The 72,089-nt window shown below is 43.6% G+C and overlaps 1 protein-coding gene and 1 long non-coding RNA gene across 5 annotated transcripts; one reads left to right on the top strand and one right to left on the bottom strand.

Annotated features, from left to right (window-relative positions):
- Positions 1-21,369: 21,369 nt before the first annotated feature.
- Positions 21,370-44,755, bottom strand: OGFRL1 (opioid growth factor receptor like 1). 4 transcript variants are annotated; one of them, XM_043439149.1, is made up of 7 exons: positions 44,380-44,755; positions 40,122-40,208; positions 39,888-39,966; positions 36,959-37,037; positions 36,797-36,863; positions 36,545-36,690; positions 21,370-28,346 (listed from the first exon to the last, which is right to left on the bottom strand). In XM_043439149.1, the coding sequence occupies exons 1-7, from the start codon at positions 44,626-44,628 to the stop codon at positions 27,680-27,682; spliced, it is 1,374 nt and encodes a 457-aa protein (XP_043295084.1). In that variant the 5' UTR covers positions 44,629-44,755; the 3' UTR covers positions 21,370-27,679. The 4 variants fall into 4 exon arrangements, with proteins under 4 accessions (XP_043295084.1, XP_043295083.1, XP_043295085.1 ...); XM_043439148.1 differs by having other exon boundaries at positions 39,888-39,969; positions 44,380-44,750; XM_043439150.1 differs by lacking the exon at positions 44,380-44,755 and adding an exon at positions 41,638-41,945 and having other exon boundaries at positions 39,888-39,969.
- A 504-nt stretch (positions 44,756-45,259) lies between these two features.
- On the top strand, positions 45,260-50,161 carry LOC122422649. The gene is made up of 3 exons (XR_006263930.1): positions 45,260-45,775; positions 45,893-45,960; positions 48,942-50,161. It is a non-coding gene; the product is annotated as an uncharacterized LOC122422649 (long non-coding RNA).
- Positions 50,162-72,089: the final 21,928 nt, after the last annotated feature.

Here is a 72,089-nt window from a genome sequence, read left to right on the forward strand (position 1 = left end):
CGCAGAACAAAGGGACCGAGAAAGTCCAGAGAAGAGCTCGCAGGCTGCGGACCGGCCCAGCCCCGCCGGAGGCAGGAGGCAGAGGGGAGGGGAAGGGGGCAGGCTCGGCCCCAAGGACCGCATCCCCTGCCGCACTGCAAACAGGCCTCCAGTTTCTAATCAAAGACCTCCTGAGATTCTGGATAGTCAACATCTGCCGGGAGGGTCGCGGCGAGACACAGGGCGCAGGAACCCGACCGGCGCGGGCAGGGACTGGGGCTGGGGACGCGGAGGGCAGAAGGCGCCCGCGCCCCATCCGACTGGCACCGGCGGAAAATGAGACTGGGACCGCGGAAGGGAGTGGGCGCGCCGCACCAGGGAGAGTGCGCCGGTCAAGCCCCTGACTGCCTGGACCGCTCTGACGGGGAAGGCACAAAGAGCAGGCGCAGCTCTTTGTTCCGCGCTTTTGTGGAACACCCGAGGGCTGGAACCTCGCGCAGCGCGGGGCGCGCTCCATATAGAGCAGCCGGGAGCCTGAGCAGCGCAGACGGAGAAAGCAGCGCCAGCCCATCCCCGCAGCGTCAGCCCCTCCCAGCAGCGCAACGGAACTAGCTACCTGAATAAGAGTCCACCTCCGCCCGCCTGTGTCAGGGTGGAAATGAGGCTCTGAAGAGACCGGCAAACAGAAGCCAAATAAACAAAGGGAATTGCTTCAGAAGGGACCAGTGCAACAGATTAAAATCCCTGTAGAAAACACCGACTACACCGGAAGGGCCCTGTAGATATCAAGAAGTGTAAGCTGGAACGAAGAGCTATCTGAAACTGAGCCGAACCCACACTGACCGCAACAGCTCCAGAGAAATCCCTAGATATATTTTTACTTTTTTTTTTTTAAATAAAAAAAAAATTTTTTTTTTATTTTTTCTCTTTTATTTTCCTTTAAAATTCCCTATTACTCCCCCATTACTCCTTAACTTTCATTTTCATAGATTTTTATGATTTTTTTAATTAGGGAAAATTTTTTTTCTTTCTTTTTTTTTCCTTTTTCTCTTCTATTTTCTATTTTTCTTTTTCTCTTATTTCTTTTAAAGTCCTCTAGTACTCCTCTACTACTCCTTAATTTTCATTTTCAATACACTATAACCTTACAAAAAAAAAAAAAGAAGAAAAGCCCTATTTTTAAACCAAACTTCATATATATTTCTAAAATTTTTTGTGTGTGTTTTGGTTTTTGTTTTTAATATAGTATTTTAAAGAGTCTAACCTCTACTCTAGATTTTTAATTTTTGTTTTTCAGTATATGATATAAATTATGAACATTTAAGAATCCAATATTCAGTTCCCATTTTTATTCAGGAGTGTGTTGATTATTCTCTCCCAATCTTGACTCTCTGTTTTCTACCTCAGAACACCTCTATTTCCTCCCTCCCCCTTCTCTTCCCAATCCAATTCTGTGAATCTTTGTGGGTGTCTGGGCTATGGAGAACACTTTGGGAACAGACAACTGCGTAGATCTGTCTCTCTCCTCTTGAGTCCCCCTTTTTCTCCTCCTGCTCATCTCTATCTCCCTCCTCCCTCTCCTCTTCTTCATGTAACTCTGTGAACCTCTCTGGGTGTCCCTAACAGGGGAGAATCTTTTTGCCATTAACCTAGAAGTTTTATTATCAGTGCTGTATAGTTGGAGAAGTCCTGAGACTACAGGAAGAATAAAACTGAAATCCAGAGGCAGGAGACTTAAGCCCAAAACCTGAGAACACCAGAAAACTCCTGACTACATGGAACTTTAAGTAAAGTGACCGTCCAAAGCCTCCATACCTACACTGAAACCAACCACCACCAAGAGCCATAAGTTTTAGAGCAAGACATACCAAGCAAATTCTCCAGCAACGCAGGAACATAGCCCTGAACGTCAACATACAGGCTGCCCAAGGTCACACCTAACACATAGACCCATCTCAAAACTCATTACTGGGCACTCCATTGCTCTCCAAAGAGAAGAAATCAAGTTCCATGCACCAGAACACCGACGCAAGCTTCCCTAACCAGGAAACCTTGACAAGCCAATCGTCTAACCCCACCCACTGGGTAAAATCTCCACAATAAAAAGGAACCACAGACCTCCAGAATACAGAAAGCCCACTCCAGACACAGCAATCTAAACAAGATGAAAAGGCAAAGAAATACCGAACAGGTAAAGGAACATGAAAAATGCCCACCAAGTCAAACAAAAGAGGAGGAGATAGGGAATCGACCTGAAAAAGAATTTAGAATAATGATAATAAAAATGATCCAAAATCTTGAAAACAAAATTCTGTTTTGTGAAAGCATTCCTCAAACACAAAAGAGTTGGAGACCCATTTAAAAAATACTGATCATATGCAAAATATTCTGTAAGGTTCCAGATGAGCTCCATTTAGAAAGGAAAAATAATTGTATATAAAAAGATCTAGCGAAGAGTCACAGGACCCATAGTGGACTTTATGGTCCATTTGCTCTACCACCTTATGAGGTTAGAAGTAGAAAACGCATCTAAGCTCATCTTTTGCCAGGATGGCGCCCCTAGCAAGTTCCACTACCTTCTTGGACTCAATTCTGAGTGTCTGGGGCCGTGTGGTCTCCTTGTCCTTCTCTTGGAGGCAGTAAAATGTCCTGTGGGAGAATTGCCCAGCACCCAGGTAGAAAAGGTAATGCAGCAAGGAATGGGGAAGAGAAGACTGGTCCTCACTCTGCTATTTCTCAACCATCAGAACCCACATGATTCCAGAGATTCATTCAATTGGTGTATTCTTCCTATAGATGCAAAGCCAGTGCTGTGGGAGAGACAGATGCTGGAGACAGAGCCTGAGCCTCTAGGAGTTTATGGGCAAACAGAGGAGCCACTGCAGGAGGAAGGAACATGCTCTGGGAGGTGAAGTCACAACCCACATGTGCAATGGTGGAGGAGGGACATCCAAGCTGGCGTGGAAGGCCAGGTCAGAGGGGAAGTGTCCCAAGTGTGAAGGGCAGAGGCAGAGAAGGAGATGAAAAGAAATGACTCAGGGTCAGATTCAGCTAGAATATGCCATCACAGGGGGGGCAGTCCATGGTCAGTTAGGCAAGATAGACAGGACCCAGATTGGAAAACGAAATGAGGCTGGTGTTACTCAGTGAGCAAAGTGAAGGCTTCTGAGAAGTGAGGCAGTGGTGATCTGATCAAGGAAAGACTTCAGAAGGATTATTCACATGGTAGTTTCTAGATTGGAGTTGGGATAGGTTTCAATTCAGTTCAGGGCTTCCCTGATAGCTCAGTTGGTAAAGAATCCACCTGCAATGCAGGAGACCCCGGTTGGATTCCTGGGTCGGGAAGATCTGCTGGAGAAGGGAAAGGCTGCCCACTCCAGTATTCTTGGGCTTACCTCGTGGCTCAGCTGGTAAAGAATCCGTCTGCAATGTGGGAGACCTGGGTTCGACCTCTGGATTGGGAAGATCCCCTGGAAAAGGGAAAGGCTACCCACTCCAGTATTCTGGCCTGGAGAATTCCATGGGCTGTAGAGTCTATGGGGTTGCAAAGAGTCAGACACAACTGAGTGACTTTCACTTCAGTTCAGTTCAGTCGCTCAGTCATGTCCGACTCTTTGTGACCCTGTGGACTGCAGCATGATAGGCTTCCCTGTCCATCATCAATTCCCAAAGTTTATACAAATTCATGTCCATCACGTTGGCGATGCCAACCAACCATCTCATCCTCTGTTGTCCCCTTCTCCTCCCATCTTCAATCTTTCCCAGCATCAGGGTCTTCTCTAATGAGTCAGTTCTTCGCATCAGGTGGCCAAAGTACTAGAGCTTCAGCTTCAGCACCAGTCCGTCCAATGACTATTCAGGACTGATTTCCTTTAGGATTGACTGCTTTGATCTTGCAGTTCAAGAGGCTCTCAAGAGTCTTCTCCAACACCACAGTTCAAAAGCATCAATTCTTCAGCACTCAGCTTTCTTTATGGTCCAACTCTCACATCCATACATAAATACTGAAAAAAACCATAGCTTTGAATAGATAGACCTTTATCAGCAAAGTAATGTCTCTGCTTTTTAATATACTGTCTAGGTTGGTCATAGCTTTCCTTCCAAGGAGCAAGCGTCTTTTAATTTCATGGCTGCAGTCACCATCTGCAGTGATTTTGGGGCCCAAGAAAATAAAGTCTGTCACTGTTTCCATTGTTTCCCCATCTGTTTGCCATGAAGTGATGGGACAGGATGCCATGATTTTAGCTTTGAATGCTGAGTTTTAAGCCAGTTTTTTTCAACTCTCTTGTTTCACTTTCATCAAGAGGTTCTTTTGTGCCTCTTCACTTTCTGCCATTAGGATTGTGTCATCTGCATATCTGAGCAATCTTGTGCTTCATCCAGTCCAGGATTTCCCATGATGTACTCTGCATATAAGTTAAATAAACAGGGTTACAATATATAGCCTTGACATACTCCTTTCCCAATTTGGAACCCGTCTTTTGTTGCTTGGCTGGTTCTAATTGTTGCTTCTTGATCTGCATACAGATTTCTCAGGAGGCAGTTAAGGTGGTCTGTTATTCCTATCTCTTGAAGAATTTTCCAAAGTTTGTTGTAATCCACACAGTCAAAGGCTTTAGCATAGTCAATGAAGTAGAAGTTTTTCTGGAATTCTCTTGCATTTTCTATGATCCAACGGCTGTTGGCAATGTGATCTCTAGTTCCTCTACCTTTTCTAAATCTAGCTTGAATATCTGGAGGTTCTCGGTTCACATACTGTTGAAGCCTGGCTTGGAGAATTTTGAGCATTACTTAGCTAGCCTGTGAGATGTGTGCTATTTTTCAGTAGTTTGAACATTATTTGGCATTGCCTTTCTTTGAGACTGAAGTGAAAACTGACTTTTCCAGTCCTGTGGCCACTGCTGAGTTTTCTAAATTTGCTGGCATATTGAGTGCAGCACTTTCACAGCATCTTTTAGGATTTGAAATAGCTCAACTGGAATTCCATCACTTCCACTAGCTTTGTTCATAGTGATGCTTCCTAAGACCCACTTGACTTTGCACGCCAAGATGTCTGGCTCTAGGTGATTGATCACATGATCATGGTTATCTGGGTCATTAAGTTTTTTTGTATAGTTCTCCTGTGTATTCTTGCCACCTCTTATTAATATCTTTTGCTTCTGTTAGGTCCATACCATTTCTGTCCTTTAGTGTGCCTATATTTGCAAGAAATATTCCCTTGGTATCTTTAATTTTCTTGAAGAGATCTCTAGTCTTTCCCATTCTATTGTTTTCCTCCGTTTCTTTGCATTGATCACTGAGGAAGATGTTCTTATCTCTCCTTGCTATTCTTTGGAACTCTGCATTCAGATGGGAATATCTGTCCTTTTCTCCTTTGCCTTTCACGTCTCTTCTTTTCTCAGCTATTTGTAAGCCCTCCTCAAACAACCATTTTGCCTTTTTGCATTTCTTTTTCTTGGGGATGGTTTTAATCACTGCCTACTGTACAATATTTTGAACCTCCATTCACAGTTCATCAGGCACTCTGTCTATCAGATCTAATCCCTTGAATCTATTTCTCAATTCCACTATATAATCATAAGGGATTTGATTCAGGTCATACCTGAATGGTCTAGTGGTTTTCTCTACTTTCTTCAATTGAAGTCTGAATTTTTCAATAAGGAGTTCATGATCTGAGCCACAGCCAGCTCTGGGTCTTGTTTTTGCTGACTGTATAGAGCGTCTCCATCTTTGGCTGCAAATAACATAATCAATCTGATTTCAGTGTTGACCATCTGGTGATGTCCATGTAGAGTATTCTCTTGTCTTGTTGGAAGAGGGTGTTTGCTATGACTAGTGCATTCTCTTGGCAAAACTCTGTTAGACTTTGCCCTGCTTCATTCTGTATTCCAAAGCCAAACTTGCCTGTTACTCCAGGTATCTCTTGACTTCCTTCCTACTTTTGCATTCCAGTCTCCTATGATGGAAAGGGAATCTTTTTTTCGTGTTAGTTCTAGAAGGTGTTGTAGGTCTTCATAGAACCATTCAACTTCAGCTTCTTCAGCATTACTGGTTGGGGCATAGACTTGGATTACTGTGATATTGAATGGTTTGCCTTGGAAATGAACGGAGGTCATTCTGTCATTTTTGAGATTGCACCCAAGTACTGCATTTCAGACTCTTCTGTTGACTGCAAATGGGTTACTCAATTTCTTTTAAGGGATTCTTGCCCACAGTAGTAGATATAATGGTCATCTGAATTAAGTTCACCCATTCCAGTTCATTTTATTTCACTGATTCCTAAAATGTTGATGTTCACTCTTGCCATCTCCTGTTTGACCACTTCCAACTTGCCTTGATTCATGAAGCTAACATTCCAGGTTCCTATGCAATATTGCTCTTTACAGCATTGGCCTTTACTTCCATCACCAGTCACATGCACAACTGGGTATTGTTTTCCCTTTTGCTCCATCTCTTCTTTCTGGAGTTATTTCTCCACTGATCTCCATTAGCATATTGGGCACCTACTGATTTGAACAGTTCATCTTTCAGTGTCATATCTTTTTGCCTTTTCATACTGTTCATGGGGGTCTCAAGGCAAGAATAATGAAGTGGTTTGCCATTCCCTTCTCCAGTGGACCACGTTTTGCCAGAACTCTCCACCATGACCTGTCCATCTTGGGTGGCCCTACACAGCACTGCTCATAGTTTCATTGAGTTAGACAAGGCTGTGATCCATGTGATCAGTTTGATTGGTTTTCTGTGATTGTGGTTTTCATTCTGTTAGCCCTTTGATTGCTAAAGATAAGAGGCTTATGGTAGCTTCCTGATGTGAGACTGGCTGTCTTGTTCTGATGGGCGGGGCCATGCTCAGTTCAGTTCAGTCTCTCAGTCGTGTCCAACTCTTTGCGACCCCATGAATCGCAGCACGCCAGGCCTCCCTGTCCATCACCAACCCCCAGAGCTTACTCAAACTCGTGTCCATCGAGTCAGTGATGCCATCCAGCCATCTCATCCTCTGTTGTCCCCTTCTCCTCCTGCCCCCAATCCCTCCCAGCATCAGGGTCTTTTCCAATGAGTCAGATCTTCACATGAGGTGGCCAAAGTATTGGAGTTTCAGCTTCAGCATCAGTCCTTCCAGTGAACACCCAGGACTGTTCTCCTTTAGGATGGACTGGTTGGATTTCCTTGCTGTCCAGGGGACTCTCAAGAGTCTTCTCCAACACTATAGTTCAAAAGCATCAATTCTTTGGTGCTCAGCTTTCTTCACAGTCCAACTCTCACATCCATACATGACCACTGGAAAAACCATAGCCTTGACTAGATGGACCTTTGTTGGCAAAGTAATGTCTCTGCTTTTTAACATGCTATCTAGGTTGGTCATAACTTTCCTTCCAAGGAGTAAGCATCTTTTCATTCCATGGCTGCAGTCACCATCTGCAGTGATTTTGGAGCCCCCAAAAATAAAGTCTAACACTGTTTCCCACTGTTTCTCCATCTATTTGCCATGAAGTGATGGGACCAGATGCCATGATCTTAGTTTTCTGAATGTTGAGTTTTAAGCCAACTTTTCCACTCTCCTCTTTCACTTTCATCAAGAGGCTTTTTAGTTCCTCTTCACTTTCTGCCATAAGGGTGGTGTCTTCTGCATATCTGAGGTTATTGATACTTCTACTGGCAATGCTCAGGAAGTCTTTAATCCAATTTTCTGTTGATGGGTGGGGCTGTGTTTCCTCCCTGTTATTTGACCTGAGACCAAACTATGGTGGAGATAATGAAGATAATGGGGACCTCCTTCAAAAGGTCCTCTGAAGGCTCTGCAGCACTCAGTGCCCCTGCCTGCACCAGGCCCCTGCAGACCCACGCCTTCACCAGAGACTCCTGGACACTCATGGGCAAGCCTGGCTCAGTCTCTTGTGGGGTCACTGCTCCTTTCTCCTGAGTCCTGGTGTGCACAAAGGTTTGTTTGTGCCCCTCAAGAGTCTGTTTCCCCAGTCCTGTGTAAGTTAGTTCTGTAATTAAATCCCACTGGCCTCCAAAGTCAAATTCCCTGGAGGTTCTCAGTCCCTTTGCCAGATCCCCAGGTTGGGAAATCTGTTGTGGGTCCTGGAACTTTCTTAACAGTGTGAGAATTTCTTTGGTATAATTGTTCTGCAGTTTGTGGGTCGTCTGCTCGGCAGCTCTATGGTGGGCTTAATAGCAACCTCCTCCAAGAGGGCTTATGCCACAGGCTGTGTGACCCAGGTAATTGCACCCAGAGCCCCTGTCCCTGCAGCAGGCCACTGCTGACCCATACCTCGACAGGAGACTCAGCTATGTCTGGCTCAGTCTAGAGGGGTCTCTGGATCCTGGTGCACACAAGTTTTTGTTTGAGCCCTCCAAGCTTCTCTGTCCGGTATGGTGTTTAATTATAAATGTGATTTTGCCCCTCCTACCACCTTGTTGGGGATTCTACTTTGCCCTTGGACATGGGGTATCTTTTTTTGGTGGGCTCCAACATTCTCCTGTTGATAGTTGTTCAGTAGCAAGTTGTAATTTTGGAGTTCTCGCAGGAGACGATTAAATCCCACTGTCCTTCAAAGTCAAATTCCCTGGTGGCTCAGTCCCTTTGCCAGATTCCCAGGTTGGGAAATCTGTTGTGGGCCCTAGAACTTTTGAAAAAGTGCAAGAACTTCTTTGGTATAATTGTTCTCCAGTTTGTGGGGTTAGGAATACTATTTAGAAACTAGTTGGGAAGCTAGGACAAGACAGACATGAAAGAAATGATCAAAGAGCAAATTCAAGAAATTCTTTGCCTTATGTTGAACATGATCCAATCATTTATATTTGAAATGCCATTAATTAAAAAATGATGAAGCCAAAAATATAACACTTCCAAAGACAGAACAAAAAACATTTGAAATTGAAAATAACAAGAAATACATTTGAATTTTAGCCATTTGATTTGATGTTTGTAAAGATGTTTAACTATTTTGTAAGCTACGGCAGGCAGTAAATCTGAAACCCTGGGAAGGGTAGAGGAGTGTCCCGCATATGAAGAGTATACTGGCGGAGAGAAAATTACTATCCCCTCACTTCCCTGATGGATCAGATGGTAAAGAATCTGTCTGCAATGCAGGAGCCATAGGAGACTCGATTCGATCCTTTAGTTGGAAGATCCCCTGGAGGAAGCTATGGCAACTCACTTCAGTATTCTTGCCTGGAGAATAATGTGAAAGAGGAGTCTGGAGGACTGTCCATGGGACAACAAAGAGTTGGACTTGACTGAAGTGACTTAGCACGCACTCACCCACTCCAGTATTCTTTTTTTTTTTAATTGAAGGATAATTGCTTTACAATATTGTGTTGGTTTCTGCCATACATCAGCAAGAACCAGCCATAGATGTACATATGACCCCTCTCTCTCAAACCTCCTTCCCACCTCCCACCCTTTCCCACCCCTCTAGATTGTCACAGAGAACCAGGTTTGACTCCCTGCATCAGATAGCAAATTTCCACTGGCTATCTGTTTTACATATGGTAGTGTATATATTCCCATGCTACTCTATCCATTCATCCTACCCTCTCCTTCCCCCACGGTGTTCACAAGTCTGTTCTCTATGTCAATGTCTCCACTGCTACCCTGCAGATAGGTTCATCAGTACCATCTTTCTAGATTCTATATTTGTACATTAATATATGATATTTGTTTTTCTCTTTCTGACTTACTTCAACCTCTATAATAGGCTCCAGGTTCATCCATCCCACTAGAACTGACTCAAATGGATTCCTTCTTATGGCTGAGTAATATTCCATTGTATATATGTGCCACAGCTTCTTTATGGATTCACCTGTCAGTGGACATCTAGGTTGCATCCGTGTCTTGCGTGTGTGCATGCTAAGTGGTTCCTGTCATGTCTGACTCTTTGCAGCCCTATGAACTGTAGCCCACCATGCTTTTCTGTCCATGAAATTCTCCAGGAAATAATACTGGAGTGAGTTGCCATGTCCTCCTCCAGGGGATCTTCCTGACCCAAGGATCGAACTTGTGTCTCTTGTGACTCTTGCATTGCAGGCAGATTCTTAAACACTGAGACACCAGGGGAGCACCTTCCATGTCCTGGCTATTGTAAACAGTGTTGCAATGAACATTGGGGTACATATGTCTCTTTCAGTTATGGTTTTCTCAGGCACAGTATGTGATTATTGGGTCATATGGTGGTCTTATTCCTAGTTTTTTAAGGAATCTCCATTCCATCTTCCATAGTGGCTGTATCAGTTTACATTCCCACCAACAGTGCAAGAGAATTCCCTTTTCTCCACACCCTCCCCATCATGTATTATTTGTAGATATTTTGATGATGGCCCTTCTGACCACTGTGAGGTGATACCTCCTTGTAGATTTGATTTTCATTTCTCTAATAATGAGGGATGTTGAGCATCTTTTCATGTGTTAGCCATCTGTATGTCTTCTTTGGAGAAATTTCTATTTGGGTCTTCAGCCAACTTTTTGATGGGTTGTTTGTTTTTCTGGTATTGAGTGCATGAGCTGCTTGTATATTTTGGAGACTAACCCTAGGATTCTTGCCTGGAGAATTCCAAAGGAGCCTGACAGGCTAAAGTTCCATGGGGTCACAAAGAATTGGACACTACTGAGTGACTAACACTTCCACTTTTGACTTTTTTTTTCATTCCTTCAAACTTGAAATAGGTTAGAGGGGCTTCTAGGCTCACTTTTCCTGATTTTAACTGGGAAGGTAGTCTATTTCATTTATTTATTTTACCTTATCAAACTACATTCTGCATATAATAAGATGCACCAATTTTAAGTTTGGTAAATTTGTCAAATTATACATCTGTACAGTCATCACCAAAATTAAGATAGACTATTCCTGTCACCATCCTGCCCCCAAAGTCCCTCCTAATCCTGCAGTCAACTCCAATCCCTTCTCAAGCAGCTGCTGACTGGACCCCTGACACTATGGATTTAGTTTCATCTGTTGTAAAACTTCATGGAAATGCAATCATACACATATATCCTTTTCTGCCTCACTTGTTTTGCTCAGAATGTTTTTGAGATTCATCAACGTTGTTGCATATATAGTTTCTTCTTTTTAAATTACTGAATATGATCTCTGAATATTCCACACATTGTTTATCCATTCATCTTTATGTAAGTGGATGCTTGGTTTTTTCCATCTTGGTGCTATTACAAATAAAGTTGTTATGAACATAGTTTACAGACTCTTTGTGGGCATAAATTTTCACTTCTCTTGAGTAAACACCTAAGCCTGACTTATATGGAAATTTATGTTTCAGTTTACAGGAAACTGAAAAACTGTTTTCCAAAGTTGTTATAGTGTTTAACGTTCCAACAGCAGTGTGGGAGAGTTCTAGTTGCTCCGCACCCTTTCCAACACTTGATATTGTCAATCTTTTCCAATCTTAACATTCTGGTAGACCTGGATTCACTTCCTGGGTCAGGAAGATCCCCTGGAGAAAGGAACGGCAACCCACTCCAATATTCTTGCCTGGAGAATTCCACGGACAGAGAAGCCTAGCACCCTCCAATCTATAGGGTCTCAAAGAGTCGGACATGACTGACTAACACACACACAGGTGTGTAGTAGTATTTCATTGCAGCTTTAATTTCCATTTTACTGATAATTAATGATGTGTTCATGTCTTTATCTTCCTGTCCTCACTATATGTGTGTGTGTGTGTGTGTGTGTGTGTGTGTATACATATATAGTGTATATTCAAAAAATTATATATAGTGTACATTCAAAAAACTGAGATCATGGCATCTGGTCCCATCACTCCATGGCAAATAGATGGGGAAAAAATGGCCACGGTCATAGACTTTATTTTCTTGGGCTCCAGAATCACTGTGGACAGTGACTGCAGCCATGACATTAAAAGACACTTGCTCCTTGGAAGAAAAATTATGACAAACCTAGGTAGCATATTAAAAAGCAGAGACATTACTTTGCCATCAAAGATACATATAATCAAAGTCAAAAACCAAAAGACTATGGTTTTCCCAGTAGTCATGTATGGATCTGAGAGTTGGACCATAAAGAAGGCTGAGCACTGAAGAACTGGTGCTTTCAAACCATGATTCTGGAGACTCTTGAGAGTCCCTTGTACTGCAAGGAGATGAAACCAGTCAATCCTAAAGGAAATCAACCCTGAATATTCATTGGAAGGAATGATGCTGAAGCTGAAGCTCCAATACTTTGGCCACCTGATCTGAAGAGTCAGCTCATTGGAAAAGACCCTCATGCTAGGAAAGACTGAGGGTCGGAGGAGAAGGGGACAACAGAGGATGAGATGCTTGGATGGCATCATTGACTCAATGGACATGAGTTTGAACAAACTCCAGAGGATGGTGAAGGACAGGGAAGCCTGGAGTGCTGCGGTCCATAGGCTCGCAAAGATTTGGACACAACTGAGTGACTGAACAACAAGAACATCGTGTGTGTGTGTGAAGTGTATATTCAAATCTTGCCCACTTTTTGTTGCCATTTGTTTTATTTTTAAGTTGTGAGAGTCCTTCAGCTCTCTGCGAATTCTGGATACGTCCTTTTTTGGGTATATGTGTTGGAGATATTTTCTCCTGATCTGTGTCTTGTGTTTTCATTTTCTTAGTGGTTCCTTTGTAAGTTCAGAAAGTTTTGATTTTAACAAATTCCAACTTATAAGTTTTTATGGATGGTGTTATGGTCCCTCTACAAAATTTTGGCCTGCCCTCAAATCTCAAAAAATCCCTACATTTTCTTCTAGAAGTTTTATAAGTTTAGATTTTACTCTAGGCCTCTGACCCACTTTGAGTTTCTTTTTGTGTACAGTCTGAGTAGTGTCCAAGGTTCTTTTTTTTTCTCTCTCTCTATTTCAATATCCAGGTGTCCCAGCACTACCTAATGACAGTTCTGTTATTCCCTCATCAAATTACCTTGACACTTTTGTCAAAGATCAATGGATTCTGTAAATCTTGGCCTATTTCCTAACTCCCTTTTTCATTCCACCAACCTATTTGTTTATCCTTATACCAAGGTCACAATCTTGATTATTTAGCTCTGATGTAAGGCTTTAAAATCAGGAAATGGAAGTCCTCCAAATTTATTTTTCTTTTTAAGCATTATTTTGTCAATTCTAGGTCAAATGTATTTCCATATATCCATTAGAATCAGTTTCTACAAAGAACTTCTGGGGCTCCCATTGTATCTAGAGATCAGTTTGGGGAGAAATGACATCTTAACAATATGAGTTTTCCAGTCCCAGAATATCCTTTATTTTTATTGTCTTTTTTTTAATTCTCTAAATCTTTTACAGTTTTCAATGTATGTATTTTACACATATTTTGTTAAATTTATCCCTCAGTATTTCAAATAGCCTGCCTTAGAAGTTGTCTACTGGAAAAGGCAATCTTCCATTACTTATTAATTTTATTAGCGTAATTCCCAGAATAACAATTTCTTCAAATTGATGGTAGTGGAGGAGGGGTGGTACTGGGAGAAAGGTCATTCCCAGTGGGAAGCATTTTTCTGTTACAAGATAATTCCCTGCCATATGAGAAAAAGAGATCTCTGGATGAAAGCTCATTCCACCCTGCTTATCAGAAGGTCAATACACACACATCAAGGGAGACTGCAGATGTGAGCAAGTGTCAATGCCAATAACGAAGCTACTTACTAAGGTAATTAGGCCTTTAAAGCTGAAAGCAGCTCTTCTATGGATTACCCAGTCTACAGATCTAATGGGAGTTACCACTAAAACATTATCTGATTTGGACACTTTGAACTTTTTTTCCTAGGGCTAGATATTTCTTTTTGCAGAATTTCCATATTTCAGTTTGAATTGGTGATAGCATTTGTGCAGTTAAAGAGCACTTGTAGAAGACCAAAGATTAAGAAAAATGTTTATCAGCAGAACTTTACCTAAATGCACAAGATTCTCTTGAAAACACTTTCAGGAAATGTAACCACCTCACTCATCTTTTTGCTTTCCACAGAAAAATATTGATGATAAAGAGGAAACTATTATAAAGAGGAACCATCAGATATTATATTATTCCTCTCACCAAATTCCCTGATGGGCAATTTATAGATTTTCCTTCATTTAAAAAGTAGATTATTTGAGATTCTTGAAAGAATTATATTACAAATATAATAATACCACATTAACTTCCACAGTGCTTATTCTGTAATATCAATGTTTTCCTCTTAACCATCAAATTAGATAAAGAAGGATTAGGTGTTAGTATCAAATCATGAAACCAACCCTAGAGACAATGCAGAGAGCAATGTTATATGGAGACCTGGTTATGTGTTTGTTTTTTTCCTTCCCTTTCTTCTTTCCTTCCCTCTTTCTCTCTTTTAAATTTTGGGCTTTCAAAGAAAAACCCAGAAGCCACAAATATTTAAGAAGTACCAACAACAATTATATTAACTGCTCTGTTTCAGGAATAAACATTGCAATTCTATAACCTCAGACTCCTTCAAGGTCAATATTACTGTCCCCATCTTACAAAGAAACTGGAGCTCATGGAGTCTAATGGCATGCCCAAGGTCACATGGCCAACTGTGGAAACGGGACTCAAATCACAGAACCAGCTCTCTCACACATAGCTGCCTCTAAAAGCAAAATATTTAACTAATTCAACCAAGTGAAAAAGTTGGTTGAAAACTCAACATTCAAAAAACGAAGATCATGGCATCCAGTCCCATCACTTCATGGCAAATAGATGGGGAAACAGTGGAAACAGTGGCTGGCTTTATTTTTCTGGGCTCCAAAATCACTGCAGATGGTGACTGCAGCCAAGAAATTAAAAGACACTTGCTCCTTGGAAGGAACGTTATGACCAACTTAGATAGCATATTAAAAAGCAGAGACACTACTTTGCTGACAAAGGTTTGTCCAGTCAAACCTATGGCTTTTCCAGCAGTCATGTATGGATGCGAGAGTTGGACTATAAAGAAAGCTGAGCATTGAAAAATTGATGCTTTTGAACTGTGGTGTTGGAGAAGACTCTTGAGAGTCCCTTGGGCTGCAAAAGGCTTAAACTAGTCCATCCTGAAGGAAATCAGTCCTGAATATTCATTGGAAGGACTGATGCTGAAGCTGAAACTCCAATACTTTGGCCACCTGATGGGAGCAACTGACTCATTGGAAAAGACCCTGATGCTGGGAAAGATTGAAGGCAGGAGGAGAAGGGGATGACAGAGGATGAGATGGTTGGATGGCATCACCAGCTCGATGGACATGAGTTTGAGCAAGCTCTCAGAGTTGGTGATGGACAGGGAGGTCTGGCATGCTGCAGTTCGTGGGGTAGCAAAGAGTCGGACACAACTGAGCGACTGAACTGAATTCAATCATAGGTTGAATAAAAAGGGAGACTCTAGCATGTAGTTTCACAAGTCTTCCAACCTGCATCTATTTAGGAAGCCACACATACAGAAAAGACTGCCCAGCTTCACAAATGTGCACAGAGCTGGGGCAGGGAGTTACCAGATCAGATTGTTACAAAATGAAAGGAAAATCTTTAAACCTGTTCCTTTCTTTCTTTCTTTCTTTTTTTTTTTTTCAAATAAACCTGCTTCTTTATAAGTAAATGCAGATGTTGGGCTTCATGCTTCTAAAATCTATTCCAACTCTAGATTTTACCCCCCAAAAAATGTGCCTATTATTACAGGGGTAATATTCTTTCTTCTTTTGAGTCTTACATGAGTAATCTTTTCAACTCAGATCAGAGTCTTTGGAAACATCAGAGACGTATAAAGAAGCTGGAGTCCAGGCAGGTTCCCCTCTTTCCTGGGTGACCTTTGTGGGCTGAGCCTCCAGGAGACACTCCCAGCAGCTGCTTCCACCGAGGCTGAAATGACCACAGAAGGTGGGCAGGAAAGCGGCCCCCTATCAGTAATTCTGGTTTCCTGTTGACCAGGAGAGCCCAGGGGAGACAACATGGCCACAGCCCGAGGAGGTTTGGAACCTAAATGGTGTGGCTGCTGCTCCACACTGAAGTCTGTTACCTCCATCAGCAGCACCCCTGGCCTATGTTCAAATCCCCAGCTGAGACCATGAGCGTCAGTGGTTACCAACTCAGTGGCAGCCTAGCCTCGCCACTCCACAGGGGCACCCAGAGGATACCCCAGGCATTTTTCCACCTGTTCTCTGCTGTCAAAAATGTCCAGTGAGACCACCTCAACACCACCCAAAGCCTTCTTGAGCAAGAAAAGAGAGTGGGGTATAAAAAATGAATGACCAGTGCTTTACCAAAATAAATAAGGTCATTCCAAAGAGGCTATCACTCCATCCATGATCCAGATTTTGAAGAGTTGGAATATTTAAACCAAAAGTACAACCCATAGGGTTGCAAAGTGAAGTGACTTGGCAGCACACACAGAATGTGAACAAGAGTGGCAAAGACAGCTCCAGTTGGCAAGCCTACAACATCCCCATCAATCAGTGAGGTGGGACTCATGAAGAAGTTCAGATAAGCTAGGAAGAAATAGATGCTCCATCTTCTCTACACATCTGATTGTACTGCAAATGCTTTTGTGACTTCATAACAATTTCAGAATTCGAGTTTCATTATAAAAAGCTAAAAAAGGACAAACGAAACAAGGAACCACCCTCTTCGCAAAGTCAGGTTCAGCTCAGATGCTTTTCTGAATATATAACATACTCAAGCCATCTTAGGCTTGTAAACACATGTTCTGAAGGTTAAAGGAATTTGGGTGACAACTTATTCCACCCCTGAAGAGTTCCCATAGCATTTCCATTTAATGAAATCTTTAGATAAGTGAGTTCTTAGTTTCAATTTGGCTGTTAACATGGAGGAAAAAGAAAAACTCACATCACAGAAGCAATACAATCAGAAAATTAAACATTAAGGGGAAAAGCCATTTCTTAAAGCGTAGCCTTTAATGTTAATCAGAATTTTGGTCTGAGATGTAAAACAGAGAGAAAAAGTGAGCTCTGCTGTGAACTGCCAAGGAATTGCCTTTATTCTGCCAAACGCTCCAGATGCTTTTCTTACAGGACTACTTCATGTCTCACTTGCACTTATTTCCTCGCATCCAGCCCAGCCAGGCACGGAAACAGGTAGTCTGCTAATCCACCAAATGTGATTTTTTAATGGCTCCATCTTATCTCAAAGTTCAGACCAAGCAGGACAAGTAGGACCACGTACTTCCCTTTCTTTTTTTAAACCTCAGATTCGAAACTTCTGTTAAATCAGTTTAAAACCAGGTAATCACGTTTGTTACTAAGTGACCCAAGAAACCAGGAAGAAAAAATTATGATCTAGGCTTGTCAAGCAAAGCATTAAATACTTAGGAAATGTTTCAATATTAATCTTTGTACTGTCATACAAGTGATTTATTTTGAAAGCTGTTTGTCTTGTGGAAGATATTTTATTTCAGAAATGGATCCAGTAATAGCTATACCATAGTTTATGCATCTTGTTCCAAGATGTCACTGCTAAATGTCTTTTTATTCAGTGGCCATTCATTGAGTGTTTATACACTGTGGCATCTTGTGAAGGCTGCATTCTCTCAGGATAAAAGCCTATAGAAGCAACAAGGGTGCAAACGAAGGGGTGGGTGGGAGAGGAATTCCAGAGGAGAATCAACAGAATTTTCTGTCAAGCCAGTGTGTGTGTGCTGGCACTCAGCTGCTTCCGACTATTTGCAGCCCATATAGACTGTAGCCCACCAAGCTCCTCTGTCTATGGGATCTCCCAGCAAGAATACTGGAGAGAGTTGCCATTTCCTCCTCCAGGGGATCTCTCTGACCCAGGGATCGAACCCACATCTCCTATGTCTCCTGTACTGCAGACAGATTCTGCACCGCTGAGCTGCCACGGAAGCCCACTGTTGCACCAGATAACATGATGAGAGAATATTCTGACACAGCTCCTGGTTTCATCTGTTGAGGGGATCAGGTGATGCCATTCAATGGGATTAGGAAGATCAGGGTGCATAAAGGCTACCCAGCTCCGCGTCACCCCAGCCTGAGTTGGAGGAGCAGCTTGTGTAGAAAGGCACATGTGGGAGGCAACCACAGAACCACAGTGGTTCTTCCCAAACGGAAACCTCTGACCCAGCTCAGGGCCCCTCAGTGGGAACACTGGCTGGCAGCAAGTGCCCGGGTGGTGAGAAAGCCTCCTTCTGGACAGGACCCTAGCCTTGGATCACAGCACTGCACACTGGCCGTGCTGTCCAGGCTGATGCTTTTGCGGCCCTCTGACTCTCAAAGGGCACTCACAGGTTCAAGGGCAAACACGCTGCACTGGGAGTCTGGGGCTGGGATGTCCCCTGAGCTCCTGAACCTGCAGCGTCTGAAGGAAGACACTTGTCCCTTCTGCGTTGTCTACGACATTAGCAGCCACCCTCACTGTCGATTACAAGAGTCTGAAATACCCCTTCTCATTTCTGGACCTGGAAACATAACATGAGGGGGAATCGGTTGAAATGAATGCTAGAGGATAAAAGGAAATGTCCAACTTCTACTGATGTCAGTGAGAACTCATTTCCTATCTTATTTATAGTGTGTGTCTGTGGGGTGCATTCTGAAAGGATTAATGGTTGAACAAGGCTGCAGCCCTGTAACTCCAGTGACCCCATTTTAACATTACAGTGTAAAGGTACCTACAGGTTAGATTTTGAAAGATGAGTATTTATTTAGCAGAAGATTCATCCTCCTGCTTCTGGTTGTCAGAAAACAATGGCAAGAAGGCCACCAAGTTCATAGAATTGATTACAGACACATTTTTAAATAGTGTTAACTGTTAAATGGCCTTCTACTGAGATATGAAGCAAATGTCTATTTGGAGGATTTTAAATTAAAATTTCCTGCCTTCAGTAACAATCAATGCTGATAATGTCCTAAAATAAGTTCAGATCATCTCCTAATCCTGACCAAAAGGCTTCAGCTCTGCCCCAAATGCCAGCTCTTTCTTGGCAAAGAAGGGAAACCAGTTGAAAGTTATTCAGTAAGTAATAAAGGGCTATTTTCTACATTTGTTATATTCACAATAAGGGAATTTTTCTACCAGTTGTCAATATCAGTGTGTCTAATATAAAATCATCCATTCCATACTTGGTAGCTCTTATAGTAAGAATTACATTAAAATAATGAGCAAAGCTTACGATGTTTATTTTGATCTATGAACTTGGGAAACGTAGATTAGGTCAGACGCTCTCCATTGAGATAAATGCTGCACAATGTCTGCGGTGACCACGCATTTAGATTTTTTCTAGAATGCTAGCAGTTGCTATACAGAGGTGTCTTGAATACGTCCCTGGCATTTCAGCTACACGCTAATCCTCCCAAGAAACTCACAAAGTAGACATTGTCACCAACGCAGGCCAGAGACCCCGAGGATTCATGTGACCCATGCAAAGCCACATGGCCAGCTTTGACAATGTCGCCATAGGGCAACCATAGTCGCCAGAGGACCCAAGTCCCTCTGGTCTCCAAGCCAGCTCTCCCCAGTGAGCAAAATGCCTCTTGCCTTTGCATTTTCCTCCTTTGGGGCTTTTCCTTGAACCTCCCTTCCCGACAAGAGTGAAATCATCCACTCAGGGATCTCAGACACCCTCAGGGTCCTAAGGTGAGCTGTCAGGCCTTATTTGGCTCACGTTATCCACCACTTCACTGTTTATTCCTTCTCCCTCTAACCTCTTCCTTTTCTCAAACTGAGAGCAGAACATGCAAGCTATTTGAATCCCAATAAAATATGTTTTACACCATTTGAGAAGAACATATTTGTATATTCCTTGGTCGTGATGAATATACACTGTTGCTGCTGCTAAGACGTTTCAGTCGTGTCCGACTCTGTGCGACCCCATAGACGGCAGCCCACCAGGCTCCCCCGTCCCTGGGATTCTCCAGGCAAGAACACTGGAGTGGGTTGCCGTTTCCTTCTCCAATGCATGAAAGTGAAAAGTGAAAGTGAAGTCGCTCAGTCATGTCCGACTCTTCGCGACCCCATGGACTACAGCCTAATAAAAATACTGGGACGCTAACTATTACAGCAAAATTAATAAACGCAGCCTTCCTCTGTGAAGTCAGGTCCACACTGGCTCTCTAATCTCTCCCGTGGGTAACCTATTTTAAAAATGCTCTTCCGATTAATCCCACATATTCATGGGGATAATCCCAAGGAGAGGATCATCCTTCTGTGCTCCGTGTAATCAGCCTGACTCTTCAGTGAATCATAATTCGGGGGCCTAAACTCAACCGTGAGAGGCCACCCTGCCTCTCATCACTTTTCCCCTGGCTGAGATTTCCTTCTGTCCCTGGGCACCAAGTTCGCCTGCGCTGTGTGCATGTGAGGCTTAGAATAAGGAATGTGTTTTATTATAAATCTCTTCTGCGAACTCTCTCCCACACTAGATCTTACATCTTGAAGAAATGCAGACTCCATCCATCCTGATGCTTTCACTCTACAGAGAATCTCTGTCCTCGGAAGCCTGCTTTCTGACTTTGACCTCTGGGGAAAAGCAAACCTCTCTCTTTTCTGTCACCAGAACACGTCCTTCCTCCCTTAGGATGGTAATTGCTTGTGTGCCTTGCTGTCTCCCTAAACAATTCATCCCAAGGTCAGGCAGTTACAACCCTGCTTGTTCACCACCACGGCTGTGATTGGTTCCTTTTCTCTCACTGAGCTTCTCATTTATGCACAATGTAATTTCATCTCAATTTCATTCTTGAAAGTGAAAGTGTTAGTCGCTCAGTCGTGTCTGACTCTGAGACCCCATGGACTGTAGCCCACCAGTCTCCTCTGTCCACGGAGTCCTCCAGGCAAGAATACTGGAGTGGGCTGCCATGCCCTTCTCCAGGGGATCTTCCTGACCCAGGGATTGAACCTGGGTCTCCTGCATTGCAGGCAGATTCTTTACCATCTAAGCCACCCCGGAAGCCCTAATTTCATTCTTAACCACAGTTTATTCTTTGTTCTGTCACCCACTCTTCGCCTGCCTCTGCAGATCCACACAGCCACACTCCAAGGTAACGCTTTCCCTCACCTTCAACCCCACTGTCCTGTGGTGTCTTGAGCAGCCTCCTCACTTGTACCTCACAGCTGCATTTTTCTTAATAAAAAAAAAAAAAAATTGTTGTTAAAAGATTGCCCTGCTAAAGTGAAAAACATATGTTCCATCCATTATTCATGTTGCACTCATATATATTAATACTTTTAAACCTTTACATTAGAGAAAAGTGAAAGAGAGCCATAAACAGCCAGCTCACATATAACACATGTGATCTGCCCTCCAATCATCCCTGCAAAAATAACTGCCTGTGTAAATAAGATTTCACCCTGCAAAACACAACATTTATTTTAGAGGATAAAAAGGGAATAATGTTGATCTCATACAATAACCATAAGAAAGTCTAATCATAGAAAAACAGCAAAGTCATTTGTTCCAGCTCTTTAAAAATAGTTTAATCATGCAAAGTCAACATAATGTACTCTAACATAAGGCTAGAATGTTAACCAAGACGAAGTGGCTTTTAGTCATTTTACAGGATGTATATTCGGCACTAGTTATTAAAAATAATTGAAGGGACTCTAAACATACAGTTTCAGAAACGATCTTTTTAAACACAGCAGTAAACAAGAGAAACTATTGCTCTTTATACATTTTTGGCATAACACTGCCATACAGTTACAGGATTATAAAATAAGTGTTTCATAGTACCAGACATATCCAGAAACTGGTTACAGCTCCTACCACATACATATGGTATTGATGCGCACAGACATGCGCCAGCATTCTCTAATTCATCCTGCAGAGGACGGCGCTGGGCGGAAGGCCCCCAGCAGCGGAAGAGACCGCGCTCACAGAGGCAGGAAGCACCCATCTTTCTGAGAATCACACCCATCCTCCTGAAATACTCGAAATACAAAGGGCACTGAAGTTTCCCGATTGAAATGGTGACTGGACCCGGTTGGCCATCTGTCTGATCAGTTTGCACAAAAGACGAGTGGACAGCTCACTGAGGAACAAGCAAACCAACTTTTTACCAGGAGGAAAACAAAAGGCTTGTAAATGGACCTAACGCTTGGTCCAGTTTGTTGCTCTTCATTGTGATGCTTCGGGAGACACGGTTACTTTGCCATAAGCCACCCATCGCTGCCTCTCCTCCTTGGGTCTACAGTCAGCCCCTCCACTTAACTCAGTAAAAGCACCGGCAGAAGAATTAAACCTGGTTCCGGATCCTGTGATTATTTCTCTCAGGCTGTACAAGGTCTCAGTCTGCTGTGGAGTAAGCGGAATTCAGGCTTCAAAGGGGAGCGGGAACGGGACTGTTTCCAGACAGGTACAGATCCCCTGGGCACCTGTAACCCAGGGCACGTCCCCGCTGGAAAGCTCTGCAGACCCTCATCCAGTCCTCACTGCACTCACTCCGCCACTACACAAAACTACAATCGCTTACATCTTCGCTTCAGTAGGGAGTCTCTAGCTTCTAGTTTTGTGTTTCGATCGTGATTTCCTCTCCTCCACATGATACTGAACCCAGCAGCAGTGACAAAAGTGTTCATCTGACCAGTGAGTGCAGAACTTGGATGTTTCTTAGGACCAGAGCTTATTACACAACTAATCTCTCTAGTTAATGTAACTGTTCCACAAACTCCATTATAATTTAAAAATGAAAATAGGATAAACTGTATAACTTCCATATATTTTACATATTAAAATATATAAGGTTTCTGATTTTTTTTAATATATATAAAAAGGTCTTTCAGCATAACAACACAGCACTGGTGCCTTTTTCCTTTCATCTTTACATTGAACCATTTTATGAAGACTTTTATACAGAGGCCTCTGAAAGAACAACCCAAGCAATTTTTGATTGGAGATCAGGAGTTTTGAACTAGGGGGGGAGGGGTAGGCAGAACTGGTATGTCAGTTTCCTGAGATACATTTAGCTGTAATCTACACAGCAGGTGTCCAATTGCTCACAATTTGCTAAACAACTACAAAATGGTGGCGAATGAACCTACAACAGGTATTTTTATGAAAACTGATACCCACTGAACCAGTGTATGGAGTCCAAGGTGGTCCCCAGTCCTCAGAAGTCAGCAATCACAGACCAAGATCCTGGTCACTCAGAGGATGCTCCAGGGACCCTTCCTCCACTGGCGGGGCTGCATCCAGGGTCAGCTCCCCTTCACCCAGATGCCTTCTCTGGTTCTCAGCCACCTCCCCTCCTCTGAACTTAACCCCCAGGCAGAATTTGGACCATAAAACAGAGCAGTTAATTGTATCCTCCACACAAGCATGTTAATTCAAGGAAACAAACATATTAAGAAGCCATTTCCCACAAATAATTAAAACAATAAACTTCTCAACAAAAGAAGAAAAAAAGCAGATGACAAAAAATATTTTCTCCAACCGAAGGTAAAAAGCAAGAACAGTACTGTTTGTTTCTAATAAAACTACAGTATCAAAGTCCAAATGAATTTCAGATTCCTCCAAACATCTATTGGAATTAAACTTTTAAATCATTTCTCTAATCCTATTTTCTACATCCATCTGCATCTAAAAACAAAAGACAAATAAATATTACTTGTAGAAACTGACAGATGTTTACAGTGACAATTACAGCATGTAGAAAAATTAGGGAGAAGCATAAATAAATGTAACAATGTAGCTAATCTTTCTTACTGTAAAGGCCTTTTGTCAAATATAACACGTTTGAACACTGTGGCTAATATACTCACTTTTGAACTGATGTTACTGATACAAATGAAAATGTCTCCAAAATGAAAAAGCACCAACCAAAGTAAATTTCACTAAAATAACTGATCTTCATGGCTTGGAATGTCCCTTATGGCAAGATTTTATAATGGAGTAAAAATTTAAACTTCTGAATGAAAGCCTGATCACATTAGTTAAGGCACATCTGGACACCCCCAGGCATTCATTTATTTATAACTATATTATTAACAACTTCAGTAATTAGGAATTTCTAAAATACAGTCTGTCCCCCAGCATAGTCTGCTGGGTGGGCTGGAACATGGGAGGAGGCAGGGTGTACTCACTGTTACCCTAGAGATACCCACACAGATCTGCTCGTGGAACAAACAGAATCAGATGTAAAAGACATCAACACCTGTACACCCCTAACTTTCTATGTTCTACTAACCCATGCCATCTGTCTATACAACTACACCTACATTTGAAATGATTTCCAGTGTCTAACTCCAGCTTACCTTACATTTAACAGAAATACCCCCAAAAGAAAACAAAATGGGTATTTTTAAAGTGGGAAACAAAATAGAAATCTTTAAAACTATCCTATAACAAAGAATCCCTGCTCACCCCAAATAAACTTGGGAGCCCACAGATGCAATTAGAACCAAGCAAGATCAAGACTGTCCTTTCCTCAGGTTAGAAAATAAAGCTTTTATAAGAGCCTCAATTATAGAAAGACAAAATAAAAGGGTTGATTTAGTTGCTCAGTAGATTATAAATCAAACATAACTCTACTATAAACTAGGGAAATTTAACTTTAAACAATTAACCAAATAGTCTCTATCGGGTCAATCAATTTTTGACCACTTTGATATGGATGTTCACTTACTAAAATGATTTTTTAAAGAGTGACTCAGATGTAACACTGTATTGTTTTCCTTTTTCACCAGATAATTCCTTCTGTCAGATTAAAGTATAAAAACTAGAAACAAAGTAGATAATTATGTAAACATAACATTTATATTTTTAAGACTTGGCAAAAAAAAAATCTTGTAACTTCTGCTAACTCCTGAGTTATAAATTCTGTTTTCTCCTTGATGCTGAAAAAAAGCTTTTCATCACAACTAAAATTCAAAATAAAGCTATGTCATATAATTTTGAACTTAGAACTGGACCTGACTTAGAGAAAGCAGACATATTTTCAGTTGTCATTATTCTTTTCCGTTTCTTATAAGATTGAGCATGAGAATGTATAATGGTATCATATTCTTAATGTTATAAACTTTTTCTCTACTGTACAGAAATATATCTTATCATTATATATCACTTTATAGTATTTCAAAATATTTTCACATATATTATCTCCTTTGGGATATGAATGCACAAAATATTAGAAATATACTAGACTAACCAAGCAGTATAACACCTATTTGCCATGAAATGCAAATTAGTATTTTATCAATAGCCAATACTGAATATCCTCACAGTCCATGGTACAATGATAAAGTCTATAGAATTGCAAAAATTCAATAGTTTCTAGCTATTTGGCCATGCTCCACCGCATTTTTATAATAGCTTCTCAGTAAGTTTCTGCAAGCACATAGTAGTTTTTTAAAATACAACACGTCAGAGTCAAACCCAGAGGGCTGTTTCATGTCTAACACACACATAAAGACACACCTATAATCTTATTTTAAAACTACTGAATGTACAAAATATTCTTAATAGAAAAAAAATTTAGGTGTTTGTAATTTTTATATGCAAAAGGAATGGCACTCTCTCACTTCTTTCCACTGAAGAATTCTCTCATAAGTTATTTACAGATTAAATGTAGAACTGATACTGTTACAAGTGAATATAACTTTCAAAACCAGCATGGTAGAAAAAGGCCACTGTTTTAAACAGAAGCCAGGCAGTTTTCCCCTTGAGACTAAATAGTCTCAAATTAAATGGTACAACTAATCAAATCCCTAATTAGGAATATTCTAGAAATTAAATTATTGAATGAAACATTTTTACTTCTAAGGGCTCTGATATACTACTAGCTTCCAAGTAATTCAGATTATACCCATTTTAGTATCAGTCTGCTGCTTATTAATATTTTAATATCTGGTCACAAAATTTTAACATTATGTACTTAGAAAGTGGTGTGAACACTTTATCATGTATGCAAAATTGGTAAGATACTTCCAATGTATTATATTTCTACAATTCAGCCCAATGTGACAAACTACTCTCTTGCCCTAACCCTGCAAAATTGCTTATTGAGCTCGATGAGGCCATTAAAGAAAGAATGGGGCCATGAAAGAAATCCTTTTTTACATTAAAGTAAAAAAAGGAACTGAAATCCAAAAGCAGAATTGTTTCCCAAATCCTAATGCTCACTTCAAAAAAACAGAAGAAACATAAAACTGGTGAAATATGAGAAATTAGTAATGAGAAAATATTCTATATTTATTGGAATACATATATAATATGTGTTACTAACATTCATAAAAAATTAGTCAGATTTAAGAACAGTGATATTTCATGTAAATTTCAAGGCAATAAAATCCTTCTAAAAGCATACTATTGGTGTGTTTATTTTCTAGAAATCCTCTGCTAAAAATCCTCTGATCAATAAAGGTAACAGAAGATGATATGATGTGATTAAAAAACAGGACAGAGTAAACATAGTAAAAATTCTTTGGGGGTTAAAGTGAATAGATTTTCCCTTAAAGGCCTAAGAAACACACAAAGGCAATTTCTTTCTAAATGAAATGAAGTTTAAAAAAAAGGTCTATTAATTACTTTCACTGTATTTGTAGGTATGCTGAAGTTTTCACCAGTGTTTGTTTTCTAATGTGTTATAATAATTAGTAACAATATTATAGGAAATAAAGCTATTTGCTCTTACCCAATTTTGACACATTCTGTGCTTACTAAAACTGAATACATGGGATGTCAGATCTACTCTCAATTTCAAGGCCTGACAACTGAGATGCAGCAAATTGTATTTTTTTTTACAGATACCCTGTGGGCTAAGCGATATGAACTTCATAGTCCACATAACACTGAGATATTCATGGTTTCAGGGACCACTGCCTTGTTGCCAGTACAAAATGCATGCATTTTAAAAATGAATAATTTCCTCTCTTATTTTTTAATTCTTTAGTCATTTGCATTCAGACACAAGCACCAAATTTATGTGGAACAGCCATAAAAGGCATGATTTTCTTCTTGGACTTTTGCATCAAAATTTGTTTTTAAGTACGTTAATACAGAAACACATGTTTATTATTTGAAACAAAGCAAATTCTTGAAATTGTACAGTTGACAGTCCCTTCCGGCCCTGCAAATGTCACTGTAGGAGACCATCTGAATGTCTAGATGTCAACAGTAGAAACGCACGTGCTGGCCGACACGGGTGGCTGATGAGAATGGGGCCAAGGGTGGAGACAGAGGACAGGAAAGACGGCGGCACTGACACGCAGGGGAAGGTGATTCCAAGTCCCCAAGGACATCCACCTCTTTACCAGAACCAGAAGCAAACACGCTGCGGTGCTGGAAAAAAAAAAAAAAAATCCAAATTCCTTCCTGATTATCTCAAAGAAGACCAAATTCTTTCTTGCAGCTTAAACACAGGAACTTTTAAATGCGGCAAAGGTGTGGCCACATAATGAAATTATCCTCTTAATTTCCTCCAGGTATAGTACGGTCCACTCCAAGAACTGATTCCTATCTCAGTTATATCAAAGACTCCATGATTACTTCCAGATACACTGAAAATAATTTAAAAGGAATTGTGTACGGGATGCGAAAACTCACATCCCCAAAGTGTTACAGGACACACTCATTCATTGGGTCTCGTCTTCAGACTTCCTTTTAAATATTAAATTCACAGCCATCCAGACTAAAATCCAGCTGACAGCTACACGCTGACCACAGAAATCAGCGACAGCCGGCTGCGCCGGGAAAGGCGGCCTTGCTTCTCGGGACCGGCCACAGCCTCGCCTCCCGCGGGCGCACAGGCGCGGGGGCCTTCGGACAATTCACGGCAACGGGGCGGCGTCATGGGCACCCGCATCGCCCGGACTCCCACCGTCCTGGCTCCGGCTGTCAGCCGCCTCATCCTTCTCAGGGGGAGACGCGTTCTCCTTTTGCTCCTCGGGGTGAGTAACCGTCTGTTCTGCCCGAGGACTGGAATCGTCCGCAGCCCCGTCCTGCTCTGACTCTCCGGGCTGGGCGGCCTCGCTGCCTGGCTCCGCCCTGGGCTTGTCCGTCTCTTCGGCTGCCTCCTTAGAGGCCACTTTTTTGTCTTCGGCTGCTTTGCTGACTCCCTGCGCGGCTGAGGAGGCGTTTTTGGACTCTTTGGGTTTTTTGTGCATAGACGTCTGGCCTTGCTGCCCAGCGGTGGGCGGGCTGGGGGGCTTCTGGGCTTTGCTGCCCTCGGGCTGTGCCTTCCTCGGGGGTCCCCAGATAAAATTCTCCGAGGGCGTGTAATGTTTCTGGGCAAACCGTAGGAGCTTTCTCCTCTCCCTTCTGTCTCTAATTGTGTACACGAAATACTCCAGTGCGCTCTGTTTAATATTGGGAATAGTATTTTCCACCAGAGCCTCATGAAGGATAAATTTCACAAGAGGAGATTTAAAACTTTCATATCCCAGCTCGCCAAGGCTTTTCAGAATACGAGTGATCCTCAAATAGTTGTGCTGAGACCTGGAAGCAGGTTGAATAAAATGAAGGAAGAAAATTAGGTGGGGAAAGAAGCCTGGGAATGAAAACCACTGGGAAAATACTTTTGATGCAACTGTAAATCATGAAAACATGCCTTGTAATGACTTTGCTAAAAGGAGCATTAGACTCCACGAAGAAGCGTAAAACAGAAGGTATTAAACCTCTGTACCTCAGTGTAATGCCAATCGATATAAAACTCAAATATATAAAACAAATTCTCCCTGGTTGGTTAGTTCTTCACATTTGAAAAACACTTAGATTTAAAATGTATCCCCACAGATGTTGAATTATTATTTATAAAACACAGTGCGGTTGAATATCGACTACACAAAGGTATCATTCCTGTCACAGGTAACCAGTGCTGGGCATTAGCTACCAGCCGAATGTATGACTTCCAGGGTCAGCTGGTCAGCAGAATCCACCATAAGAACCAACTCTCAAGGAAAGCAGCAAAAGCCATTCTACCTGGCTAGAACAATTCTGACAAAGGATGCAAAACGGACTTATTTAGCACAGCAGAGAGTGTGGGTTTTGGAGTCAGAACTGAACTCACATCCTGCCTCTGCACCAGCAGCTGTGTAAAATGATGGCATCTCGAAGGCTCAGCATCCCAGTTTATAGATGGGGAAAGGGGCCACACCTCCCTGAGCTTGTAAGAATCAAACGAGTTGACCCATAAGCTAAAAATGTGAAACTTAAATAATAGACACTATTTAACCATATAAATATTGGTGCTGGTATACTAAGGACCACCACACTTATACTTATCATAACATAATCACCCCAACTCTTTTCCATCTGTGACCTCTCTCACCTCATTTTTCCCTATCACAGAATTGACAATTTTGCTTTTAATGCCACTGATTCCAAAGATGCTTCTTTCCCCAGATTGCACTAATATCTCCTTTGTCTGAAAACTAAGGCCATTATCAGATGAAAGCCTTCCAAGCCTATTCTGTCACAATTCATAATCTCACCTCCCCGACCTCACTCAGCCCAAGAGTTGCTTTATTACAAATACCTGGCTGTGTCCAAAAGGAATCCTCAGGTTCAGGTGTTAATCACATGTGTCATCAACAGCCCAGGTGAGTTATTCACCCAAAACTGCCCCACAACCACGACTTATTCCTAACTTCCCTAAACCTCTTTACACCTCAGACACTGAACTTTCTACAAGCATCACATATACCTGCCTTGGCTTCCACAAATGCTTGGTATTCACTTAGGAATCACTAGCAACTTATCTGGGTAAAGTGAAGAAGGATGCTGAATTATTTGAGGAGTGGAAGGGCATGGTTCCATGACCTTATAGTTTGAGAGTTAGTTTGGACAAAACTAAACAAACCCTGAACGATTCGGGCTCACCAAATGTTGGAAAAGACAAGTACAACAGTTTTCAATGTTTCCATCTTTCTGGGTATTTATCAAAGTAGTGTTCTCCCAATAGTCAACTCTTTGAAGGCCAAAGGATAAAACTTAGCACAGATAATGCTTCAGTTTTATGAATCAAGTACCAGTCTTTTGAGACAATACCAATTTGAGTGAAGTTAAGACAAGGTGCCATTATCAGTAGGACAACCTAGTAGTTAGGTTAGGGTAGCATCTACATAGTCGGGCATCCCCAGTGGCTCAGACGGTGAAGAATCTGCCTGCAATGAGGGAGACCCAGGTTCAATCCCTGGGTCTGGAAGATCCCTTGTAGACAGGCGTGGCTACACACTCCAGTATTCTTGCCTGGAGAATTCGATGGACAGAAGAGCCTGGCAGGCTACAGTCCATGGGGTCACAAAAAGTCAGACACAGCTAAGTGACTAACATTTTCACTTTCGCTACATAGTCTAATAACTTGGTAGTGAAATCCCAACATCTGCTTCCTAAGTTTATGACAAAGAGAGGCATGGTAAACTGGAACAATATTTTCCTTTAAAAATCCCAAAGAGGAGTTCTATGACACAATAAAATTTACTGTATTTGCAAGAAACTCAATTTCACACATCCAATCCAAGATGAATGACCATGATAAAATTTTCTCTATCAACACATTCTCCAATTTAAAAGTTTACATAACAGTAGAAAAGGACAAACACTTGGGTTAAAGTGAATAAAGATCAGGATTATGGAACAGAATTATACAAGAAAGAAACTGGGTGTTTCAGTATGATTTGAAACAAATGTCACCAAGAAATACAGAACACCTCCACTCTCCTAATGATGTGGGTAGACTCTGGGGTGGCATAACAGATAAAAGAGACAAGTTGGGCTTGCAGACAGAGGTGAGGGCAGTGAGAAAGGCTGAAATATTTCACCTCTTTTAGTCATGGTAACTTGTTCACTAAACTTTATTTCACTTGACTTTCTTTTAATATTTTTCTCTGCTGGACTATTATCAGTTCAGTCGCTCAGTCGTGTCCAACTCTTTGCAACCCCATGAACCGCAGCACGCCAGGCCTCCCTGTCCATCACAAACTTCCAGAGTTTACTCAAACTCATGTCCATTGAGTAGTGATGCCATCCAGCCATCTCATCCTCTGTCATCCCTTTCTCCTCCTGCCCCCAATCCCTCCCACCATCAGGGTCTTTTCCAGTGAGTCAACTCTTCGCATGAGGTGGCCAAAGTACTGGAATTCCAGCTTCAGCATCAGTCCTTCCAATGAACACCCAGGACTGAGCTCCTTTAGGATGGACTGGGTGGATCTCCTTGCAGTCCAAGGGACTCTCAAGAGTCTTCTCCAACACCACAGTTCAAAAGGATCAATTCTTTGGCGCTTAGCTTTCTTCACAGTCCAACTCTCACATCCATATATAACCACTGGAAAATCCATAGCCTTGACTAGATGGACCTTTGTTGGCAAATGAATGGCTCTGCTTTTTAATATGCTGTCTAGGTTGGTCATAACTTTCCTTCCAAGCAGTAAGCGTCTTTTGTTTTCATGGCTGCAATCACCATCTGCAGTGGTTTTGGAGCCCAAAACAATAAAGTCTGACACTGTTTCCACTGTTTCCCCATCTATTTGCCATGAACTGATGGAACCAGATGCCATGATCTTAAGTTTTCTTAATGCTGAGCTTTCAGCCAACTTTTTCACTCTCCTCTTTCACTTTCATCAAGAGGCTTTTTAGTTCCTCTTCACTTTCTGCCATAAGGGTGGTGTCATCTACATATCTGAGGTTATTGATATTTCTCCTGGCAATCTTGATTCCAGCTTGTGCTTCTTCCAGCCCAGTGTTTCTCATGATGTACTCACTGAAAAAGACCTGATGCTGGGAGGGATTGGGGGCAGGAGGAGAAGGGGACGACAGAGGATGAGATGGCTGGATGGCATCACCGACTTGATAGGCATGGGTTTGGGTAGACTCTGGGAGTTGGTGATGGACAGGGAGGCCTGTCGTGCTGCAATTCATGGGGTTGCAAAGAGTTGGACACGACTGAGCAACTGAACTAACCCTGCATATAAGTTAAATAAGCAGGGTGACAATATACAGCCTTGACGTACTCCTTTTCCTATTTGGAACCAGCCTGTTGTTCCCTGTCCAGTTCTAACTGTTGCTTCCTGACCTGCATATAGGTTTCTCAAGAGGCAGGTCAGGTGGTCTGGTATGCCCATCTCTTTCAGAATTTTCCACAGTTTATTGTGATCCACACAGTCAAAGGCTTTGGTATAGTCAATAAAGCAGAAACAGATGTTTTTCTGGAACTCTCTTGCTTTTCTGATGATCCAGCGGATGTTGGCAATTTGATCTCTGGTTCCTCTGCCTTTTCTAAAACCAGCTTGAACATCTGGAAGTTCACGGTTCACGTATTGCTGAAGCCTGCTTTGGAGAACTTTGAGCATTACTTTACTAGCATGTGAGATGAGTGCAATTGTGTGGTAGTTTGGGCATTCATTGGGATTGCCTTTCTTTGGGATTGGAATGAAAACTGACCTTTTCCAATCCTGTGGCCACTGCTGAGTTTTCCAAATTTGCTGGCATATTGAGTGCAGCACTTTCACAGCATCATCTCTTAGGATTTGAAATAGCTCAACTGGAATTCCATCACCTCCACTAGCTTTGTTCATAGTGATGCTTTCTAAGGCCCACCTGACTTCACATTCCAGGATGTCTGGCTCTAGGTGAGTGATCACACCATCATGATTATCTGGGTCGTGAAGATCTTTTTTGCACAGTTCTTCTGTGTATTCTTGCCACCTCTTCTTAATATCTTCTGCTTCTGTTAGGTCCATACTATTTCTATCCTTTATCGAACCCATCTTTCCATGAAATGTTCCCTTGGTATCTCTAATTTTCTTGAAGAGATCTCTAGTCTTTCCCATTCTGTTGTTTTCCTCTATTTCTTTGCATTGATCACTGAGGAAGGCTTTCTTACCTCTCCTTGCTATTCTTTGGAACTCTGCATTCAAATGGGTATATCTTTCTTTTCTCCTTTGCTTTTCGCTTCTCTTCTTTTCACAGCTATTTGTAAAGCCTCCTCAGATAACCATTTTGCCTTTTTGCATTTCTTTTCCATGGGAATGGTGTTGATCCCTGTCTCCTGTGCAATGTCATGAACCTCCATCCATAGTTCATCAGGCTCTCTGTCTATCAGATCTGGTCCCTTAAATCTATTCCTCACTTCCACTGTATAGTCATATGGGATTTGATTTAGGTCATACCTGAATGGTCTAGTGGTTTTCCCTACTTTCTTCAATTTAAGTCTGAATTTGGCAATAAGGAGTTCATGATCTGAGCCACAGTCAGCTCCCACTCTTGTTTTTGCTGACTCTATAGAGCTTCTCCATCTTTGGCTGCAAAGAATATAATCAATCTGATTTCGGTGTTGACTATCTGGTGATGTCCATGTGTAGAGTCTTCTCTTGTGTTGTTGGAAGAGGGTGTTTGCTATGACCAGTGCGTTCTCTTGGCAAAACTCTATTAGCCTTTGCCCTGCTTCATTCCGTACTCCAAGGCCAAATTTGCCTGTTACTCCAGGTGTTTCTTGACTTCCTACTTTTGCATTCCAGTCCCCTATAATGAAAAAGACATCTTTTTGGGGTGTTAGTTCTAAAAGGTCTTGTAGGTCTTCATAGAACTGTTCAACTTCAGCTTCTTCAGCGTTACTGGTTGGGGCATAGGCTTGGATTACTGTGATATTGAATGGTTTGCCTTGGAAATGAACAGAGATCATTCTGTCATGTTTGAGATTGCATCCAAACACTGCATTTCGGACCCTTTTGTTGACCATGATGGCTACTCCATTTCTTCTAAGGGATTCCTGCCCACAGTAGTAGATATAACGGTCATCTGAGCTAAACTCACCCATTCCAGTCCATTTTAGTTTGCTGATTCCTAGAATGTCAACATTCACTCTTGCCATGTCCTGTTTGACCACTTCCTATTTGCTTTGATTCATGGACCTAACATTCCAGGTTCCTATGCAATATTGCTCTTTACAGCATCGGACCTTGCTTCTATCACCAGTCACATCCACAACTGGGTATTGTTTTTGCTTTGGCTCCATCCCTTCATTCTTTCTGGAGTTATTTCTCCACTGATCTCCAGTAGCATATTGGGCACCAACCAACCTGGGGAGTTCCTCTTTCGGCATCCTATCATTTTGCCTTTTCATACTGTTCATGAGGTTCTCAAGGCAAGAATACTGAAGTGGTTTGCCATTCCCTTCTCCAGTGGACCATATTCTGTCAGACGGCGGATGCGTGGGTGCAGGAGGGCCAAGAGGAGCTACTCCAGGTCCAAGATCAGGAGGGGTGGCCGTGAGGAGATACCCCTCGTCCAAGGCAAGGAGCAACGGCTGTGCTTTGCTGGAGCAGCCGTGAAGAGATACCCCAGGTCCAAGGTAAGAGAAACCCAAGTAAGACGGTAGGTGTTGCGAGAGGGCATCAGAGGGCAGGCACACTGAAACCATAATCACAGAAAACTAGCCAATCTGATCACATGGACCACAGTCTTGTCTAACTCAATGACACTAAGCCATGCCGTGTGGGGCCACCCAAGACGGACGGGTCATGGTGGACTACTATAAACACACTGAATTCCCTGCTTACTCTAAAAGACTCAAGATGCTCTGCAGATTAAAACACACAAAAAAGCTGTCTGCAGTACCCATGGAAAGGAAAACTGGTGGTGGGAAGAAGGAAAGAGGACAGGGAGGGAAGGGTCAGGTAACAGTCAGGCTCCCCTCTGAGTCTCAAGTCAGAAACTCATTTAAGGAAAGCCTTCTGCTTCCAACCACCAATTAAGAGTGGTGGAGACAATTAAACCCCAGGGAGGATTTAGGCAGACCAAATAAAAAAATCAAGTTGGAAATGGAGGCTCTCTCAAATGACATTCATGAGCACACAGAAGATGAAACGTCATCAGATCCTCTTCTAAGGTTGGCTCTCGCCATCCTTCACGTCAACAGACTCCCTGCACACAGCTGTCTTTGAGGGTCCGACATCAGTGCTTAGAAACTGTCCAGGGAGAGCTCTCTGCATGGCCTCAGTGTAAGTGCCCTGTTGTCACCTAGTCGTTAAACTGTGCCCGACTCTTTGGGACTCCATGGACTATAGCCCACCAGGCTCCTGCATCCATGGAATTCTCCAGGCAAGAATACTGGAGTGGGTTGCCATGTCCTTCTCCAAAGTGCTCTGTATAAATCAAATTTAACTTGAGTTATGAGTTAACAGGTCTTTTAGTCAAGATCATAAAATTTTATGCCCACATCTTTAAGTGTTTTACTACAAGTCACCATTTTAATAGTGTTGATTATAAATAATAAAGTAAATAGAAGGAGCAAACATTAATGCTTCTACTCATTTTACCAAAGCAAGATCAAAGTTGTAGAAAAATACAAACAAAAAATTAGTTAATCCATGTACAAAATACTGTTTGGGGCAAAGACATATTTTTGAGGTTAGTTTTAATGTTTTTCTCTTGGTATTTACCCCATTCAGCTAATTATAATGTGCTAAAAATGTTTTAAAGTTGTTGGTTTTATAGTCCAGTACTCATAAGCCACCCTATAATTAAGAAGGAAAAAAAAGGCCAGTTTGCATGCAAAGAAAATAATATTTTTAATTGGGATATAAGTATTAATGAAAGTTATAAATATCCAAACAAAAGAGTACAGAAAATCAGTTCCAGATAAACTGCTAAAATTTTCTTCACAGGTGTTTGGATTTATTAACCAAAAATGGGCTTCTGATTTTGACCTATAAGGTGATAATTCTAATTTTCTCTCTTTCTAAAATGTATGAATACCTCTCAGTCTTATAAAGTGCTTTTTACAGTAAGTCCCCTACATACAAATGAGTTCACTCCAAGAGCATGTTCTAAGTCCATTTTGTTTGGAAGTCCAACAAAGATAGCCTAGATATCCAACTAACATAATTGGATATATAGTACTGTACTGTAATAGGTTTATAAAACTTTTCACACAAGTAGTACATAAAAAACACAAAAAATAAAGAAAACATTTGTAATCTTACAGTACAGTACCTTGAAGAATACCACCCACACCACTGCTGCTTTTACACTTGCTTCCAGATATCCTGGGCTTGAAATAAAGATACTGCACGGCTCTGCTCTCCACAGTATTGTTCAGTAACGCACACAAAAGCGCCGCCGCTTGGAGAAGATGCACACACGTGATAATGTACACCAGGCCCATGGACGAACTTGCAACACGGGACATGTGAACGCACATTTGCACCTCTGAAAGTTCACAGCTGGAAGGTTCCTATGTAGGGGACTTACAGCATATGTCATGGGCTCAATTATGGATTTGATCTAAGAAGGCACAGTGCCTGGGAAGCAGCCCGAGCTACCAGAAGCATACAACCTAGGAGCGGGGTCTAGAAAAGCCCATACAGACAACAACCACAAATGCAGAGAAACATGTGTAAACACGGAGTGAGGCTACTCTTGGTTGTGGGCAGCAGAGTGGCTGTAGGAGGAAACAGTTCCGAAACCAAGCAGCCATATTTCTACTGGAATAGCGTTCTTTTTTTTTTTTTTTTTTTGCTGTTGTTGTTATTATTTCGTTTTGCTTTAGAATATAGAACAGGGAATAAAATGCATTTCAGATGAGCTTTTGAATTCAAATCCATGGGTCCATCTGCTTGTGGCTCTATGTGCCATAGAGAATTCCAACCCAGAGAAAAGCCCGTGCCTCGGGGACTCACTGCAGGGCCTCTACTTACTCATTCAGATGCTGAAACCTCTCCTGCCAGTTAACAGCCCGGGCAACATTTCCAGTTTTATCTATCAGCTTTATTCCAAAAAACTCTAACATCATTTTATAAGCCAGGAGGAATCTTCTGATTGCTTCCTTTGTTTTCTTGAATTCCTAATGAAAAGAGGAAAATTCGGCAGAGTGACTCAGAGTTACCACGGCCATCAAACAGCAACATTAATTTGGCTAACTCGCATGAGATGAAATCAGCTTGCCTCACCTCAATTTCATAGGTAGTTAGTTCTTTAGCATAAAAGTTCAAGCCTTGTTCTCTCAGGGGGAAAAGCCTATGTTTTAGAGAAATAATATTTGTATATTAGTGATCTCTGGGAAGCACATGTGATTAAACAGGTCACGGTTCGAGAGAGAGCAGGCGACTGACCATTGGATATAGGTGTGGTTGTGTTCCAGTTTCTCGTAGTCCCCTTTCCACTTATTGAGAACTTCTTCAATGTAAACACCTGAAGAGGAAAGATTCAGAACATGAACCAGGTGTTAGAACATTGTCGAAGGCATTTTAAGACAGAATCACTTAAGCTTTGCGTTAAAACTTTTTAAAACGTAATAACAGCACACAAGAGCAATGCCTTTATAAGGTGAAAACCCTATGCCACAGACTCAGTGATGAAATAAGCCTAATTGAAGTGAAAAATCATGGCACCTCAAATCACAGAAAACTCTATTGGACAGTTACTCCAAAGCAGAAGCTGGCAAACTATGGCCTGCCACCTGTTTTATAAATAAAGTTTTATTGGAACACAGCCATGCATATCCATTCAGGTATTATGTATTTAAACAGTGGAGCTCAGTAGTTGCAACAGATCTGGTATGCCCCACAGAGCAGAGTGGAGGATATTTACTCTCTGGCCCTGTACAAAGAAAGTTGGCCAGCCCCTGCCCTTGAGGGCCACTGAGTTCTTTAAATACAAGACCAAATAAAAATGAAATGTACCCTGGGCAAAAGGAAAGAAGGGGACCAAGGTAGGAGGGAGAGAATGCAAAGAGAAGTTGGAAAAGGAGACAGAAAAGGAGGAAAGAAAAAGCAAAGGCAAAAGTGGTGAGCGCTTCCTAGCGGCAGGACCCGGGTCTGCAGTGCAGCCAGCCCGCTGAATCTGCCCAGCACCGTCTCAACCCAGCATTTCTGGAGCATTGCTCCTCCTCCTTTACTACTGAGGAAACAGTGAGATCTGCTCAGTCACACACCAGCAAAACCAGGAGCGGAACACAGGTCTTTATGGTCCTGAAACGTAAGCCCTCTTCTTCACCACGTCCTGTCCTTCTCCTAGAAGAACTTATTCAGGCAAAATTCTGCTTCCCAGGTCTGTCTAGGTCCTCACAATTGACTGCAGCCCCTTAGTCAATTTTACAGACAAAGACACAACAACATAATACCATTCTAAACATAGCTCATCTCACTACTGTTTCCTCCAGAGGTCACCGGTTTGTGTCAGAGACCCTCACGCTCAAGGCTTTTGGTAAAATGTTGCCACTTAATCCTCAGCCTATTGAAAAGATTTACCCCTATAATTTCCCATTTGTCTCCCTTTCCATCTACCCTTCCTCCTACTTAATAAGTAAAATATTGGGCTGGCCAAAAAGTTCATTCAGTTAGTGAATATGTTTTTCAATATGTTCTTCGTGAAAATGAAAAATAGTCCTTTTATTTGTACTTAAAACCTAACAAACTTTTGGTCAACCCAATACACGTCATTGCAGGCTTATGCTTTCTAACAAGTGTGGTGTGTGTGTGTGTTCACACATACTGGGGAGAAAAGTGTGAATTGATGTAATTTATATAATAAACCATAATAACATTTTATGTGACCATACCTAAAACTTCTGACCCCCACTAGTCTTATAAGATTTCCAAATAAATTTTGTGATAAAGATTACCAAAAAAAAATTCATTGTTTTAAGTTATTGCTCTAAATTACTACCTCAAAAATAAATTCACTGTTAGAAATACAAAAAAAATTAAGTTAAACATTGTCATTATCTCTGTCTTCAATGTGTTCAGTATTTGAAGGCATCCCTTTGGGTAAATTTTATCAAAGTCACATCAGAGTCAAATTAACAATCTACCACTGCATTTCTTCAAAAGTTTTTCTTACCCCAGGTCCTAAAAAACCAATTAATTAATCTTATTTCAATTAGTATATAAAGCAGTTTCTACCATTAGTAAACACAACAGAGCATTGTTACCTAGAGGGTCCCTTCGAAATCAGGGCAGACTTCTGGGACACCAGAAATTAACTAAAATCAAGTGGATCGGGCCATGTCAGCAACACACCTTACTTCCCAACTGGTTTGTCTACCAGTGCACAATGTAGGGAACTCCTTAGGCATTTCTTCAGGCAGTTAGTGCATCAAGAACTAACTTAGTTCTGCTTTGCAGCCCATGACCCTCATTCCCTGATTCACTCTGCTGTGAGTTTGGCTCAGTTTCCACTGAGAGCCAAGAGCCGCAGCCAGGGCCATCTGATCACCTCACAGAGGCAAGGGCTCTGTGGAGAGCAGCCATCTTTCTGGCTCGACCTGGATAAAGTGAGGATGCCCACCATGAACCACAGTCTGGTGCCTGGGGAAATCAGGCATAGGTACCACGGGGACTGCACCCTCTCACTGTAGGTTTGGAAAAGACCCTGGGAAGGCACCTGCAGAACTGTGGAGGGCGGGCTTATCTGACAGAGTTGTTTGGAGACCTGCAGTGCGTGAAGTTCCCTCCCTAGGATAGAAGTGGGGCTCCTCTAGCTCCCTGGCCTTGAATCTGAAAACCAACAGGGAAGATGATCCCAATAGGAACATCATGTTCAATCATGTTCTATAGACTTTTGGGGTATGGCACAGTGAAAGGAACACTAAATTCTGGAACCGAGACCCAAGTCTATGATGGAGTGAACCAACCAACCAGTCATTCCAGCATCAAGATCCAGCAACTTCATCTTTAAACTGAGGAAACTGAATTTGTTCTCCCCTACTGTTTCTTAATAATCTGATACCCTAGGGTTCTAGAAATCTCCTTTTTTCCCTCTCACAAAAATGGCCCCCACTACCTTCCAGATAGGAGTCACCACTGTAAACAGGTGGTGGGAAGGAACTGGTAATCCTCGGGTCACTCCCCCAGAATCTGCCGAGTGGATGCTCACAGCTCAAGGGTCTAGATTCTGGGGACACAACAGACTGCAGGGCAGAGTCAAGCCAGACAACGAACCAACACGCTGAAAATGGACCGAGCAGGGAGTAAACAAAGATAGCTAGGGCTACTACTACTATTTAAAGTTTGCTTTTTACCAAGGTAGCGGATTACTCACCATCAGGCTTAAATGGAATTTTATTCTTATAAAAACGAAGATTGCTCAAGTCATTTTGATATCGGATATCTTTGAAGTTCTGCTAAAGGAAAAAATAAATCAATCTCCAGCACATGGACATATAAAAAAGGCACAAGGACCTTCCTTGTACATTTGCTCATTGGCATCATAAAATAACAGAAACGGAAGGGAAATATTTTGCAGTTTAGAAAAAAAATCATTCTGTGGTCTTACTGGGTACTGGTGTCGGTATTTGTACAAATCCCTCGCAGCATAAAAACTTCTCTTTGGCTTGGCAGGTGCTTCAGTGGAATCAGTCCCCTAAAATAAAAGGGGAAATTCCGTTTACATTTTGAAGCAAGATATTTTCACCGAAGAATTTTCAGAACAAACTTGAAATAACAAGCACATGTAAAGAAAGGCTGAACAGTGTCCAGCTATCCACTGAGTGAAGATATTTTAAATGTCCTTTTAATAATGCTTACTAGCAACATTTGTTGGCTCTCTTGTTTCCTGACTTGAAGCCAGCAACATTTGTTCTGAGGTGTTTTACTAAATAAGAAACTATTATTTACCAAAAGCCTATAGAGGCCAAATATTATGGATCAGTATCTATTAGAAACAGAACTTACAATGAATTCAAGACCAGAGGTTAGACAAGTGATTTTATGACAAAACTTATTTTAAAGTATTTTATATAACATGAAAAGTGTTAAGATAATAAATCAATCCTACAAAGAAGATTGTCATCAATCTTGCAATGTTTCGCTGTACTTGGAAGTCAAGTAATATTTGTGAAGGGAAAGCGGGCTTTTATTTATTTACTTATTTATTTGGAAAGCGGGCTTTTAAAACAAACTAAATAGCTTTCTAAACTCCATCCTTCACAGTATATAACAGGTACACAAAGGCATGAATAACCTTTGGTTAATTCAGTGATAATACAATGTGATATAAGGGGCGTGTGTGTGTGTGTGTGTGTTAGTCACTCAGTCGTGTCCAACTCTGCGATCCCTCAGACTGTAGCCCATTCGACTCCTCTGTCCATGGAATTTTCCAGGCAAGAATACTGGGGTGGGTAGCTATTCTCTTTTCGAAGGTAGCAGATTTCAAACATATACACACAGAGCGGTATAATTCTCAGTTGGAATGAACTTCACATTGCAGTAACCTGTATGTGGTAGTTTACTTACGCTTTTAAAATTCTAAACAAAATTCCCAGCCCCATGGCAATTTTTAAAGGATAAAATACAAGTCAATATAATCAGTTCTCATGCTCTTAACTCCACGTGCTATCATAATGTACAAGAACGTGCTTTGGGTCCAGAGTCACGCAGAAGGGCAAAGAGACTGCTGAGGAAGATGAAACAGATGACAAAGCTGAAGTCTGAATATTCATTAAGAGGTTCGCCCACCTTTCCTCATCGGCCCCCGCCCCCGTCGGTGCTGACAGACCGGCATCCTCCAAGCAGTTTCTGAAGAGCAATGATTCTCACTATTACAACAAGTACAGAGTGGCTCACTTCAACTCCAAACTAGCTGATGTTTAACAATAGCTGCTCCTTACATAAGCAAGGAAAAGCTTATATTCTGGTCTTCACCACATGTTTTAAAATAGCTCTGCCTAGCAGGTTTCTGGATCTCTTTAGCCTCTGCTACAACCCCATGACTCATCATCCCAGAAGTATAGAGATAGCACTTTTCCACTTACCAGGCACATATATTATTTCATTTGATTCTTATAACCCACCTGGCAGGCCGTCAGGAGTGCTTCCATCTTAGAGACAAGGGAACCCAGGCTTGGAGTAAAGTTCAATAACTATCGCCCAGAGCCCAGCGATTGGGCCAGACCGAGAACCCCGGGCTGGAGGCTCCAAGTCTGACTAATTGGATCTGAATCAATTTCAGCTCCACCCAACGCGAAGGACTGTCGTAGAAACCATGGTGGAATATCAACAGTTCAAAACTAGGAGTCAGGACACTCGGGCTGAGTCTTTAACTCTGCTGCTGTGTGAGGCTTTTAACTGCATCTTCATTTGATCATCTGAGAAATGAGGAGAATGACTCACGCCCTACCTATATTTCCCAGCGTTATGCTGAGAATGCCTGCCTCCTCCAGGCTGTAAATGCGCCAGCCTGCCAGCATCATCCGTGCTCCCTCCCCTTCCTGCTCCTCCAGGCTCTCCTCCCCGCTGCCTTTCACCTGCTCAGCCACAGATTTTGTTCCTTAATGTTTTATCACTAATTCCCATGTCCCCAAAATTTCCCTGTCTTCTGGGTCACTGCCTTCAGCAAACATGCTGTAGCATCTCTAATCTTAAACATGCATCAACTGGGACTGACCCAAACTCCCCTCAATGACAGATCCATAGCTCTGCTCCCATTTATAGCAAAACATCCCTAGAGAGGTGCCCATAGTCCCTGCCTGTCTCCCTTCTCTCACAGCCCACCCCAATCAGGCTATCATCCTCTGCATGCCATCAAATGGCTTTTATGAGCATCACCTGACACTTTCCCGTCTCACTGAGTGTCTTTCCCAGTGCTCCCCGCAGGTGACTTCCCAGCAGCTCTGGGCCAGCTGACACCTCTCCTTCTGAAACACCATCACACACCACACCTGCCCCGGTTTCCTTCTGCTCCATCTCACTGGTCGCCCCTGGGCAGCCTCAACTTTGACTTCTCTTCCTCACATGGTCTCCATGGAGCAGTGCACAGGGCCTGTCCACATTTCTCATGCTCCTTGATGACCCCAGATCTTCCCATGACTTTAAATACCTCCATTCTTACATTCCAGTAAGAATGGAATCATGACGATTCCAGTCCTGGACTGAGGCTCCACTCATAATGAACTACTCATCAACTCCCCTTGGATGTCTTATAGGATATTAAACTCAAGGGGATTCTTTTTTTTTTTTTTTAAGGGGATTCTTGATTCAACCTCTGATGCTGCTTGCTACCTTAAACTTCCTCATCTTGGTTAATGGCACGGTCATTTGTCAAATATTCACTTGGACTAGGAATATGGCAACAGAGCTGGTGAAAAGTAGTTTTTCTACTTTTTAGCAGTCTAAAAAGTAGACTGGGTTAGACTTTAAAGGTAGCTCCATTAGTTCTTGCAAATGACCATGGGGAGTAGGGAGCAGGTAAGGTGGACATTCAAAAGCAGCATTAAAGAGTAGACATTACATGGTGATCCTGACAAGAAATATTAATCATTAAAGGGGAAAAGAAAAGATTGAAGGCATCTACCATTTACTGGGGTTGTGATTAACTGATTGAAACATGAATTATAAAACTGCTTCATATAGATGGACCAGGTTAGTTGGACTGAATCTAAACAGGTGGTTTTTTTTTTTGTTTTTTTGTGTTTTTTTTTTTTGACATCACAAACTTCTTCATTGAGATACAAGTGGAAGGGAAAAACAATGAATTCACAAGGCAAGACGACCAGCAGCAGGAGCAGAGAGACAATCAGGTCTCGGGTTCTGCCGCAGGTGATAGGCAGACTTGGGTCTGCATCTCTCTCCCTGGATGATCCTGGGCAAACTTCTTTCTCGGCCTCAGTTTTCTCCAAAACGGGAGTTCAAAAGAGCAGCTGCTACCACACTCCACTCCCAAAATTGCAGTTGGGAAAGAACATGTGTATAGCACAGAGCCTGCACAGTTTGCTGCTGACCCAAACAGATGACTGTCAAGACGGATGAGGCAGCCTTCCTGTAAAATATACCTGCTGATTCCTCTGCTAGAGCCGAGAGACCTTGGGCTCCATTTCCCATCCTCTTCCCCTCAGGGCTGATCGGGAGGAGGGCCTGACTCAGGACCCCCTGGCCTGTTAGAGCTGAGCTGGGCGCCCTTCAGAGGCTTGGCCATGCAGGTCCTCCCTTCTAAAGTTTCCTGATTCAGTCCATCAGAGGTTAGAAGGGTGACTAACCTCTCCTCCGAACTGAAGTAGGCAGATGACTTCAGCACATCTGGATCAACAAGTCTTCTGGGTGAAAAAAAGATGTTTGGAGCATGCCCTGAACTCCTGGGTTAGAAGGCCTGGCTTGGACTAGGAACTCTGGCATTTTCCCGTCGGATGGGGGCCTTCCAGAGATTCCTAAAGGCTGGAGACCCCGCTGCAGAGAGAGGGCTCGCTGCCCCCACCTCATTCTGGGTGATTTTTTTTTTTTTTTAATCAATAACACGCACTAGATGGGTTTTCACCATCCTCTAGTCTCAGGCAGGTTGCCCCCACCCCGCCTTCCATCACCCAGCAGCGCTGCGGAGGCTGGGAAGACACCCCGCCAAGTTGGGTTCTGCCCGGGGGCCCGCCAGCCGGTGCCCGCGCTCAGGCCCCAAGCCGTCCGGGGCGGCCCCAGCGCTCAGGGCCTGGGTCCCGGGGCGGCCGCAGGAGGACGAGCCGCCGCGCCCGCGCCTGGGCTCTGCGCTCAGGGGTCGCCCGCGGCCGCCCCCCGCCCTACCCCGGCCCGAGGCCCCGGCGGCCGCCTACCTGCTCTGCGCCCGCCGCTTCGGCGTCCGGTTCCGGCGCGGGGTCGGCGCGGGGCCGGCCGCCGGCTCGGTCCGGCGGCTCCTGGGGCTCCGCGGGCTCTGGGGGCTGCGCGGGCTCCCGCCCCGGGCCCTCGCCGCCGCCCGGCCCCGGCTCCTCGAGCTCGGGCTCCGAGTCCGTCTGCCAGGTGGAGTCGCAGTCCTCCACGGTGGTGGGCTCGCGCACGCTGACCCCGCCGAGCAGGTTGCCCATCGGAGAGGCGGGCGCGGGGCGCGGCGGGGCTGCGGGGCGCCGGCTCCAGGCTCCGGCTGGCGGCGGCGCTAGGGCCCGGGCAGGGCCGCGGCCGGGGCGCTGGGCGGCACCTCGGCGCCCGGCCCGCTCTGCCTGCGCGCGGCGAGCGGCGGGCGCAGGGCGGGGAGGAGCCCGCGGCCCCGGGGCCGCCGCCCGCGCCCGAGCCCGCCCATCGCTCCCGCCTCCCGGCCCGGCGCGCGCTGCTCCCTCCGCGCTGCCCCTCGGAAGGCCCTCTGCCCTCGGCCTCCGACCCGCCCCGGGCCTGGACCGGGGTCGGGGGAGGTGTTGCCTTCTGCAGGCGATTCCCGTCCGCACCCCGCCTCCTCTCCCGGCGGGTCCTGGAGGGAAAGACGGATTGGCCGCGGCAAGAATTCGCAGCTGCTGGGGACCGGGCAGCACATCCACAGAAAACCCGAGCTACGGGGACTGCGTCTGGGCAGCCACTCGCAGCGTCGCGGACATAGAAAGTCAAAGCTGTAGCCACCTCATCCAGGCAGCAAAAGTAGCGAGAACCACCAGCCGCTCACACGCATCCGTGCATGGTTTCGCTAATACCCACTCTGCATCGGTGCTCGGGATAGAATAAAAACTCGGGAACCTTGACCCCTTGTCTGTTCTGAAATGGAAGGGACAGCCAGGGAAAGGGTGTCATAGAAGTAATTAAAGCGGGCTTCCCAGGTTCAATCCCTGGCTTGGGAAGATCCCGTGGGTTCCATCCCTGGGTTGGGAGAAGGGAAAGGCTACCCACTCCAGTATTCTGGCCTGGAGAATCCCATGTATAGTCCATGGGGTCACAAAGAGTCGGACACGACCGAGCCGCTTTCACTTTCACTTTCAAAGGTAAAACAGCACGGTCTGATAGAACAAGTGGCTCCTGTTAACTTTGTATCATGACCTGCGGACTAGAGGCGGCTATGCCTGCACCTGCGGAACCTGTCTGCTGACTGCTGACTTGTATACATTATACAAGTCCAATGTATGAGACTAAGTTGCGGTGCTTGAAATAAACAGTTTCTTTCTAAATGTTTAGTGATGTAATAGGAGACTTTATCAAGAATGATGGGCGGCTTCTAGGGCGAGAAGACGCGAACAGGATGCCCATTCCACGGTAAGTCAGGATGCCTTCTCTTCAAGCATTGCAACTGTGGCTCCGCCCATAATCAGTTTCTGACCTTGGCCAGGTCACAAGCTACTTTAAACCTAAATTTCCTCCTCTGTAAAACAGGACTCGATTGTCTCTTCCGCATCCCTTGTAGCCCTGACTTACTATGATCCACGAGTGACCTGAAACTAGTAAGTAACAGACACACAAACAGACGGACACATAAAAAGTCTTGTTGGCCATAGGGCTTAGTGAAGGGAAATGGGCAGCACTGGGACAGGGGAGTCCAGATGGTCAGATCTGGGAGTTTGGCGTCGTCTTCCATTGGCCGAGGACCAGAACACGGCGCAGAAGGAAACGGTGTCCGTCTAGCCGTGGGCATCCTAGAAAAGAAAGTTTAGTGCCGGCTGCTGTGTTCAGGTGCTCCAGCAAATGGTCTAGATGTGTGTAAGTTAGAATTGGCCTCATGTTCTTTGCTCTCCTCCCATTGAGAGGGACAGTCTAACTCTCCACCTTTTGAATCAAGGCTGACCCCAGTGGCTTGCTTTGGAAAACAGAATATGGAGGGTTTTCCAGGATATCCGGAATTTACAAGGTTAATAAGGTATAAGGAACCTTGCATCTTCCCCTGAGGCCTTGGGAACCTACTCTTGTGTAGCCCTGAACTATCATTTAAGAAGTTCTACTCCCTTGAGACCACCGCGCCGGAAAGGCCACCCTGTCTGTCTTCTGGTCACCAGTGCCAGCTGGGGGTCCTACCTTCCAGGGTCCCTTGCTGCATCCTTCTGGGTTTTATTGGATCCTTCAGACTCGTCCATCTGCCTGCTGACCTCTCAGTGACCTCCACTGATGCCCTGAGGAACAAAGGAACCACCCAGCAGAGTCTTGCTCAAATTGCTGACCCTCAAAATAGTAAAAACAGTAAAAGGGATACTATTTAAAGTCACTGAATTTTGCAGTAGCTTGTTACACAAATGATGGCACAATGAAAAAACATCTGTGAGAGCCTGTATATATTTGTATATATAACTGCTGCAATTAAGTCTTTACCTTTTCCACCACCTTTTGGAAAATGTATCCGTTTTTACGGGGCTATAGATTTTGTGCCATTGTGCGGTATATTTTCTAAAGAATGTAATTTACATGAACTATTGCCAGAAACCTTAAGTAGTGATTTTTAAAAGTAAGTTTGGAAGCAATGATTGATCATACTGTGTCCAATATATGTGTTTAAGAAAGTTAATTCTGGAGGTCTTTCATCTTTTAGGTTCTGTACACAGGAATTACCTTACCTGAAAACCTAAACTTTTTCATTATTCCTCCCTTTGAAAGTATTTAACATTCCTTCATTGACACCAAAGAAGCATGTCTTTGTTTCATAGGAAAAATTTCAACACTCATTGCCATGCACATATTAATTTTTAATCAATACATATTAACTCTAATCAGTATTCACTCAGTGAATCTTCAAAGAATATTGAGTTCAGTAATTAAATAAATATACATGTAATGAGGAGAAACTACTATCCTAATGGCCTATAACTTCTGACTCCCTGCACCCAGAAGCTATCCTAAGCTCTGCAGATGCTATAGCCATGTTCCAGTGTAGCTGTTTCCCACCTCGTTATGGTTTCAGCCATGTCCTTGAAGGGTGAGGCAATAGGTACTTCAGGATCTAAACTTTTTTGACTAGAATCCAAGACATATGTGCCATAATTTTTTTTTTTTTAATAGTGAGTTGTGTCTTAGGGACTTTAATAGAGTTATACATTTCCTTTAAGAGCTTTTCAAATAAAAGGAAAAGGCAGACCAAAGGCCATTTTATCTAACCTCACGAGTTAGAGGTCATGTCTAGAGGTAATGTCTCAGTAGCTCTTGGGAACTGAAGAAAAAATAAATATGTTATTAAAAAATCACTTTCTTTTAACAAAAGCAACTCCATTGCCATAATTTCCAAGGGGACACTTTTTGGTTTATTGTTTTAAGAGGAAAAATCTTCCCTGGTGGCTCAGACGGTAAAGGATCTGCCTGCAATGCAGGAGACCCGGGTTCAGTCCCTGGGCGAGGAACAGTGCAGGGAGAAGCAACTGACATCCTTGGCGGACCTGGGGAGTCAGCTGCCCTGTCTGTGTCCATCACGCGTCCTCTGCAGCCATTTGCAGGCCACAGGAGTGTTTGGCTAAAATCCCAAAGTATGAACACAACATATCCAAGGAGTCTAAGAAGCAACGGATTCTGTGTGCATCTTATTCCAGAGATATTTAGGTGTGAAGAACTGTACATTCTACAATTCATGCAATATGGTGGTTTGCTAAAAGAGAAGTTTAACATTTTTAAAGGACTCATTTATTTCTAAGAAACAGTTTACAATTCAAAGGCCATATCCAGTACAATTCAAAAGCCATATCCAGTACTGAGTATTTTCATAGCTTAAAGTCCTCTATTCAATCACATGAAAATTATTAATAAAGCAAAAGTAAATGTTCATAGAATTTATGAGTGTTTAATTAGTGTATAATAAGATAACAGTGGAGGCAGGTTGAAATTAACCTGATAAGAATTTGGTAGTAAATCATCATTTGCATGAATATACAAATAAATTCAGCCTGTAGACTAAAAATAGAGTCATGTTTAAATTTAAAAAGTAATAACATTTGTTCAGTAACAGTGATTAGAGTCTTGAACAAGTCAACAGCTTTTAGACCTATACTTTGGGTTTTCATTTCAGACACTGTACTGAAAATAGAAATGAAAAGATCTTTTCTAGCTACACTTTAAGAAAACAAAACATTTAAAATTTTTAAAGAAAATTGGCATAAAAGCTATTAAATATAGGAATTTTTTTTACCTCAATCAAAAAAGGAAAAGAAACTTTGCCTATCACCTCCAAAGTTATTTTTTATTTTCCGTGAATAAAAATAGATATGTAGCCCCACATTTCCTTTTTCCAATGATTATCATTAAGTATTTGTTATTATTTTATATAATTCTTGTTTATAGCCCTTTAAATTTATCTGATCACCTAAAAGCACTACAGTGACAGTAAGAAATGGGTATGTAAACACATTCTGGACTGTTGGCCAGCTCAAAAGGATGCTTGTTATTAAATGCACAGCCAGGGAATGTGTGATTCTTGTGGGTTCCTCAGGGTTTCTGCCCTTCTCTTTTACAGTTACTGTTCATCTTGTGGAAAGACTCCCCGAGGCATGCTGTAGGAGTGGGTCTCCTCCAGGCTTCTCAAAGCACAGATGCCCCTGGAGGACACAGCAGAACCAGCAGAGGTGCTGTCTCTGAGCCCAGGGACACGCCAGAGAGGCTGCAGGGAGACCCAGAGGCAAGTATCCATTCTAGCAGGCCGTGATGGCAGCCTCAGTACAGCAGAGGAGCCAAGTCTCGCTTCTGCCCAAAGACGAGTGTATGCTGCTCAAGTCTTCACCGACCCCAGACTGCAGACTGGTGTCCCAGGAGATGGCTGTGCTGTTTGCGAAGTTAAAGAGTCACTTCTCCTAGACTGTCTGCAACTCCATTGGAAGAGAACTTGGGCCTGGATGTTGCATGGCATCCATGCTGATGGCCGCCTCTTCACAGAGGGCCACAACAGTTTCTTCCAGGCTTCAGAGCTCACAACCGCCTTTAGATGAATGCCTAGGTAGTAGCTTTGCCTCAGTTTGAAACTTTGTTTTCCAATGGCTAATCCTGTACCCTGCCCAGTTTCCAAGATGGTTCTAATGATCCTCACTTCTTGATATGTAGGCCCTTGCAAAGTCTCCTTCCACGCTGGATGAGGACTGGCTGAGTGCGGTCAGTGAAATACGGGGACAGGATAGCATGGGACTCCTGAGGCTGGGTCACAAGAGGCGCTGGGGTTTGCACCCTGACCTGTAGCACTTGCCTGGGGGGAGATGGCCTGTCACGTCCTAATGATGCTTAAGCAGCCCTATGGAAAGGCCTGCAAGGAGGGGAACACGGGACCCCAGCCAAGAGGCAGCGCAGACTTGTCAGCCATGTGAGCGAGCCTTCCTGAATTCTTGGCAAAGCAGAAACCATGAGGAAAAATAATAAGTGATTATTGTTTTAAGTCACTACATCCTGGGGTGATTTATTACAAATCATTGGAGTAACTGGAACACCATTTCTGAGTCACACCAGTCCCCAGCTTCATTTATACTGCAGACTTTTCCTGAGCATCTATTATATGCCAAGCCCTGTGCTAGGCAGGGAGCCAATGGATGCTCTACACCCCTTGGGAACACAAATGAGGAATAATAAATGACCACAGAAGATCTTAAGCAAAATACTATGGGAGTCCAGAGAAGAGATGATGCTTGTCTTTCCTTCATCAATAACAATTATTCATTCTTTCAATAAAATGTATTGCATGCTTTCTGGGAATCAGTCACTGTGCTCTGTGATAGACACTGGTAGAAGCATTCATTCCTGTTCTCAAGACCAACATCACAGGCAGAGGAAACATCACAAGAAAGTGGAAATGGGGTTGAATTTGGCAGATTGTGACTTCAGTGAGAGCAGTTTCTGTGGAATGGTGAAAACAGACAATAGAATAAAAAAAGGAAGTTGAGGTTGCTGGCGTAGAATTTTTTTTTCCCCAAAACTATTAGTGGCAGAGGAACAGAATGAGGTCAACAGCTTGGTTCTCCTTTCTGCCTGTACCCTGGGTTCCACCTGCTCTGCGGGTTTCATCCCCAGGCTGGCCTCTGTCTCTTGTTTGCAGTCAGCAGGCTGAGATGATCAGAAAGGTTGACTGGCTCTTACTGTGAGAACTTCCCGGGAATGGGGGAGGGGAAGCAGGCAGAATCTGCAAGTCTGAGATGCCATCCTCAGCCCAGGCCCAGAATCTCTTAACTTGTCAGCATCGCCCAGTTGACCTAGCTTGAGGGCATTTGCTCATTACCAGGGCTCTCAAGAGATTAGTCCATAAACCCAGGAGGCCTGTTCTTCATTCTCACAACTGTATTGACAGTTCCTAGCATATACCGGTATCTGCCCACCAGGCTTGGTGATTGCTTCTCAGAATGCATAGGTTGGCATTCATCCCCTAATGTGATGATACTGGCGGGGGGAGGGTATTGGGGGTTGATTAGGGCATGAGGGTGGAGCTCTTAGGAAGGGGGTTAGTGCCCTTCTAAAGGAGACCCCGGAGGGCTTTCTGGCACCTTCTGTCACATGAGGACACAGTAAAAGATGGAAGTCTATGAATCAGGAAGTAGACCCTCACCAGGTTTCAAATCACACCTTGATCTCAGACTTATTAGCCTCTAGAACTGTAAGAAATAAATGTCTATTGTTGAGGCCACTCCGTCTATGTAGTTTTGTCATAGCAGCCAGCACTTATGAAGGGAGTAAGCATGAATCAGGAGAGGGACACTGTGTATTGGATTCAAAGTCTGAAGCCTCTTCTTGTGCGTGATGGGGGCACGGCGGGGCACCTTCTAATCCAGGCACTGTTCTGTTAGGCCCCCTGTGCCTCTGGGACTCTGGTTCTATCTGAAGATCCATCAGTGATCAAATGATCCACAGTTCGTAGGTTGGATTATTCAGGGAGACTACTCCAACTCTCTAAAGTGCACATCTGCTAAGTGGCTTCAGTTGTGTCTGACTCTGTGTGACCCTATGGACTGCGGCCCGCCAGGCTCCTCTGTCCATGGGTTTCTCCAGGCAAGAATACTGGAGTCCATTGCCATTTCCTCCAGGGGATCTTCCCAAGTCAGGGATCCAACCCACATCTCTTGTGTCTCCTGCCTTGGCAGGTGGGTTCTTTACCACTAGCACCACCAGGAAGGCCCAGTCTCTAAGGACCCATTCAAATGGGCTCTAGCCAAGCTGAATGCCCACAGGAGGGCTGGAGGCCCCCTGCTCTGCCAGCTGCTGGGTTTGGGGAGCTCCAGGGTGGCTGGGAAAGGGCAGGATTCCTGGGGGTGGCGGTCATGACTGTCTCAGTTTTCAGCTCCTGACACGCTGATGGTCAGCCTCTTGTGTATGAGAACACTTTGATTGGGACAGGCTCCCTCAGAAGTCTTTGTCTTCGCGGTAATTGCTCATTTCAACCCCAAACTATTTAATGCTGAATCAAAATGTAGTTCTCAGAGGAAAGCTCAGTTTCTAAGTTCTTGAAGATACACCATTGTTGCCCCAGGTATTATTTCTAATAAAAGGCAGCAAATTGCAATGGGTTGATATTTCTCGTCCCCAGAGCCCTTCACAGTAGGTGACATATTATAGGCACTTTTAAATGCTCTCTGATGAATTATTAGATTAATGAACAAACAAGACTAACCCAGTAACAGCATGTTCCTTCAAACTGATATCTATGACTTTCATCAAAACTTGTTAACAAATAGAGTATTAATACAAAGATAGCTCACTGGTCTCCTTCTCACTGGGAACTCTTAGCAGTTCATGGATTTCAACAGTCATTCAATACCTTCACTACAATACATTCACACACTGTGATTGTAATGACATGATATCTTTGCCATTACAAAACACAGAAAGGGGTGATTTTTGTTTTGAATTTCAAAAGTATAACAAAAATTAAATGAGCCATAAACATTTAATGTGTCTTGCTATAGTTTTGATGATTCAGAAATTCTTGGAGAGATCACAGAGTCCAGTCTGACCCCAAGTACCAATGAACCACAAATGCCAGATATTTTTTAATGTATTTTTTAACTTTGAAATAAGTATGCCATCTTGTCATTTTTCCTCCCAAAGTAATGGCAGAAACCATCAGTTGTGACTAACCTATTCATGTAGCACTTCATTTAGCAATCCATTTAACTGGAAACTTTCTTCTCTAATTTCTTCTTTTATGTTTTGTAAGATAGAAGAAACAGAAAAACTGAGTGTAATAGATTTCTGGACTTGCACTTGGGAGTCATGGAAATCTATATGGAATAATTCCCAAGACAGCATTTTCAAAGTTCTACCATAATAAGTAAAATGTCATTCCTAGGAATTTATAGTAGAAACCAGTCAGCCTGCACTGTCTTTAATCCCTGACATAGAAGGAGTTTCCCACAGAATATTAATTGATGGTGACAGAATATTACACGAACTCTTTTAAGGTGAGAAGAGGCAAACCTGGGTAAACTCAATAGAGGAAATCGATCTTGAAGTGTTAATTCCACTTATTGAATCAGTTATATCCTAGAGTATTTCAGTAATGCTTCAGAAGAATGTAAATGCTCTAACAGTTTTACAGTTTGGTTACAAAGACAGAGGTGAAGACTGAGGTGGAAAATAGAGTGTTGCAATCTCCTTCCTGCCAATCCTAGGGGAACTTGATTTAATTCCTCCCACTCTTCTGCCAACGTCCAGGGTCTCTTGTTTACTGGCATGCTCTGTTTCTCTCTCTCTCTCTCTCTCTCTCTCTCTCTCACACACACACACACACACACACACACACACACAGGTCTTCCTTAGCTTCAAAAAAAGTCGTAAACTTAAGCAGATGCTGCTGTGGATACCGTCCCTGTCTTCATCTTCCATTCACTACCAAACCCCTCCACAAATGCCAAGTGATCTACATGTTTCCACATCCTCATGATTCACTCCCTCCAACGTGGTATTCCTTTCCCCACCTCTCCACTGAAACTGGAAGAAGTCACTGCATAAGTTGAAATCTCTGTGACAAGTCATTCTGCTCACTGCAGTGACCATGGTGTGACCTGCTCCATCTTTACCCGTGTTCAGGATCCCCCCGTCCAGGCTCTCCTCACACCACCTCCCAGCCTTTCCTTGGCTGCTGACTCTTTTCTCCTTATACGGACTCCCTTGAGAAAGTCATCAGCTGTCACAACATCAGCTCTGAGAATCTGACCTCTCTGCTGAGGGCCAGCGTTCTATACCTCCACCTTTGTCTTCTCATGATGTTCTATTGTTGTTTCAAAAGTAGAGAAAGAAAGCTGGTTATTTAAATTGTTTCAATTTTTTCACAAGTTGAACTCTACTGATCACTTCCTCCTGAGTAAGTTACAGGTTTGTTTATGAAAACCAGAGACACAAATCTTCTAGGGAGAGGTATGACAGGTACATATGCATTGATGGAAAGGCTATATTTTGTGCTACATTCACTGCCATTTTCATTGAACATGTACTTCTCAAGAGGAGCAATGCAATGGGCATGTAATTGATGTCACTGTGTGTATCACAATACCCTAACTGATATATTCTCGCTATGTCTCCAGACCCCAAGGCCATCCTATACTTCTGTACCTTTGAATGATGAACACATAATCCTAGGGTATACTTCCCATAGTATCTTAAATTCTCAATGACATTTATCTGAAGAACAAGCGTTGAGTATCAGGTGCTGTACCAGGGGCTGGGACACAAAGATGAATGACCCACAAGCCCTGTTCAAGAGATCCTAATCTAAACTCATGACCTTTCTCTTTTGAAACCACAGACTGTCTTAACTTCTCACCCAAATTAAAAATCTTGGCCTCATACTTGATTAATTCTTCATGCTTATTTCTCATACTGATACATCTTCATATTGGGTTCATTTTTCTCTTTAAAACTGTTGTCCTGTCCTTCTATTCCTTTATGTTTCCATGACCTATTGTCACAATGCTAGTTTAAGCTTCAGACACTGCAAGCCTAGATTTAATAGTCTCTCAGTTGCTCTTTATCATTCTACCCCCACCCCTTCTTCTAACGCATGGAGTATATCATTGCCGGGATGATCATCCCTGAGAATCCATTTAAAGATCCTTATTCCCTGCTCATCTGGCTAACATTGGCTCTTGCCTTTGTTGACCTGTCTTTATCTCTCATTTAAGCTGATGATTGCTTACTCTTGGTCCATTTGTCTTCTCACGGACACCTTGGGTTAGTCAATGAATTTTTAGATGTGAAACCAAAAGCACAATTCATAAAACTTTTTAAGAGCCATGAATTATTTTTGATCAAAATTTAAAACTTTACTCTGAAAATGATTCTGTTAGGAGAATTAAGAGAAAAGCTACAGATTGGGGAAAATATTAGCAAATCATACATCAAAAAATTACTTGTCTACAGGATATATAAAGAACCTTTAAAATTAAACAATAAGAAAAGAACCACAATTTTTTAAATGGGCAAAATACTTGAATAGGCACTTCACCAGAGAAAATATACAAATGGCCAAAAGACATTTGAGCACACGAAAAAAAAAAATGTTCCCTAATATTAGCCATTTATGGAAATGCAAATTAAAATTACAATATGATACCACTACATGCATGTATACGTGCTAAGTCACTTCAGTCAGGTCCAACTCTTTGTGACCCTATGGACTGTAACCTGCCAGGCTCCTCTGTCCATGGGATTCTCCAGGCAAGAATACTGGAATGGATTGCCATGCCCTCCTCCAGGGGATCTTCCTGACCCAGGGATCGAACCCACGTCTCTTATGTCTCCTGCATTGGCAGGCAGGTTCTTTACCACTCGCGCCACCTGGGAAGCCACCTACCTACTCGGGACAGTAGCAAAAAAAAAAAACAGAAAACAGAACACTGACAATAGCAAGTATTGAGAGGATGCAGAGCAGCTGGAACTCGCATGTTGCTGATGGAGATCAAAATAACACAGGCACTCTGAAACAAGCCGGCAGTTTCTTGTAGAGTTAAAAACACACTTACCATATGATCCAGCAATCCCATTTAACCTAGAGAAATGAGCACTTATATTCACAGCGGGGAGAAAAGCTAGAAACTTTATTCATAATCACCAATTTTTAAAAAATTTTATTGGAGTATAGTTGCTTTATAATATTGTGTTAGCTTCTACTGTGCAGCAAAGTGAATCAGCTACAAGCACACATTTAACCCCCCTTTTCTGAACTTCCTTCCCGTTTAGGTCACCACAGAACACTGAGTAGACAGAGTTTCTGGTGCTATCAGTAGATTCTCATTAGTTACCGATTTTACACATAGTATCAGTAATGTAAACATGACAATCTCAATCTCCCAATTCATGCCACACCACCCTTTCCCCTTAGGTATCCATACCTTTGTTCTTTACATCTGTGTCTATTTACTTGTAAATAAGATTGTCTATACCAATTTTTTCAGAGTCCACTTACATGCGAAAATAAACAATATTTGTTTTTCTTTTTCTGACTTACTTCACTCTGCATGGTAGTCTCTAGGTCCATACACGTCTCTTCAAATGACCCAATTTCATTCATTTTTATGACTGAATAATATCCCATTGTGGGTGGTAAAGAACCCACCTGCCATTGCAGGAGACATAATAGATGGAGGTTCGATCCCTGGGTTGGACAGATCCCCTGGAGAAGGAAATGGCAACCCACTCCAGTATTCTTGCCTGGCGAATTTTGTGAATAGCAGAGTCTGGCAGGCTATCGTCCATGGGGTTGCAAGGAGTCAGCCACAACTGAGCGAGCAATAATTTTTTCACTTTTTTCACAGGGAGGAAGAACAGATGAGGGGCTGCAGAGGTTAGGGGTGAGGGAAGTGGTGAGTAGAGATTGTATTAATATTAGAGAATGTTTGGCGGTTATAGAACTGTTCTCTGTCTTGATTGGGTTAGTGATTATTTGAATCTATACATGTATTAGGGCTTTCCTGGTAGCTCAGTGGTAAAGAATCTGCCTGCAATGCAGAAGACACAGGAGACACCAATCTGATCACTGGGTCGGCAAGCTCTCCTAGAGGAAGAAGTGGAAACCCTCTCCAGTAATTTTTCTGGGAAAACCGCTTGGACAGAGAAACCTGGCCAGCTGCAGTCTATGAGATCACAAAGAGTCAGATATGACTATGCACACACACACAAACATGAATTAAAATACATAGAGGTGTATAGCAAAAGAGTTATTTTCATGGTATGTTAGTTTAACGGAAATTTAATAGCAATAAAAATAACAAAAACTTAAATTTTGTACCTACATATAATTCTAGTGCCATCTCAATTGTTATTTAGGTTATTTAGAATGTTTTGCTATTTAAAAAATGAATGTGTTTAGTACCAGGTGATACAGATAGCAGAAAAATCTCTATGAATTTTCTTCTACAAGTCTTCCCAATACAGAGACTTGCACAGAGTTGAAAATCACAAAATATCACCCTTGATCCCCAAAAGGAAGATATCAAGATTTTCCATAAAAACTCAATATATACTTCATATCTCTAATACACCTTACTCTTTGTAAGACATTCAGTATGTATTTATTTAATACATTTAAATTAATCTACTGCAGCGACTAAAAAGCTAAATAAACAATGTAAATTGAATTTGTGGGGGAAAAGCAGGCCCTGATGTACTGAGGGAGAGGTCATCACCATGGTGACTGGTTTTCTAGATGCTGAAGAACCTTCACAGTCTTCCTGGCCAGCATGTAAAAGAGACACGGATAGGACTCTTCTTCAGGATGGTCCAGTGAAACTATAGCCAAACCTGCCTGCTTCCAGATGGACATGCCTGATGGAGGCCAGTTACGAGTCCACTCGCCAACCCACGGCCATGATGAACTGAGTGAGTGAAGTCTGTGTGTGCATGCAGTGTGTGTGCAACTGAAATTTTTGGATTAGTACAACTGTTACAAATCAAAGATTTGGCTCAGGGATGTAGAGAACTTAAAAGAATGTCACTTCTTCAGCACTTATGATGAAAAATAAAACTGTCAAAACGACTGCAAGTCCATCACTTTTCTAGAACCCTTCTGAGAGCTGAGGTTGCAGGCCACCAATGAGCCCCAAACCCAGGGATTGACAGGCTTCTCCTGGAGGGGTGAGCCATGGCCACTGCTACCCCAGGGCAGACACAACCAGACCCTCAGCCAGACCAGCCAACAAGCTGGTATAGGCTGAGTATGAGCTGGTGAGAGATGTGGAGCCTCTGAAACCCGCGAGTGGAGGAGGGCATGCACCTTCGCAGGCTCTTCTCCATGGACCTCAGAGGGGCCTGAGAAAGTGCCCTGGTCGTGGAGGTCTGACAACCAGAACAGAAGTCTCTCCTGGAGGAGTAACTTCACCCTACCAGGACCTTTCTCCCTCATCTCACCTGGGCAACAAAAGCCTTAAGGTCTAAGTGTGAAGTGTTACTCACTTAGTTGTGACCAACTCTTTGTGACCCCATGCACTGTATACCTCCAGACTCCATGGGATTCTCCAGGCAAGAACATGGGTGGGTAGCCATTCCCTTCTCCAGGGGATCTTCCTGACCCAGGGATCAAACCCCAGCCTCCTGCATTGGCAGGCAGATTCTTTACCATCTGAGCCACCATGGAACCCCCAAGAGAGTCAGATAGCAAATGTTGTCACCCATTAGATGTAGGTGAAAAACTGTTGCAGCTGAGAAAAGGAACAGAAAATAATCCTTCCACCGCTAGTTTCAGTTCACCTTGGACAGACACAGGGTCTTCAGGACTAAGACTGGGGGAGCCCCTGCAGACTGGGAGGAGATGGTTACCCTAAGCCTGGGCAAGGCCCAAGAATTCCTTTCTGGTGAAGGATCACCATGTGGCTGAGAACTACGGACACCACAGCCCCAGATACTGTGCCTGTCGAACATGGAGGCATCACAGCAAAAAACTCCCTCCCCCACCAGGCTCACAAGCTGAGGGACAGGCTGCTGCTGGAAGAGGGCCTGAGGCTGCAGACAGACCCTCCCCAAGGGGCAGTGCAAAGGGGGACCTAGGGCAGAGGGTGAGCAAACAAAACATCGAGCAAAAACTATCAGCAACTTGCCCTCAATGGAAATATGAGAAGTCGCTAAGGTGTCTGATGCCTGTGGGCACACCAAGGAGGGAATCTCAGACTCATCCAAGCCCACCTCAAAGCCAGACAGCTGAAATTCTAGCAGGAAGACATGTGCACACATTCCCAGGCATTTTTGTTTCTGTTCAGTTGCTCAGTCATGTCTGACTCTTTGCAATCCCATGGATTGCAACATGCCAGGCCTCCCTGTCCTTCACTATCTCCCAGAGATTGCTCAAAATCATGTCCATTGAGTCAGTGATGCCATTCAATCATCTCATCCTCTGTCATCCCCTTCTCCTCCTGCCTTCAGTCTTTCCCAGCATCAGGATCTTTTCCAATGAGTCAGTTCTTCACATCAGGTGGCCTAAGTATTGAAGCTTCAGCTACAGCATCAGTCCTTCCAATGAATATTCAGGGTAGATTTCCTTTAGGATTGACTGGTCTGATCTCCTTGCTGTCCAAGGGACTCTCAAGAGTTCCAGGCATAAAAGCTCTTTTTCTCATCTCAGGAGTCCTAAACAAGGTGTCTGGCTTTCAATAAAAAATTATGAGGCATACAAAAAGGTTAGAACAGACAACACCTTGTCAGAAATTAAAGCAATCAAGAGAACGAGATTCAGGTGTGGAGAGATGTGAGAACTACCTGATGGAGATTTAAAATAACTCTGAGTAATGTGAAAAAGCTCTAAGCGGAGAGGAAGACAGCATGCAAGATCTGAGGGGTCAGGTCAGCAGAGAGATGATAAGTATAAGAATCAACCCACTGAAACACAAACCACAGAAATGAAACCACAGTAGATGCCTTCAATGGACTTGTCAGTAAACTTAACAAGAAATCAGCGAACTTGATGAGTGATCAGCAGAAATTACATAAACTGAAACACAAAGAGGAAGAAAATATTATTGGGTTGGGCAAAGAGTTTGTTCAGGTTTTTCCACAACCAGAATGAACATTTTGGCCAACCCAAATAAATCCCCTAGGTATTTACCCAAGAGAGCTGGAAACTCTGTCCACACAAACACCTCTCCGACCTCTATTCAGAATCACCCCAAATGATTTCTCATCTGTGAATGGATGAACAAGGTGTGTCACCTGCTCAACAGTCAAAACAACTGAACTATTCACTATGGCAACAACACTGACTACTCTCCCATATATTTGCCAATGAAAGCAACCAGACTCTGAAGGTCACAGAGTCTATGACTCTAATATTGGAACTTTCTGGAAATGGCCCAGAGACAGAAAATAGCAGTGTGACCGCTTCGGACTGGAGGTGGGGCCATGCTTGTCTGCACAGAGGCAGCCAAGGGAACTTTGTGGGGACAGCATAAGTTACCCTGCCTCATGGTTGTGGCAGAGAAGGTGATGGCACCCCACTCCAGTACCCTTGCCTGGAAAACCCCGTGGATGGAGGAGCCTGGTGGGCTGCAGTCCATGGAGTCGCTAAGAGTCCTACATGACTGGGTGACTTCACTTTCACTTTTCACTTTCACGCATTGGAGAAGGAAATGGCAACCCATTCCAGTGTTCTTGCCTGGAGAATCCCAGGGTTGAGGGAGCCTGGTGGGCTGCCGTCTATGGGGTCGCACAGAGCTGGACATGGCTGAAGCGACTTAGCAGCAGCAGCAGCAGCTATGGTTGTGGTAGTGGATACCTGGATTGAAGCATCTGTCAAACCCAGAGAATTAGACACCACAACAAGTGAATTTTACTCTAAATGAAAGGATAGCAGGATGTGTGGGCCACCTCCAAATGGAATACAAACCTTAACAAATGTGACTCATCTAACCTATGAATATGTAACACCACTACCTAATACAGTTGGGATAGGAAGGACCCAATCCAATAGCTTTGGAAAGCAGTATTTTGACTGAATACTATTAAGGCTAAAAACAAAAAGTATTCTAGTTAGCCAATGTGCTCCTCACAGAGATATGAGTTAGCAATTCTGAACCTATTTTGTGTGAGCTAGAGTGGGAGCTTGAATAAAAAGGCAAATCATACTGTAAACCCTGAGCACCAGGTTTCTAAATGTCAGAAAAGGAATAAACTCCGTTGTATTGGTATAGGGCTGAAATTGGATTGAAAGATAGATAGTATCGGATTGAAAGATAGCTAGATAGACCAAAATATTACAGACAGACCAATAAAATATAGAATAAACATAAATGTGCTTATATACACATACATGTAAAATGTGTATCTTCATCATAAGTGTGCATGCATGGGGTTAATTACTGCAGATGGTGACTGCAGCCATGAAATTAAAAGACGCCTGCTCCTTAGAAGAAAAGCTATGACCAACCAAGACAGCATATTAAAAAGCAGAGACATTTCTTTGTCAACAAAGGTCCATCTATTCAAAGCTATGGTTTTTCCAGTAGTCATGTATGGATGTGAGAGTTGGACTATAAAGAAAGTTGATCCTTTTGAACTGTGGTGTTAGACAAGACTCTTGAGAGTAACTTGGACAAGGAGATCCAACCAGTCTATCCTAAAGGACTGATGCTAAAGCTGAAAGTCCAATACTCTGACCACCTGATGTGAAGAACTGACTCATTTGAAAAGACCCTGATGCTGGGAAAGACTGAAGGCAAGAGGAGAAGGGGATGACAGAGGATGAGATGGTTGGATGGCATCACCGACACGATGGACATGAGTTTGAGTAAACTCCAGGAGTTGGTGATGGACAGGGAGGCCTGGTGTGCTACAGTCCATGGGGTCGCAAAGAGTCGGACACAACTGAGCGACTGAACTGAGCTGAACTATGTTACACACACATCTGCCTTTGTTGATTCAAATTCATGTGCCTCCTTTAACACTGGCTCAATGCCACCTCCTTCATGAAGCTTCCCAGTTACAGCTCTGCAGATTCACATGGCACTCTATATCTCTCACAGCACTGATCAGATCTGTCTTGTGCTTTTTTTCATATCTTGGATACCCTTCCATAGAGCAAATTCCAAAAGGTCTTGTTTGACTTTTTTCTTTTGTGACATGCCGCCGCCCCACCCCCCCCCACCCCTGCCATGACCTCTTAAATGGTAGAGTTCCTCAGAAAATGTACTGAATAGAATTCATGTCAGAGGTGCTCAGATACAAATTCAAATGTCAAGGGATCAACTGTACCCTTGGGGCAGCAGTTCCCTTTAAGCTAGATTGCCCGGGGCCTTAGAAAGTCCCAAGAGCCTCTCTAGGCTTCAGTCTTGCCGCCTGGACACTCCGCATTCTCGTGGGGTCATCTAGTCCCAGTAGCCATGGAATGAAAAGGCAGCCCTGATGACCCCACGTGGACACCTCCAGCCTTCACATCCCCTTGCCCCCTGTGCCCAGCCCATCCCGCTCTCCCCCAGCTTCTGCTCCACCAAGAACGCTTGTGCCAGCCCTCGTCCCGTTCTCCCCAGCTACCCTCTCCTGTCCATTGCTGCCAGAGCCTCTCCTGGAAATTTCTGAAGGCTTGCGAGCTGATCATCCTGTTTCGTACTCTTTACTTCAGCTCCCTCTGTATATGGCAGTTAGAATGATTATTTAAAAATCTAAATCGTATCACGCATCTGTTGCCAATTCTTCAGTAACTTCCCATTGTGCTTAGAATAAAACCCAGCCACTTTTTGTTTATTTTTGTCCTCAAGGCTCTGCACACAGCTAGACACCCAGTCATGAGCCTCCTCTCAGTTCCTGAAACTCAGTTGCCTGTTTCCTTCTTCAGGGCATCAGGGATCACAGTGTACTTCTGCTACAACAGAGCATCTTAAACCATACACTGTGAATTAGCACCCTAACAACAACAATAAGGATCAGATCACGCCTCCTCAGTCTATTGTGTAATTCTATTTTGTAAAATATAGCAAAAATTGAATACCAGAGAAAAAATTTAAAGACATTTTGTTTTTAGGTTGAACAGACATCAAGGTAGTCTATCAAATCATTACAAATGTTTTCAGATGGGCATTCTCAATTTCTGTACAGATGGCCTTAGGGTTCAAGAACAGCTTGCTGATGTGGGCTACAGAGTTACCCTGTGTATGACTGGTTCCATCTGCTCTTTAAGGTCACGGCTTAAATGTCATTTCCTCCAAGAGTCTGCCCTGACCATACTGCCTAGCTGGGCCCATTCCCCTCTATAATGTTTTCTATCACCACATCCTATTTGTTTCATTCATAACACTTACCTAAATTACGTGCAAGTGCACGCACACACACACACACACACACACACACACACATTTCTCTGCTTACTGTGGTCTCTGCCTCTTCCTTGCAAATTCCAGGTGGCAAGGACCATTTCTTTCCCTAATGCATATCAATCGCAAAGTCAAAAAGGTCAAATTCTATTGGACACTAATGGATTTCTCAGAGGCTTTAATGTGCTAATATGAAGTGTGACATTCCAAAAACAGGTTATAAAGCGCAGAGTTTCCCAAACTCATTTGTCCAAGAGACCCTTTCTTAGGATGTATTCTGTGGAGTATATTGTAGAAAATACTGACCTAAAGAGACATCCAGAAATGTTGTTTATGCTGAAACTGCTTTCGCTAGTTTATAAACTGATATTTGAACTTAACCTGTCATCATTTCATGGGTGGAGAAAGCGGAGACCTGGCATCATACCAAAGACATGGGGGGACAGGACATGTGGCCTTCATTTGTCCATTTTGCTCTCAGATTCCTTTCTACCTTTTCATATTCTGGGGTTCAAACACTTAAAATTAAATTTCCCAGATTTCTCAGCCAGATGACTTCTCTGGACAGGTTCTTCCACAAAGAGGTGATAGAAGGAGACTGGAAAGCTGAAGGAAAAGGAAGCTTTTTTTAAAAATTCTGCTTCTGACAGCCGTGGGTGACCTTAGGCTTCCCTGGCCTTGCAGACACTGGCTGGTGGTTGCTGTTCTCACGGCGTCCGTAGGCCCAGCAGCACAAACCGGCCACAGCCAGCCAGCTGTGCCTTCCACAGCCTTCCGGGGCTGCAGCAGCAGACAAGGGGTTTTGCAGGGGAGTGGCTCCCGGCCTTCAGCAGTGACTGCTGTGAGCATCCTCCCACGCCTGGCAACACTGCCTGTTCCCTGGGGTCCCCCAGCCAGGGCTGGGAGCGACTTGCTGTCATCACTGACTCTTCCTTAGTCCATCTTCTACTCCATCAGACCTTTCAACACTGTTGACACCAATTCCTCATGTGAAATTTCCTCATCTGAAATACCTAGAATGAGTTCTGACACTGATATGGGGTCAGGGTGGGAAACTGCTGGGCAGTGTTGCATAACATCCCCTTAACTGGAAGAAAGAACTTTGAGAAAATGAATCAGGCAACTCCATAAAGTACGGCCATGAAGGTTATTGTGGAGAACTTACCTACAGGCAGGATCAGGCGGATGATAATGCAGGTCATCAGCAGCTGCAACTCTGCACCAACAGAAAGGATACAGGGGATTGAAGGGGCCAAAGCTACAGTCCAAATCCACTAGAGAGACACGTGTGTGCAGCAAAGGGAACTGGGGGCTTCTCCTCTTCCTGAGGGGGTCTCATAATCCTTGACCATCTGCATCAGCCAAAGGCACCCGTCCAGTTTTCATGTCACATGAGAGCAAAGGTACAGGCTGGTGGGGACCCACCTGTCGTGGGCTCATCCCTCGTGAGTTAGGCTAAAGCTAGCTCAGTGTTGCAGAGAGGATGGGTGTGACTGGGAGCCTAAGAGAAACGTCACCTGCTGTCTGATGTCAGTATGAGTCCAGAAGTAAGCATTCAGAGAAACTTCCAGAGCAAAGCAGAACAATGACTCATGGAAACAGAGCCACGAGTGAAAACAGGCACCCGGGGCACTGATCCCCATGTCATGGAGTGACTTCTGCAGTCCCTTCACCGTTCTGAGCCTGACTGTCCTCGCTTCCTTCCTCCACGATTGTTCCAACACCCCGGGGTGCATGGAGGCCCATAGCCCCACCATCTCTGCCAAGCCACCCAAAGCCACCCCAGCTGGATGAGCTAAGTCTATGTCAGCTGTTCACTCTGCGAACACCGCTGTGGAACAGGGCCCCCAGTTCCCAACCCTCTCTCCAACTGCAGTATCACCCAGAAGCCTGAATAGACAAGCTGGAGTTGCCACTTTTCAGCGTTTATTAGGTACTTCTTTTGTGAGGCACGGGGCAGTGATAAAACCAGCTCGCTTTATGGTGTCCGGGAGACAACAACGTATACAAACAACAGTAAAGCTTTGGGGGAAGTGAGAGCCATCGCAGAGATAAAAACAAAGGCAACAAGAGTGGCAAGAAGGAGCAATTAATCCTAAGGGGATCCTCTCTTCCAAAGACTCCACAGACAATTTGTTGCATGTGGTATAACACAAAGGTCACACTCCAGAAAGATGGAGGGGGTTCCGACCAGGTAGGGCCATCAGAGGCAGATCTAGAGTATCACTCTTTATGCCCAGGAAGCTATGCTTAGTCATGTCCGACTCTTTGCAACCCCATGGACTGCAGTCCATTTGGCTCCTCTGTCCATGGGATTATCCCGTCAAGGCTATGGGAGTCAGTTGCCATTTTCTCCTCCAGGGGATCTTCCCCACCCAGGGATCAAACCCATGTCTCTTGCATCTCCTGCATTGGCAGGCAGATTCTTTACCACTGAGCCATCTGGGAAGCTATGTGGGACTTTTAAACTAAAAAAGAATGTGAAAGAGTTTTAAAACTTTAAATATATAAATATAGTAATAATGTTACTTGAGGAAGAAAATATTGAGCGCTTCATACTATTTTTATGTCTCTGTTACCTTCAGAGTATATGTATGGTATCCCACCAGTATACCAGGACACCAAGTCATAATCAGCAAGAGGGCTGCCCCATAAGAATGATACAACCAGATCAATGGAAATGTTGTTGGAAAGAAATCATTATGTTGAAAGACTAAAAATGCAGTTGCAAGAAAGAATGTAATAGCTCTTTGAACAATCTAGAATGAAAATGACATTTAGGTTTCCATTTATTACTGATTTGGAAGGACAGTGAAACATAATAGCTTATGGATATAAAGAATTTAGAAATATGATTCAGCATTGCATAACAAGAAGCAAGGTCCAGAAATATATTCCAAACTGATTTAATTCCTGCATATTCCATGATCAGGTAAGAAATGGTAATGCCACAGAGATTTTAGAATGCCATTACATGGGAAATTAGTTATGAGCATTCAAAGTGAAATGGCAGAAACACTGATAAAGTCAGCACTATTCTGAGCTATATATAAATGAGGAACACTAATCCAGGTGAGGAAATTTTAAACCCTTTCAAACAATCTTAGGATAAATTGCTCCCAAAATATCTCATTTACCTTTGATTACCACTATATCAAAAAGATGAAGACAAGTTGCATGGAGAACTAAGAAAAGCAGCTGAGTATTGAGGAAACTGATTTATGAAAAATATTATAAGAAAAAAATAGGCACCACTTTGTAAAGAGATGACTAAGGAATGATGACACTCTATAAATATTTGAAAGGTAAAAACATCCAGTAGGGGAGGAATTATTTAGCATGTTATAAAGAGCTATAATTACAGTTTATGGAATGAAATTAGACAACCGAGATTTAAAGCATTCAAAACCACTTACCTCAAGATACTGGAGAACTGTATTTGAAAAGATAGTGTGCTGTTTGGGGACAGTTGAATGCTTTTGTCTGGTTTATTTAAATGTCTACTTTTAAAAAAAAAATCAATGCAATGAAGAAAGATAGGCATAAATCTCTTCATAAGTGTATTTTACTTTATTTTGTTATTTTATTAATTTTGCACACTCTTGTTCTAAAAGAATATCAACTGTTTGACAATTAAAACAGAAAACAGGAACAGAATCCATAACTTCTTCCCCAATCAGATGTTACTCTTTTCTACTAGACCTACTTGCTAGCATTGAGCAAAACTCACTAACTGGAATTTTGCCTAAACATTACTAAAAGGAATGTAAAACCACGGATCTAGACTAATTGGGCTTCTGTACCTAACTGAGGTAAAGACAAATGCGGCTGCTTTACACTGGAAAGACTGACGACTTCATCGCACTTGACTCTGATTACCGCCTTTCCTGAGCTGTCTCTCTCGCTGTGAGAAATCTAAATGTGCAGCCACAACTGCTTTGTGGCTCCTCGTTCTATGTCCTACCCTGGATATCCTGCTGTCTCCTCCGACTCATAGACCTCAGATCAAATTCATTCAGCAAACAAAATAAACTGTGCTGCCCATTTTGTGTGTATCAGGGCCTGCGGAGTCCAGCTAGAGATAAAATCAGGCTGTGAAAGACTCCCTGGGGATGAGCCCTGGGTCTTATCCCCCACCACGAGCCATTCCCAGTTTTAACCTGCATCATTCTGTCTTAAACACTGTCTGAAGCTGGGTTCCCAAGAAGTGCATAATTTACTGAGATAGTGGGTCATAACCTACTGAGAGAGCATCTTTGGATAAAAAGAGTATGGGAAGCAAGAGACAGTGGAGGAAGCAGCTACTGGATAAGGCTGTGGTCCCAGCCAGAAGCCCAGCTTCAACCTGATCTGTGGGAACTCTGAAGCATAAGTTATACCGATGAGTTGATCCCACCTTGAGACCAGAGGGACTGCGTTGTGTATGTTCATGTCAATTAATCATGAACCGTCGGCGGCTGTCTCCCCAGGCGGTGAGCACCTTCTCAGCAGTTCTGCTCTCATTCTTTGAGCAGATGACAATTTTCTGGAGAAGTAAGGCCACTCTGAGTAATTACAGGCAGCTCTGTAACAACTGGGGATCAGCGTGCTCCCTGGCGCACGACGCCTCACTGGCTCCCAGCCCTGCCTGCTACAAACATATTCCCTGCCCAGCCGCTTAGAGCCACAGCTCCTGTTCCTACCAAGGCAAACTGGAGCAGTCACTACGTCTTGAAAATTCTCCCTTTACGCTGTATTTCTTGTATTCTGCCCTTCTTATTTTTCCCCAGTTGCCATTTGAAACTGCCCAAGTTCTTACTGACTGGCACTTAAGCTACAAGCACATTTTCCTAATGAGACTCCAGATTTCCAAAGACAAAAAGGCATCACTGCTGAGCAGGGCCATTAGGTAGGGATGAGGTTTTCTGGAAAGCACATGCTCTGATGAAAGCCGCAGGAGACGCAAACTCAATCCTTGGGTCAGGAAGATCCCTTGTGGCAACCCACTCCAGTATTATTGCCTGGAAAATTCCATGAACAGAGGACCCTGGCAGGCAGACAGAGGAGCCTGGTGGGCTATAGTCCATGGGGAAGCAAAGAGTTGACATGACTGAGCACCCCCACATACATATGCTCTGATAAAAGGTACAGCTATCGGCTTCAGACGCAGGTGCTACAGATCGTCTGATATTTCAAGTCAGAAATCCAAAATGTGTTGTGAGGTCTTCTAAATTTCATAAGGGATACATAATTTCCCAGGTTACTTGTTTTTAAGTTCTATGTGAGGCAAAAGGGAAAAAGAAAACTACATGTCAAATGGACCCATCACAGCCATTTTGCAAATTCTAGCCCAGCACTCATGAGAAGAGACAACATTTAAACTGATTACTGTATTTCAAACTGGAGAGCGGTAAAAGTTTCAGAGGAGCCCAGGGAAAGTCCTGAAGGAGTTCAGGAGAAAGGACTCCGACCTTGAGACTTCACGTGCAAGGATCTTGTCTTCTTTAGGGTTCCCACCTCTGGTTTTCAGCGCAGTGAATGTCCCATAAAAATCCTTAATAGATGTCGGAGTGAATAAATGAATGAAGGAGCAAACAAAGGAATGTGTGTCTCTACATATCCTCAAGAGAGAAAGAGGCCATGATGTAGTCCACGACCGAGCGACCACCCCTGCACCCACCAAGCATCACATTAACACCATCACACACTGTCCTCTGAGAGTTCTGAGGGGTCGCTCAGAACCTCCCCACTCTCCTCTCCTCTCAGCTGCACCTCTAGTACAGAAAGCACACATCAGTTTAGTATTGCTGAAGGCTACTCCCAAATCCAGCAGCAATAGCAGCGCAGAAGTGGCTAGAATTCATCTCTAACCGTAGACGTGGGTCAGGTCCACCCTTGGTACACAGCAGCAGCTCCTATGGCTGCTGCTCCCCACACCCTCCACTGAGGGGAGCTGAGGCCGGGGAAGCACCAGGCCCAGGGGTCTCCCTCCAGGAATTTTAAGCCCTATTCCAGAACAATCCACGTTTTCATGCATCTTTTCCATCACAATCTGTGGAGCAGCTCCATGTGCATGCATGCATACTAAGTCATCTCAGTTGTGTCCAACTCCATGCGACCCCATGGACTGTACGCCCTGGCTCCTCTGTCCATGGGATTCTCCAGGCAAGAGTACTGGAGTGCGTTGCCAAGTCCTCCTCCAGAGGATCTTCCAGACCTAGGGATCGAACCCACGTCCCTTATGTCTCTTGCATTGGCAGGTGGGTTCTTCACCACTAGCGCCACCTGGGAAGCCCGGAGCAGCTCCATGGCAGCATGCAATCTTTCCCTGCCCTAACTGGCACCTACCCAGGAGGTTTCCTCACCCAGTGGGCCCACCTATTTGTTGTCTGCATCTGCTTCTCTAGAATGCTTCTGTACTGCCCACTGAGATTAAGTCAGAGAGAATTCCTACATTCTGAGACCATCGGTTGGCCTGGCTTTGGGTGGGGGGGTGACTTCCGTGGTGGCTCAGACAGTAAAAGCGTCTGCCTACAATGTGGGAGACCTGGGTTCGATCCCTGGGTCGGGAAAATCCCCTAGAGCAGGAAATGGCAACCCACTCCCGTACTCTTGCCTGGAAAATCCCATGGACGGACTGAGAAGCTTGGTAGGCTATAGTCCATGGGGTCGCAAAGAGTCGGACACAGCTGAGCGACTTCACTTTTCTTTCTTTAGAGGGTGGGCAGCCCCGAGTTAGGTTAGTAAATCCTGAATGGCTCTTCAAAATGCACCTTGCAACCTTCTTGTCTCCTGTTTTGCATTAAAAAAAAAAAAAGGTTTATTTCATTACATAATTGAAATTCTTTTCACTATTTGCTAAAGTAGCTGTTGACGAATTAGTCAACTACCTTCCTCCCCTTGTGCTCCCAGAAAATACCTATTCACCTTTTGCACTACCTGGCAAAACTCCAACTTGGAGGAAGCCAGCCATCCACTGCCTGATCTCTGCCCTCAAGGGCTGAGCCTGAGAGCATCACACAGCAGACACAAACCTAGCCGGAGAATGCCAGCTTCTCCTTTTTCCACAGTTGGGGGCAGGCCTCTCCCTTCCGTCACAGGAATTAGAAGCGGTCACAAGGCACTTCCTCCAGTTCCTCCCCCGACATAGCCAGCCACAAGGACATCACCTGCCCCCTCTCCTTCCTTCTGCTGCAGAGAGGAATTCCTCCTTGCTTTCCGGAGTCTGCCTCCCACATCCTTCCTCTCCAACTGCTCCTTCACCGCGGCCACCTTCCCAACAGCCTGTGAACACGTCCTTCTCCATCTACACTACAGAATGGACCTCTGATCTGGGGTCGCTATTCGCCTGCTACATGCCTACCTTCCCTTCCTTCACCCCCAAATTCTGGCATCCCCCAAGCCTGCCGCCACCGTGCCTCACCTTCTAGTCCACACCCTGCTCTCTGGCCCCAGCCCCCATCAACCTCCATGCCACCAAATCCAGCGCCCAGCCCCACTGGGCTTGCTTCATCGCAGCAACCTCTGATACAGCCACACTCAAGCCGGCCGGTCCTGCGGCTTTCTGGTGACAAATGCCTTTCTCTTCAGCCCTCTTGCCCCCATTTTTGCACTTTCCTTTTAACCTTTGATCTGCCCTGGGATCCCAGGCTGGTACCTCTCTTCACTTTTCACTGCACTCTGTCTCAAAGTAATTTAAGGAATTCTTGTGATCTGATTTGTCATCTGTATGCTGATAGCTTTTGAAAGACTTTTGTATTTATTTTTTCCTAAAAGTGAGATACGCACAGGAAACCAAACAGTTCTGAAAGCTTACAAAGAAAACTCTCTGCTCCCTTCTGTGACTTTCACCCAGGGCCCCACGGATCAGAAGCACCCTTTTTATCTATGAGGTTCATCTCCACCACTCAATAATATTATTTTATTTCCGATTCATGATTTATCACATTGAGACAATTTCCCAATGTAAAAGGTGAAATTAAGGTTCACTGAACATTGCCATCTCCTCTTCACTTTAGTATCCATATTTTTTCCCTTATCGGTTATCCTTGTAACTTTCAGTTCAGTCACTCTGTTGTGTCTGACTCTTTGTGACCCCATGGACTGCAGCACGCCAGGCTTCCCTGTCCATCACCAAATCCCAGAGCTTGCTCAAAGTCATGTCCATCAAGTCGGTGATACCATCCACCATCTCATCCTCTGTCGTCCCCTTCTTCTCCCGCCTTCAATCTTTCCCAGCATCAGGGTCTTTTCCAATGAGTCCTTCACGTCAGGTGGCCAAAGTATTGGAGCTTCAGCTTCAGCATCAGCCTTTCCTATGAATATTTCAGGACTGTTTTCCTTTAGGATTGACTGGTTTGATCTCCTTGCAGTCCAAGGGACTCTCAAGAGTCTTCTCCAACATCACAGTTCAAAAGCATCAGTTCTTCAGCACTCAACTTTCTTTATGGTCCAACTCTCACATCCATACATGACTACTGGAAAAACCATAGCTCTGACTAGATGGACCATTGTCAGCAAAATAATGTCTCTGCTTTTTAATATGCTGTCTAGGTTGGTTATAGCTTTTCTTCTGATTCTTTTAACTTTAAATAATAAGAATTAAATATCTAGTTTTTTTTTGCATCAACCTTCAACAAGTATTTCTTCACGGCTGCCTCAGGGCTGACTCCTGCGTCCTCCAAAGTCTCCCATTTTGCACTGTGTCTCCCAGGACACAGAACCTTGGTAAAAACTTGCCACTATGCAGCTTGTCCTGCCAGAGAGACAGGGAAATGAGACAGCGTGTGGCGAGGAGGAGGGAAGCATGACCGGGAAGCTCGCAGCTGCTCACACAACTGGCTGCTGGGCCCCACGGCCCCTCCAGAGGGGAAGTGTACCAGCCAGGCCCATCTCCTGTCAGGGACTGTCCCATGGGGTCACTCCACTGTTGCAGGGGTGTGTTTATTTGTGCTGAGAATTTCCTCATAGCTACAAGAAATGCTGGGGTGGGAGGCAAGGTGCCCTCAGCTGTTCCCTGGGTGTCCTGAGGGATATGGGTGGCAGCACGTCTCTTTGTAACAGCAGCAGCAGCCGCATGAGCCTGGCTCCATAACCGTGTAGACAGTGCCAGTCGGGTTGGGGGGTGGCGTCTAAACGGAATGCTTATGCAATAGCTGTTTTCTTGTGTGCATGCTAAGTCACTTCAGTTGTGTCTGACTCTTTGTGACCCCATGGACTACAGCCTGCCAGGCTCCTCTGTCCATGGGATTCTCCAGACAAGAATACCAAAGTGGGTTGCCATGCCTTTCTCCAGGGGATCTTTCTGACCCAGGGATCAAACCCACCTCTCTTAAGTCTCCTACATTGGCAGGTGGATTCTTTACCACTAGCGTCACCTGGGAAGCACCTCTAGGATATTGTTTTATGCATCTTTTATTGTCTTATTTTTC

This window comes from Cervus canadensis, chromosome 20, assembly GCF_019320065.1.
Source record: "Cervus canadensis isolate Bull #8, Minnesota chromosome 20, ASM1932006v1, whole genome shotgun sequence".
NCBI classification, from domain to species: domain Eukaryota; kingdom Metazoa; phylum Chordata; class Mammalia; order Artiodactyla; family Cervidae; genus Cervus; species Cervus canadensis.

Bases quoted from the DNA above. Each gene is read 5' to 3' on its own strand.
- OGFRL1 (XM_043439148.1), bottom strand. From the start codon at position 44,628: ATGGGCAACCTGCTCGGCGGGGTCAGCGTGCGCGAGCCCACCACCGTG. The intron at 36,864-36,958 runs GTCAGTCGCCTG...TCTAAAACATAG, and splicing joins AACCACACCTATATCCAATG to GCTTTTCCCCCTGAGAGAAC. The intron at 36,691-36,796 runs GTGAGGCAAGCT...TCTTTTCATTAG, and splicing joins TAACTACCTATGAAATTGAG to GAATTCAAGAAAACAAAGGA.